The 72089-nt window shown below is 47.6% G+C and overlaps 1 long non-coding RNA gene across 1 annotated transcript; it reads right to left on the bottom strand.

The window, feature by feature from the left end:
* Positions 1-12576: 12576 nt before the first annotated feature.
* Positions 12577-62929, bottom strand: LOC143943123 (uncharacterized). The gene is made up of 3 exons (XR_013264883.1): positions 62835-62929; positions 22611-22668; positions 12577-12711 (listed from the first exon to the last, which is right to left on the bottom strand). It is a non-coding gene; the product is annotated as an uncharacterized LOC143943123 (long non-coding RNA).
* Positions 62930-72089: the final 9160 nt, after the last annotated feature.

Genomic DNA, 72089 nt, shown 5'->3' with positions numbered 1-72089 from the left:
TTCATTATTTGAATAATGAAATAAAATGAGCCATACTTCTGCTCTTTACACCGTATGGTACATATATAGGATTCATCCTCAAATTTTACAGCATAAGCAAGGAAGTCCCAGCAGCTCAACTCATCCCATCCCCCCCCCCCATCCCCCTTCCAGCTGTGATTTGACAACTACAGCCTTCTAATTTCTAATGTAAACACATGAACAGTGTTCGCCCTTGTACACACGGTCGGACATTCCGACAACAAAATCCGTTGGATTTTGTCCGACGGATTTTGTCCAAAGCTGGTGTTGCATACACACGGTTGGACAAGAAAATCTGATCGTTCGTAATGTGATGCCGTTATTTCGTTATGACGGGACTACCTTCAGGCTAGTAGCCAATGGCTTTGGTCTAGGAATTTGATCTGAGCATGCGTGGCACTTTGTCCGATCGGAATTCTCTACAAACGATCGGACAAAGTCCGATCGGATCATGTTGTCGTAAAATTTTATATCCAGCTCTAAAACTTTGTCGGTCGGATATTCTGACGGAAACAGTCCGATGGAGCCCACACACGGTCGGATTATCCGACAACACGGTCCGATCGGACATTTTCCGCCGGAATGTCCGACCGTGTGTACAAGGGCAAACAAATGACTCCCATCTCTAACTGTTATGCACCTATACTCCCCTTTCCCTTATTACTCCCCTATAATAACTGAGACCACACCTTGCTTTTGAAATATAACTGGCCATAACAGCCTTTATTGAAACAATTCAACCAAAATAACTCCAATATAAATATATAAACATAAACCACATAAATCACATAAACCACACCCATCATAACCTTTTTAACCCAGTCTGTTTGTCTCTGACGGCAACCCACCTTTTCCATATGAATATAACACCACCCACTGCGGGACTATTTTTAAACCTGTTAACCTTCAGCTGTACCGCTCGTATACACTCACTGTCCCCCAGTGCCACCGTTACCAAATTCCAGCCCCCTTGCTGGAATACACCGGAGGGGCTGATCTTGAGATGAGCCCCCCACCATCAGAGACCAACAAGCAACACCGCCACAGCCCGAAAGGGTGACTAAATTACTCTTGAGGGCACCTCCCCACCATCAAAGCCCATTGAATCCCCTCCTTTAATCCCAGTGTCCATAGGTCGACTCTACATCAGAAAGATGAACTTCATCCTTCCTCAAGTAAAGCCTGACATTCTTCTCCAGCTCCATATGTCTAACCACTATACCTCCATGCTTGACCACAAACTGCCCACCAGTTAGTTTACATGAATCCGCGTCTTCTGAATCCTTTCCACTGACCTGGCCCATCTCCAAACTGTCCTTGCCATGATGTCCGACCATATCAACACCGTGTTCAGAAAAGACTCCCTGAACTGCACAAAATCTGCCTTGATGTCGGCCATCAGATCCCTGACCAGGCGTAACCCTAAGTCATTGCCCCCCGCATGTAATATCAAGACATTCGGCAGTCTGTCCAGACTAGCGTACCACATCACATCCCATGCTACCCTCTCCCATTTCATCTCCGGCACCCCAACCATCACAAATAAGCTTCCCTCCGAGAAATGCCTAACTGTCGGCCATCAGGCCTAGCATCTCCTCTCCTGGCCCCCCAACACACATAAGAGTGCCCAATGATCCAGACGAGGCACTGTGGATCTCCATCTGAAACGAGATGATACCAAAAAAGGTAGCAATACCCATTATGTCTTCATACATATGGACACAATTCCTTCATAACCCCCTACTGCTCACCCCTCCCCCTTTATTTATTTTTTTAGGTTCAATACGTTTTTATTAATCTTTTTTATCAGAATATAGGCAATTAAAGATTGTAAAGTCAATAAAAAAAAACTATAAAGGTGGGAACAGAGCCAGGTGTCCAACAATGGACTGGCTGGTCCAACAATATTAAACACGGTATATACTTTACAGATAGTGGTGAGATAAGGCATACTGTTACAGTCATGTAGCACATTGGGGCTCCCATCTATATTCACAGTAGAAAGCATGTAAATCATACAATACGAGTATCCCATTCCCTGGACTGGACGCCCCTATGGGAACTTGCTGCATCCAGTACAGGGAAGGATGGATATTAGCGTTGAGTCTGCTACGATGAGCCTGACCAAGAGGACAAGGTCCATATAGAACCCTCAATGGGCGGCGGTTACCAGTTAGTGAACCAGGATGCCTATAGGCACATATAAAGGCCAAGAGGGGCCTGCTAGGATAGGAGAGAGGAAGATGTAGAAGGAAGAGGCAAGGGGGAAAGGCAGATAAGAGAGAAGAGGGACAGAAGGGGAAAGGGGTAGGGCGAAGAGACAGCGAGCTTCAGTGAGATTGGGAGTTTCAGTGTCTAAGACCTAAGGTCTGCCAGAGAGGTTAAATCAATAGCTCAGGTGGAGGTGACTGCTGAAAGTCTATGTTTTAATTTGTCTGAAGTAGAGTAATGCCTCCATATACTCAAGGAGAATTTAGCCTGTTTATCAAGTACCTTTGCTTGCATGTCCTCCATGAACATTAAGTTGTTAATTTCACCTACCCATTCTAAAAAGGATGGGGGGGGTGGTGGTTTTCCAATGTCTAGGGATCAATTGTCACCCTGCACAAAGGAAAAATTTGAGTAAGTTGTTTTTCTGTGATTTAATGGAGCCCGGGAGAAGAGACAGAAGGGCAATGGTGGGAGAAGGAGAAAGCGGCTTTTCATAGATATCTGAGTAGCTCTGAAAGATTTGTGTCCAAAATGGGAGGAGTACAGCCCACTCCCACCAGATTTGAATGTACGTACCTTTTGCGGAGTTGCATCTCCAACAAATGTCGGAGGTAGAGGGATACATTTGTTTGAGATTGGTCAGGACCCGGTACCACCTTGACACCAGCTTGTAGTTCTTCTCTTGTGCGTAACTAGAAATCGGGGATTTGTGGGTGAAAAAAAAGACCCTACTCCACTCCTCATCGGATATATCCCTCCCAAGTTCCTCTGACCAAATTTTAGCGTACTTAGGTAGTGATCCGTGTGAGTAGGTCAGTAAAGTAGGGAAAGGGTGTGACGAGGCGTCTCTGGGAGCATGCATAACTGTTCATATCCTAATAGGGGTCTATGAACTTGATTGGAGTCATGTAGTGTTTTGCAAAAGGACATCCGGTGTAGATGAGTCAGCCAGTTCATTTTAGAGGAAGGGCCGGTTCGGTTTGTGACAAAAGTACCCAGTGTGCTGTTAACAAATTGTTGTGCTATGGGCCAGGAGGACCTGTCATAGTCATCCAAGGTTTGGATGGAAATGCCTTCTGGGAAGGCAGGGTTATCAAACAGAGGAAAGAGGGGGCTTGGGTCAGAGGATAGTGAATAGGTCTCTCGTTTGCGGTACCAAATCGTCAAAGAGTCTTTAGTAAGGGGGGATAGGCCTGTAGGAGACTTGAATGTTTGGGCGTGTCCCCAGAGTAGCGCAAGGAGATCGGTAGAGGAGAGGTCTTGTTCTACTGAAACGGTGGCCTTGACTAAGGGGCGGGGGAACCATTCCAGGATACGGGATAGTACCATAGAGATATGATAGAGCTCAAAGTCTGGTAAGCCGGTACCCCCATTTGCAATGGGAGAGCATAGGAGTTTATGTTTCAGTCTGGGATGGTTCCCCTGCCAAACGAATCGGATGGCCATTGAACGTAGGGTGTGGAAGAATGCCGCCGGGAGAGCTATGGGGAGAGCTTGAAAGAGATACAAGAGTTTGGGGAGTATGTCCACCTTCAGGGTATGCATGCGACCACACCAGGACAGAGGGAAGTCCATTCGACTGTCTGTAAGGCGTCTAAGCTTCGTAAGAAGAGGACTGAAGTTAAGGGGATATATGTCTGGGAGATGTCTTGAGATGGCTGTTCCTAGATATGAGATCGAGTGGTCTTGCCACTGAAAGGAGAAATTATTCTTGAGGGCAGTGAGGGCAGTGTGTGTCAATGTCAGGTTAAGTGCCTCCGTTTTTGAGATATTCAGCTTGTAATTACTGTGACGGCCAAATCAGTCTATCTCCGCCAGTATGGAGGGTATGCTGATGTGAGGTTGGGTAACATAGAGGAGGAGATCATCCGCGTACAAAGAGAGTTTGTAGCAGTGGCCCGTCCACAGGGGGCGCCCGGGCGCCGCCCCCCCCCTCCAGGCAGTCAGTCACATAAATAAAAAAAAATGAAAAAAAAATTTTTTTTTCTTCAAATGGCCCTTTAAAAAAAAAGAAATGAAAAAAAGTGCACTGTGTTCGAGCGCCGGACACAGTGCACTATGAGAAGCGCCACCTCAATGCAATCACAAGATTGCAGGCGCGACACTTCATTTGCGGGGTTTTAACCCGCCTTGTGGCGCAATGAAAAGTGCCGATCTGCATCCGCCCGGCGCCCATAGGATTACTATAGCTGTGTGCTTTGAGTGACAGACTAGTTAGTATGTCACTTCCGGTTTCCCCTGTGTCAGACCAGTGCGCCCGAGCGGAGGAGCGGACTCCTGCACTTGCCTCTGTCAGAGACAAAACAACAAGCATCTAGTAGGAAATCCACAGGAGGAGGCAAAGCAGAATAATTCCACTGACACTGCCAAACCGAGACACAGCCAGTGGAGATAATAGAATCACTGACCATCACACAAGGCCGGTCTCCTTATTTCTACAGGATGGATGGAGGGGGAGGCTTCACACAGGCTGTGTGTTTAACCAGTTGCCGACCGCCGCACGACGATGTACGTCGACAGAATGGCACGGGCAGGCATATGGGCGTACCTGTACGTCCCTGCCTTCCCGCGGGTGGGGGGCCCGATCGGGCCCCCCCCGGTGCCAGCGGCGGTCGGAATCCGTTCAGGAGCGATCCGGGATGAGGGGGCGGCCATTCATTCATGGCCACCCCCTCGCGATCGCTCCTGACGAATGGAAGTGCAGCGTGACATCACTTCCTCTCCTGTAATGTAAACACAGGCAGAGGAAGTGATGTAATCTCTCCTCTGTGTCGGTATTTTTCGTTCCGGCACCGAGGAGAGAGGATCGGTGAGTTACACCAACACTACACTACACAGTAGAACATGCCAGGCACACTCTCAACCCCCCTTCACCCCCCGATCACCTCCCCCAATCACCCCTGCACCCCCAGTCACAGTGACACCAATTGCATTTTTTTTTTTTGCATTGGTGTCATTTGTGACTGTAATAACTGTTAGGGCAGTTAGGGTTAGCCCCCTTTAGTTCTAGGGTACCCCCCTAACCCCCCCAATAAAGGTTTAACCCCGTGATCACCCCCCGTCGCCAGTGTCACTAAGGCTGGGTTCACATTGCAGCGGTTTATGAGAACGGATGTGATTCGCACCGCACTGCAGTGTAAATCACATCCGATCTCTGTGCGATTCGAGTTCAGCCATACAGATAGTATGGCTGAATTCGCATCGCACCCGCCGCACCCGCCGCAAACTCGCACGGGACCCTTTTTTTGGTCCGCAGCAGAATCGGATCGCATGGGTGTTCACACCATGCGATCCGATTCCTGTCCGAGTTTGCAGATCGCACTGCGATATGCGAACTGATATGGGGGTGTCATTAACATTTCACTGACACTCCCAGCAGTTCGCATAGGGCAGTGTGATGCGGGAACCCGCCGCGGATTCGTGGCGTTCCCGCATCGCTCCAGTGTGAACCCAGCCTAATAAGCGATCGTTTTTCTGATCGCTGTATTAGTGTCACAGGTGACGCTAGTTAGGCAGGTAGGTATTTAGGTTCGCCGCAGCTTTTTATAGCGCCAGGGACCCCCATATACTACCGCATAAAGCCCCCTGATTGCCCCCTAGTTAACCCTTTCACCAGTGATCACCATATAACTGTTACAGGTGACGCTGGTTGGTTAGTTATTTTTTTTATAGTTTCAGGGCACCCGCCATTTATTACCTAATAAAGGTTTAACCCCCTGATCACCCGGCGGGTGATATAAGTTTGAGGGTCAGATAAGGTCTGCGTCGCCCCAGGCAGCGTCAGGTTAGTGCCAGTACCGCTAACACCCACGCACAAAGCATACACCTCCCTTAGTAATATAGTATCTGATCAGATCTATATTAGCGTCGCCAGCAGTTTAGGTTTCCCAAAACGCATTGTTAGCGGGATCAGCCCAGATACCTGCTAGCACCTGCGTTTAGCCCCTCCGCCAAGCCCAGACCAGCCCACCCAAGTGCAGTATCGATCGATCACTGTCACTTACAAAACACAACACGCATAACTGCAGCGTTAGCAGAGTCAGGCCTGATCTCTGCGATCGCTAACAGTTTTTTTTGTAGCGTTTTGATACAGTCGCTGACAGCCTAGGTGCTTTTTTACCTGTGAGTCTCACTAGTGTACCCCTAAATTTAGGGGTGTCTACTTTCCAAAATGGGGTCATTTGGGGGGGGGGGTTTGTGCCATCTTGGCATTTTATGGCCTTCAAAACTGCGATAGGTAGTGAGGGGTAAAATCAAAAATTTACACCCTTAGAAATCCTGAAGGCAGTGCTTGGTTTTCGGGGCCCCGTACGCGGCTAGGCTCCCAAAAAATCCCACACATGTGGTATCCCCGTACTCAGGAGAAGCAGCAGAATTTATTTTGGGGTGTCATTTCACATATGCCCATGGCATGTGTGAGCAATATATCATTTAGTGACAACTTTGTGAAAAAAAAAAAAAAGTTTGTAATATTCCCGCAACTTGTGGCAAAATATAAAATATTCCATGGACTCAACATGCCTCTCAGCAAATAGCTTGGGATGTCTACTTTCTAAAATGGGGTCATTTGGGGGGGTTTTGTGCCATCTTGGCATTTTATGGCCTTCAAAACTGTAATAGGTGGTGAGGAGTGAAATCAAAAATTTACGCCCTTAGAAAGCCTGAAGGCGGTTCTTGGCTTTCGGGTGCCCCGTACACAGCTAGGCTCCCAAAAAATCCCACACATGTGGTATCCCCGTACTCAGGAGAAGCTGCAAAATTTATTTTGGGGTGTCATTTCACATATGCCCATAGCATGTGTGAGCAATATATCATTTAGTGACAACTTTGTGAAAAAAATAAAAATAAAAAAGTTTGTAATTTTCCCGCAACTTGTGGCAAAATATAAAATATTCCATGGACTCAACATGCCTCTCAGCAAATAGCTTGGGGTGTCTACTTTCTAAAATGGGGTCATTTGTGGGGGTTTTGTGCCATCTTGGCATTTTATGGCCTTCAAAACTGTAATAGGTAGTAAGGAGTGAAGTCAAAAATTTACGCCCTTAGAAAGCCTGAAGGCGGTGCTTGGTTTTCGGGGTCCCGTACGCGGCTAGGCTCCCAAAAAGTCCCACATATGTGGTATCCCCGTACTCAGGAGAAGCAGCAGAATTTATTTTGGGGTGTCATTTCACATATGCCCATAGCATGTGTGAGCAATATATCATTTAGTGACAACTTTGTGAAAAAAAATAAATAAATAAATAAAAGTTTGTAATTTTCCCGCAACTTGTGGCAAAATATAAAATATTCCATGGACTCAACATGCCTCTCAGCAAATAGCTTGGGGTGTCTACTTTCTAAAATGGGGTCATTTGTGGGGGTTTTGTGCCATCTTGGCATTTTATGGCCTTCAAAACTGTAATAGGTAGTAAGGAGTGAAGTCAAAAATTTACACCCTTAGAAAGCCTGAAGGCGGTGCTTGGTTTTTCGGGGCCCCGTACGCGGCTAGGCTTCCAAAAAGTCGACCACATGTGGTATCCCCGTACTCAGGAGAAGCAGCAGAATGTATTTTGGGGTACAATTCCACATATAACCATGGCATGTGTGAGCAATATATCATTTAGTGACAACTTTGTGTAAAAAAAAATAAAAAATTATTTTTTGTCATTATTCAATCGCTTGAGGCAAAAAAATGAAATATTCAATGGGCTCAACATGCCTCTTATCAATTTCCTTAGGGTGTCTACTTTCCAAAATGGGGTCATTTGGGGGGGGTTTTGTACTGCCCTGCCATTTTAGCACCTCAAGAAATGAGATAGGCAGTCATAAACTAAAAGCTGCGTAAATTCCAGAAAATGTACCTTAGTTTGTAGATGTGACAACTTTTGCGCAAACCAATAAATATACAGTTATTGACTTTTTTTTTTACCAAAGACATGTGGCTGAATACATTTTGGCCTAAATGTATGACTAAAATTGAGTTTTTTGGATTTTTCTAATAACAAAACGTAGAAAATATCATTTTTTTTCAAAATTTGCGGTCTTTTTACGTTTATATCGCAAAAAATAAAAATCGCAGAGTCAGTCAAATACCTTTAAAAGAAAGCTCTATTTGTGGGAAGAAAAGGACGCAAATTTTGTTTGGGTACAACATTGCATGACCGCGCAATTACCAGTTAAAGCAGCGCAGTGCCAAATTGTAAAAAGACCTCTGGTCATTGACCAGCAAAATGGTCCGGTCTGAAAGTGGTTAATAAGTGCTGATCCTCAGTGCTTCTATCATCTCCACTGGTGTTGCTGTGTCTCGGTTTGGCAGTGTCAGTGGAGGCTCTTGTTAAACACAAAACCCATCCTGTATAGATAAGGAGACCAGCCTTGTGTGACTAATTACACACCGAGATAAGACCACAGCCAGTGTATGGGGCAGAGGAGGAGTCACAGCTGCCAATCACTAGCCATGGATTCCTGCTCAGGACAGAGCCTCATTAACAGACATGTAAGTCCTCATCACTCATCTGTGTGTGTCCATCCATCCATCCCACTCACTGTCCATCCATCCATCTCACTCACTCACTGTCCATCCATCCATCCCACTCACTGTCCATCCATCCATCCATCCCACTCACTGCCCATCCATCCATCCATCCCACTCACTGTCCATCCATCCCACTCATTGTCCATCCATCCATCCATCCCACTGACTGTCCATCCATCCATCCCACTGACTGTCCATCCATCCATCCCACTCACTCACTGTCCATCCATCCATCCCACTCACTCACTGCCCGTCCATCCATCCATCCCACTCACTGTCCGTACATCCATCCATCCCACTCACTCTCCATCCATCCCACCCACTATCCATCCTTCCCACTCACTCATTGTCCATCCATCCCACTCACTATCCATCCATCCCACTCGCTATCCATCCATCCCACTCGCTATCCATCCATCCCACCCACCCACTGTCCATCTATCCCACCCACTCACTGTCCATCCATCCCACTCACTCAATGTCCATCCATCCCACTCACTGTCCATCCATCCCACTCACTCACTGTCCATCCATCCCACTCACTCACTGTCCATCCATCCCACTCACTGCCCATCCATCCCACTCACTCATTGTCCATCCATCCATCCCACCCACTGTCCATCCATCCCACCCACTGTCCATCCATCCCACTCACTGTCCATCCATCCCACTCACTGTCCATCCATCCCACTCACTCATTGTCCATCCATCCATCCCACCCACTGTCCATCCATCCCACCCACTGTCCATCCATCACACCCACTATCCATCCTTCCCACTCACTCATTGTCCATCCATCCCACTCACTATCCATCCATCCCACTCGCTATCCATCCATCCCACCCACCCACTGTCCATCTATCCCACCCACTCACTGTCCATCCATCCCACTCACTCACTGTCCATCCATCCCACTCACTGTCCATCCATCCCACTCACTCACTGTCCATCCATACCACTCACTCACTGTCCATCCATCCCAATCACTATCCATCCATCCCACTCACTCACTGTCCATCCATCCCACTCACTATCCATCCATCCCACTCACTCACTATCCATCCATCCCACTCACTCACTATCCATCCATCCCACTCACTCACTATCCATCCATCCCACTCACTCACTGTCCATCCATCCCACTCACTCACTGTCCATCCATCCCACTCACTGTTCATCCATCCCACTCACTCACTGTCCATCCATCCCACTCACTCACTGTCCATCCATCCCACTCACTCACTGTCCATCCATCCCACTCACTCACTGTCCATCCATCCCACTCACTCACTGTTCATCCATCCCACTCACTCACTGTCCATCCATCCCACTCACTCACTCTCTGTCCATCCATCCCACTCACTCACTCACTGTCCATCCATCCCACTCACTGTCCATCTATCCCACTCACTCACTTGTCCATCCATCCCACTCACTATCCATCCACCCCACTCACTCACTATCCATCCATCCCACTCACTCACTATCCATCCATCCCACTCACTCACTGTCCATCCATCCCACTCACTCACTGTCCATCCATCCCACTCACTCACTGTCCATCCATCCCACTCACTCCCTGTTCATCCATCCCACTCACTGTTCATCTATCCCACTCACTCACTGTCCATCCATTCCACTCACTCAATCACTGTCCATCCATCCATCCATCCATCCATCTCACTCACTCACTGTCCATCCATCCCTCCCACTCACTGTCCATCCATACATCCCTCCCACTCACTGTCCATCCATCCATCCCACTCACTGTCCATCCATCCATCCCACTCACTCAGTGTCCATCTATCCATCCCACTCGGTGTCCATCCATCCATCCCACTCAGTGTCCATCCATCCCGCTCCGTGTCCATCCATCCATCCCACTCAGTATCCATCCATCCCGCTCAGTGTCCATCCCTCCATCCCCTCCCACCAAGTATCCATCCATCCCTCCCTCCAGTATCTATTTATCCATCCATCCCTCCCACCCAGTGTCTATCCATCCATCAATCCCTCCCACCCAGTATCTATCCATCCACCCACCCACACATCCCTCCCACCCAGTATCTATCCATCCACCCTTCCATCCCCCCACCCAGGGGGGGGGGGGTCGTCAGGGTGGGGGTCCTAACTGGTTCGGGCATTCTTTGCACCCCCCCACAAAAATGGATCACCAGCCACCACTGGTTTGTAGTGGGTGGAAGGGGTATGGATGCCATGTATGTTAGGGTTGGTGCTAATAGCCTGGGCCAAATGTTCAATCACTAGCGCAAATAAGAGAGGAGAGAGAGGGCAGCCTTGTCTAGTGCCATTGGCAATCGTGAATGTGTCAGAGTGGGAGCCCTTTACCAGGATCTTGGCTGAGGGTGTGGAATATAGGAACATGATGCGGGAGAGCATAATAGCTCCTAGGCCTAGTTGGGACAGGGTGGCGCGAAGAAAGGGCCAGCTGACCCTGTCGAAGGCCTTCTCTGCATCGCAGGATAGAAGGCAGGTCGGCAGTTGATGGCACCGAGCGTAATGGATAAGGTGAACGGTTTTGGTGGTATTGTCCCTGGCTTCGCGGCCAGGGACAAAGCCAACCTGGTCATTGTGGATTATGTCTGGGAGTAGAGGTGATAAGCGGGTGGCAAGAATCTTCGCATATAATTTCAAATCAATATTTAAAAGAGCGATAGGTCTATAGTTAGGGCATAGAGACGGGTCCTTGCCTGGTTTGGGAATGACAACTATTTGGGCTTGGAGGAGGGCGGGGGGGGGGGGGGGGGGGTAAGATTCCCGTCAATGGCGTTGAAAGCTTTAACTAAAAAGGGGATAAGTTGGGGTGCAAAGGTCTTGTAGAAGCATGCAGAGAACCCATCTGGGCCCGGGCTCTTACCATTTTTAAGGTGTTTTATGGCTGCCAGAAAGTCTGCGTCGGTCAAAGCAGATTCCAAATCCGCTTGGTCAGTAACTGGTATAGTGGGGAGCGCAGTATCCTGGACATATGTGGATAGGTCATGCAGGTGAGATGAAGAAGAGGAGGACAAGGGGGTAAGATTATATAAATTGGAATAATATTGGCGGAATTCCTCCGTTATGGCCATGTTATTCATCACTTTGCCTTTTGTCGGGGAGTTAATAAATGGGATGGGCTTCCTTGCTTGTCTGGGTTGAAGGGTATGCGCTAAGTGTCTACCACATTTGTTGGCACGTGAATAATGGGAAAAACGCCCTTTATCCCTCGCAATCACCTCACGATGGGAAAAAATTTGCTTTAGGTCTCTCCTGGCGTTAGTAAGTTCTAGTAATGTTGTGGCGACCAGAGACGTCTTGTGTGAAGCCTTCAAAGTGGCTATAGCATTAAGGAGACAAGCGATATCAGCAGTACGTGCGCGCTTGAGATGGGAGCCATGTTGGATAAGTTTACCCCGAACCACGCACTTAAGCGCTTCCCACTGGATATGCGGGTTGGTGGTGTCATGGGCGTGGTCAGTGGCGAAATGTTTAATTGTCTGTACGATATCCTGCGTACAAGCTAAATCCGAGAGCAAGTTGTCGTTAAGCCTCCATGACAATCTTTTATTTTGAGGGGGTAGCCTGCCCAGGCCCATATGAATAGGGGCATGATCAGACCACAGGGTAAGGCCTATAGAGGCAGAGGGGGAGTAGTCCAGTAAGGATTGAGAGACAAAAAAGGATTGAGAGACAAAAATGTAATCAAGTCGGCTGTAAGAGGAATGGGCCGGGGAAAAATAAGTGTAGTCTTTAACGGTAGGGTGTAACAATCTCCAAACGTCTACTAGGGATGTGTCAGATAGGAGTGAGCGCATTTTAGTCAGAGAGACTTGGGAGAGTGATGACTTACTGGTCGAAGCATCAAGGCGTGGTATCAAGGTGGCGTTGAGGTCCCCTCCCAGGATCACGTTGGTCGTGCCAAACCGTTTAAGGCGGGAGATCACTTTGGTGAGAAAATGCTGCTGCTCCTGGTTGGGAGAATAAATGTTAACCACAGTATAAATCGTGTTAAAATGTGACAATTTGATAAAAACATATCTACCCCGGGGATCAATGTAGGTATCAAGGACATCTGGGGAGAAAGAGGCATTAAATGCAATAGAGACCCCTTTGGATTTAGCTGAGGGGTTGGTACTGTGGTACCAAGTTGGGAAGTATTTAGACGGTAACTGTGGAATAGCATCTGATCTAAAGTGGGTTTCCTGCAAGAGCAATACTTGAGTCCCCAGTTTGTGAAAATGTTATAGAATCTGCCTTCTCTTCTCCTGGGTGTTAAGGCCTCTGCAATTAAGAGAAGAAAATGTCAACGAGGTTGGCACTGCCATCGATTGTGTAGAGTATGAGGTTGATTTTGAACACCAAAGGTGAAGCTCGCTGTCTCAGAGGGGGGGGGAGGTGTAGAGGAAGGAACCAGTGGTTCCGGGTGGGGGAGGGGGGGGGAGAAGGGGGGAAGAAGGTGGAAGAGAGGAGACATAGAGAAAGAGAGAAAAAGAAGGAAATCAGGCCGGATAGGCCGTACTATTAAAGTTGCAATCAACATATCAGCTAAAACCGCTATGGGCGCTGAAAACCCTAAGTGGGGGGAAACGTGGTCAACACACAGAGGCCCGCACACGCCGGGCAACACATTTACAATTTCTGCTAGTTATCATACAGCTCAAATCCTGGTAGTGCTAGTGGAACGTTAAACTACTATATGTGGGCCCCTGGAGTGAATGTCCCAGGGGTCCACAGCCAAACTATATGCATCTAGCAGTACACAGGGAAATTCTTTCCTATGGAGAACAGGGCACATCACCAATGGGGGAAGGTGGGGGAGGGGTGGGGAGGGGGATCAGGAGGGGGGGGTGGTGAGGAAGGAGGGGAGAGTGGGGGAAGTCCCAAGTAAGCCAGGGACAATTGTGCAATAACAAACAATTCCCTCCTATCATGGGGGGCTTGTATCCTACAACTGAGTGAGAAAACTTGTGCGTGCAGTTAAAAAAAAAAATTGAGGATAAGGGATTAGGTAGAGTGACAGAAAATCCCAGTAACAGTGTATATGGTTGCATCTTCACTGGGCAGAAAAAAAAGTTATTCAAAGTAGCTGCATCAGGTAGTCATCCATCAGATGCCTTGGAGGCTTTGGGCCTGGGACGTTGGTCTTCTTTTTAGATTGTCTCTGCCAGCCTGTGGTGATCTGGAAACCTGGGGTGGCCGCTTGGAGAGGCCAGTCCGGAATGGGGATCTGTGGCAGTTCAAAAGTTCTTAGGAACCTAGGGAGGTCCCCCAGAGTGCGGAGTGTCGCAGACTTCCCCTCATGGGATGCAGAGGACAAATGGGAAATTCCCATCGATATTTAATTTGTTTCGATTGGAGGGCCCTAGTAAGTGGTTTCAGGACCCGTCACATATCCAGGGTCAGCTTGGAAATGTCGGGGAGTAAAGTCACTGGGGAGCCGTTGAAATGTATGGCTTCCTGAGTGCGTGCGGCTTGCATAATGGAATCCTTGGTCGCATAAAAATGCACTCTGCAGATAACGTCCCGGGGGTGTTCCAGGTTTGGGTTTCGGCGCCCAAGGGCTCGGTAAACACGATCAAGTTCCAGAGGGGCGTCCTTATCTTTGTGCAGCAGGTCAATAAACATGGCGGTGACTGCAGGGGCCAGGTCTTTGGTTTCTACAAATTCAGGTAGACCGCGTATGCGTATATTGTTACGTCTGGCCCTATTTTCCTGATCGTCCTGATGGTACATCAGTTGTTGAATTTGCAAAGTGTGAACATGCAGGGCGGCCTCATGGGCTTGTAGAATGGACGCGGTTTCCTCCGCGTTATGTTCCACCTCTTCTAGTCTGTTTGTAACATCCCTGCGCAGCTCTGTGATGAGCGCTCAAGTCTCTGCACACAGGCAGGTAGTGGGGAGGGCTTTAATGTAGGCTTCCATGTCCCATCCGCCATAGGATCTATGAGAGTCAGGGGAATGGCAGGCAGAGCGGGCTGAGCCAGTTTTAGAGTCTGCTGGGGACCTGGCACGCTGTCTGGTTCTCATATGAGTAGCGGAGCGCTGGGATGCAGCTCCTTATGAGGCAGAGTGTGTGCCTGAGGTCTGGGCCGGCACCATCTTAGACGGGGGGGTCAGTGATGATCCTGCCCTAAACGGGTAAAGAAACTGTCTATTTCCCCCTCAGCTTGTGGATCGGGGGAGCGGCGACCATCTCCCCCACCTTTCTTCCCCATTACCGACCTGTTTGCGGCGTCTGAGCGGGTGAGTAAATGGTTGTGTGTCCGGCGTGTGCGGGAGCTCCACAGAGGCGCATCTTACCGCTCCATGCGCTAGGCCACGCCCCCTTATTTGTTTTTTTAATCAATCAAAATGTGGGGCCTAATGTAAGAATGAAACCTCTTTGATTCCGACATACCAATCCAGCGCACCGCCACCTCATCCAACCCACATCTGGCAGCTTCAGTAGCCATCCCAATGCAGAAGGAATGTGAAGCGTACTGTGCCCCGTCAAAGCCCGCCATTGTCAAGCATTTTCTAAACACTGAAACAAACGAACTTGGATAAGTAGGACCCGTCCTCATGCCATAACAATTGGCCTCCCCCAGGTGTTCTGACCTTCAGAAATTCCCGCACACCGGGCACACCTCAGAACCTGGCAGTGCGAACAGCCATATGTCCACCCCTTTACTTTTTTGGTCCGTCTTGGACCTACAACACACCCTATCCTCCTCCAAACGTACTTCCCTCTCCAAAATACCTCCTGCCATTCCATTGGGCTCACCAACTCCCCTATCCTTAACGCCCCATAGAATGCAAGTGAAAAGGCTGCCGTGAACAAACGCACTTCGTAATTAGGCCGCGTACACACGGGCGGACTGTTCGCCCAACCTTGTCCGCTGAACAGTGTTTGGGCGGACAGTCCGCTCGTGTGTGGGCTTTCAGCGGACAGTTTCAGCGGACAGTTGGACGGACAAAGTCTTTCGGAAATTCCGAAAAACTGTCCGCTGAAACTGTGTTTGAGCGAACAGTCCGCCCGTGTGTGGGCCTGTCCGCTGTACTTTCGAAATGAGCGGACTGTTCCCGCTCGGAAAGTCCGCCCATTTCGAGCGCGTGTACAGGTAGGCGGGGCCCGCGAAGGAGACGTCGCGGGCTCCGCCGCCTGGAATGGGCTTAAAGGGGAACCCCAACGCCGAAAAAAATCGGCGTGGGGGTTCCCCCAAAGTCCACACCAGACCCTTGTCCGAGCACGCTACCCGGCCGGCCAGGAAAGGGGGGCGAGCGAGCGCGCCCCCCCTCCTGAGCCGTACCAGGCCGCGTGCCCTCAACATGGGGGGGTGCCTTGGGGAAGGGGGGGCCGCGCGGCCCCCCCACCCCAAAGCACCTTGTCCCCATGTTGATGAGGACAAGGGCCTCTTCCCGACAACCCTGGCCGTTGGTTGTCGGGGTCTGCGGGCGGGGGGCTTATCGGAATCCGGGAGCCCCCTTTAAGAAGGGGGCCCCCGGATACCGGCCCCCCACCCTATGTGAATGAGTATGGGGTACAATGTACCCCTACCCATTCACCTGTGAAATAAAGTACAAAAAAAAACACAACACAGGGAAAAAATATTTTATTACACAGCTCCGGGGGGTCTTCCGTCTTCGGGGGTCTTCTCGCCGGACTCCTCCGCTATCTGTGTGTAGCTCTTTTACTAGCGGAGGAGTCCGGCTTTCTTCCTCCCCGCCGCCGGCCTCTTCTCCCGACTTCGGGGGTCTTGTCCCCCTCTTCGGTTCTTCTGCCGGGCCACCGCGCCTTCTTGTAGCTCTTTTACAGGCGGTGGCCCGGTCTTCTGTCGCCGCTGCCTTCCGTTCTTCTGTCGCCGCCTTCGGTTCTTCTGCCGGGCCACCGCGCCTTCTTGTAGCTCTTTTACAGGCGGTGGCCCGGTCTTCTGTCGCCGCTGTCGCCGCTGTCGTCGCCGCCGCCGCCGCCTTCCGTTCTTGTTCTTCTTCTTGTTCTTCTTCTTCTTCTTCTCCTGGAGATGTTGACTCGACGAGCTCTCCGGCCGGAATGCCAGGGCCGCGCTGTGCGGTCACTTATATAGTGACAATGGGGCGGTGTCACATGGTATATGTCACATGGGTTGGTCACATGGTGACCCCGCCCCTTACGATGTCATAGTCCCCATGTGACCAACCCATGTGACATATACCATGTGACACCGCCCCATTGTCACTATATAAGTGACCGCACAGCGCGGCCCTGGCATTCCGGCCGGAGAGCTCGTCGAGTCAACATCTCCAGGAGAAGAAGAAGAAGAAGAACAAGAAGAAGAACAAGAACGGAAGGCGGCGGCGGCGGCGACGACAGCGGCGACAGCGGCGACAGCGGCGACAGAAGACCGGGCCACCGCCTGTAAAAGAGCTACAAGAAGGCGCGGTGGCCCGGCAGAAGAACCGAAGGCGGCGACAGAAGAACGGAAGGCAGCGGCGACAGAAGACCGGGCCACCGCCTGTAAAAGAGCTACAAGAAGGCGCGGTGGCCCAGCAGAAGAACCGAAGAGGGGGACAAGACCCCCGAAGTCGGGAGAAGAGGCCGGCGGCGGGGAGGAAGAAAGCCGGACTCCTCCGCTAGTAAAAGAGCTACACACAGATAGCGGAGGAGTCCGGCGAGAAGACCCCCGAAGACGGAAGACCCCCCGGAGCTGTGCAATAAAATATTTTTTCCCTGTGTTGTGTTTTTTTTTGTACTTTATTTCACAGGTGAATGGGTAGGGGTACATTGTACCCCATACTCATTCACATAGGGTGGGGGGCCGGTATCCGGGGGCCCCCTTCTTAAAGGGGGCTCCCGGATTCCGATAAGCCCCCCGCCCGCAGACCCCGACAACCAACGGCCAGGGTTGTCGGGAAGAGGCCCTTGTCCTCATCAACATGGGGACAAGGTGCTTTGGGGTGGGGGGGCCGCGCGGCCCCCCCTTCCCCAAGGCACCCCCCCATGTTGAGGGCACGCGGCCTGGTACGGCTCAGGAGGGGGGGCGCGCTCGCTCGCCCCCCCTTTCCTGGCCGGCCGGGTAGCGTGCTCGGACAAGGGTCTGGTGTGAACTTTGGGGGAACCCCCACGCCGATTTTTTTCGGCGTTGGGTTCCCCTTTAAGCCCATTCCAGGCGGCGGAGCCCGCGACGTCTCCTTCGCGGGCCCCGCCTACCTGTACACGCGCTCGAAATGGGCGGATTTGCCTCCTCCTTACGTGGGCGAGTCCGTTCATTTCAAAAGTTGAGCGAACTGTTTGGCAAACAGTTTGCTGAAACAGTCCGCTCGTGTGTGGGCAAGTCCGCTCATGCAAATTTTGAGCGGGCTGTTTGCCGAAACTGTTTGACGAACAAGGTTGGGCAAACAGTCCGCGCGTGTGTACGCAGCCTTAGAGGTGCACACCACTCCCAACCTCCTACAAATAGCCCGCAGATTGGCAAAAGTGACAGGGCACCTCGTATCCAATTGTTTGCAACCTTTCTTAAAACCCTTTAGTGCCTGCCTCAGCCAGAAATCCTTCGTTGCATCTCCCCCCCCCATCAATTTGAATAGGAAGGACATCTTTTGCTCGATGGCCGATACTGAACACCCACTTTCCATGTGCCAGGCCACAAAGTATAACACCAACAACCTTACCTCAGCCCTGTCCATCCCAATACTGGCCTCCTGTACGAGCAATGACCACTCCTGCCAAACTTTGTTGTAGTACGCCCACGTAGCCTCACTCATAGACTTGCAAATCCATCCATCCGCGCGACCCACGAGATGGAGCAATCCATGGGTAAACATTTATCCATGTAAAACTGCTCCTGCCAACAACAACCCAGCAGTCGGAAACTCTCTGGATGCACCGGCAGCAAGCGGAACGCAGATTCAATGTCCGACTTAGCCATCAGTGCCCCCTTTCCATATTTCCTGACCCACCACACTGCCTCGTTGAATGAGGTATAAGATACGGTGCAGGCCTCCGGTCAATGAAATCGTTCACCGACCCCCCTTTTGGGAAGGACAGGTGGTGAATCAGCCAGAACTTATTTGGTTCCTTCTTAGGCACCACCCCCAACGGAGAGATCACCAAGTCCTGCATAGGTTGAACTTCTCCCCCACTACCCTTTTATGTTCCAAAGCGACCTTAAATTTTTTGCCAATGGTGGCACCACTGACAAGGAACACGGTATCCGAAAACCCTCCCTAAAGCCATCCATCAGCAATTTGGCCGCCTCCATGGTGGGTATCTATTTAGAAAAGGTAGCATCCTTTCCCATTTCCCCAGTGTCATGCTTTTGTGAGCAGGCTCGCCGGGACGCTTCCCCTTTTTGAAGCATCTGGACATTTGGTGTGTTCCCCACAACCTGAGCACTCATGCTTGAACTTGCTTGAGCCCCCAAATCTGCAGGAACCCTCATTGTACTGCCAGCAGACCCCCCACTTTTTTCTGGCCGAAAGTCCCGAGGTATTTGCACTCCCGGCCCCCCCCTGAAGAAACTGTGATGGGGCCCTCGTTGACGACATAAGCCGCATCCACAGACTTATGTCTTTGTGATCCCACCGAAGGGACGGATAAACTGCTCTACGTTGGCGGAACTGCTCATCGTATCGCAGCCAAGAGGACCCCCCATATGCCCTGTGAGCCTCCCCGATTGCATCCAGATAACAAAATAACGCAAATCAATGCTCAGGGTTTTTCTCTCCAATCACGCTTGCCATAATGACACACGCCTGGAGCCAGTTTGCAAAAGTACGCAGACTCGATACCTCCTTTCTTCCTTGTCCTCTTTTTTGGAGTCATCCGGCTTCACCCTATCCAGGTTAAATTTCTTCAAAGGCAGCAGTGAAAATATTTTGACGTACTCACCCTTGTGAATCTTGTCTCAGGCCTGCTTTAAGTGTGCCCCCAGTGGACCCTCGAAGCACATGTACACCTCACACCTCACTGCTCCCGCAATCCTCACCACATCCATCCTGGCTGCGGGCTCCTTACTACCATTTTCCACTTTTTTGGGGGCCTTCTCCCCCACTCCCATCCCCAGTGTGTCTGCCCCGTCTGTGCCACCATGTTGGATGCCCCTGCACTTACCTCCCCCAACCCCTGCTCCGAGCCAGTCCACAGGGCCACCTGGGAGGATGGATCCTGTCTGGTTTCAAACCTCCTTACTAACGCCTTCAATCCCTCCAACATTTATGACCCTGACCGGGAACTGGCCTGCCTTTCGGCCGCCAATTTCTGGTCCGGTGCCCCCCTTAGTGTACCACCTGTGCCTGCTGCGACCACCCCGAGCAGATCGTTTAAAGCATTACACAAAGACATGTTATCAGTAGACTTACCGGGCCATCTGGGTGCCTGCCTCACCGCCTCAGCCCTGGCCGGGATTGCTGCCGCTTGTTCATCCTCCTCAGACAGTTCCCCTTCAGACCGGTCACTCTGCTCCATGACGGGTGGCGCCGTTAGCCCCCTGGGCGAAGTTTCACCGGAAGCCGTGTCATTCTGTACTTGTGAGGGCTGACTCCCTCCTGCTGCTGAGCCCCTCTTCAGAGTCACCCTGGTCATCTTCGGACTTGCTGGTTACTGACCACCACCGCCATTTTGTCTCCGGGTTCTTCTCCCCATAGAGCTCCACCCACCTGCAGCCCTGTGTACCACTCCATGCTCTCTACCGACCACTGTGCTGTCTCCCCTCTCCCCCACTAACCCCCCTGCTCTCCCCTGTCCTGACTGGGTATCTCCCTCCTCTGCAGCCTTCTACACCCTGGGGGGAAGCAGCGCCATGGCGGCCCATAGCCCCGCCCCCTGCTGTAGGCCCGCAGCATGCGGACCGCTCTGGCCCTGTGATGATGCTGGGAACCGGCCGTTTCGCCAGCGGTAACGATCGTTCCTCCCTGGGGCTCCTTGTTTGCCACGTAGGCCGCGACGGTGGCCTGTGCGAAAACCGTGACGGAGGCCATGACCTCCACACGCGGGGGTCACCTCCACCATACCCGATCCGCCTGCTTCGTCCTCCACTAGTGCCCCGACTTGCCTGCTCAGCGAATCAGCTGCTGCCTGCAATCTTGCTAAAATTACATCAATCTCTGCCATGCTGAATTTTCAGAGGAGCAGCATGTAAAAAACTGTGTTTTCTCCTTCCAACAGCCCTTCTCCTGGCACCTCCTTCCACCTTTATACGACCACTCCCCTTTCTCCACAAAGTTCCTTATCCTCCTCCCACTTCTTTCTTCACAAACTTTCTATAAGATTAATCATATCCTGTGTTTCCTTCTCCACACTGTCATGCCCGGCCCTCCGTTATTCCTTTCAGTCCCTTTCCACTCTGTGCCTCACTGAGCATGTACTCTGGTATAATGAAACAATGTGAGCTGCTCAGAGAGTGTGCCTCTTGTAAATTTTGAGGATGAGTTGCTTTACAATGCCTGCAACTACAGAGGTAAAGATATTTACTGACAAGATTACAAAAATGCACTGACAGCATCAATTTTTTACAGGCACAACTCATGAAATTTACTGACAAAGCCATATTTTTTTACTGCCACTTCAAAAAAGTATATAAAATGTCTGTTTTCACTACAAAACAGTGCAAATACCAACATTTAGTCTACAAACATGTAGCTAGTGCTATTAGCAATGTGTTTAACCACTTTCAGACCGGACCAATTTGCTGGTCAAAGACCAGACCACTTTTTGCGATTCGGCACTGTGTCGATTTAACTGACAATTGCGCGGTCGTGCGACGTGGCTCCCAAACAAAATTAACGTCCTTTTTTTCCCACAAATAGAGCTTTCTTTTGGTGGTATTTGATCACCCCTGCGGTTTTTATTTTTTGCGCTATAAACAAAAATAGAGCGATAATTTTGAAAAAAACGCATTATTTTTTACTTTTTGTAATAATAAATATCCCCCAAAAATATATAAAAAAACGTTTTTTTCCCTCAGTTTAGGCCGATACGTATTCTTCTACATATTTTTGGTAAAAAAAATCGCAATAAGCGATTATTGATTGGTTTGCGCAAAAGTTATAGCGTTTACAAAATAGGGATAGTTTTATAGCATTTTTATTAATAATTTTTTATTATTTTTTTTTTTACTAGTAATGGCAGCGATCTGCGATTTTTATTGTGACGGCGACATTGTGGGGGACCCATCGGGCATTTTTGACACATTTTTGGGACCATTGTCATTTATACAGTAATCACTGCTATATAAATGCAGTGATTCCTGTGTAAATGACACTGGCAGTGAAAGGGTTAACCAGTGGGTGGCAGTGTAGGTGTTAAGTGTTCCTAGGGGTGTGTTACTAACTGTGGGGGGGTTGGGCTTTCATTTAGTGTACACTGATCTCTGCTCCAATCACATGGAGCAGAGATCAGCGTCACTAGTTGCTAGGCAGAATGGAAAAATGTTGTTTATACAGCATTTCCTCCATTCGGCCGCTCCGTGAGACGATCGCGGGGATGCCCGCGGCGATCGAGTCCGCGGGTCCCGCGACCGGACTCACGGGGGTCCCGACCAGCGCGGGAGCGCGCCGCCGGCGGCGCGCTCCCGATGGCACGGCGGCAACGAATATTGGACGTACATGTACGCCAATATGCCTGCCCGTGCCATTCTGTCGACGTACATCGTCGTGCGCTGGTCGGGAAGTGGTTAAGGTATACCAAAAGTCAAAAAACATATTTCTCCATTTACATGAAGGTTAGATTTGTTTAACCCAGCAGTTTTGTCACCTGTGTCTAGAGATGTGAAATTTCCTGAAATTTTGAAGTCATGAGAAAAGCGTTTTTTCCCCTCTGTTTTTCCCCAGAAAAAAAATGGAAATTTTGGGGAAACTGAAAAAAAAAAAATCAGTATGGAGTAGTTTTAAAATTAATTAATTGGTTACTTACCTGTCAGCTGATCAATCTTCCAGAATATTCTTCAGTTACATCAGGTGATCCAACAAACCTATGAAAACGAACAGAAGGTTATAAAAGGAAGATTACCAACGAATTTTATCAGAACAGTTGCAGTAGAAGAAAAAGCCACCCCTCCCCCCAATTGTTGCAGTCCTTTTCCCTTCCTTTCTATTTTAAGTACCCCCTTTTTCTATTATGGGGGATAGTTTTTTGTCATTATTTGATGGGTTCGAGCTTTTAAAGTTGGACCTTTTGGTATTTATAATCCAAAGATGATTACAAACGTTATATCGTCAATGTGTGTATATTGGTTAATGTGAGTTGGTTATTATATATATCGTCGTATCAATAATAAAGGGCCGCAGTCATTCATACCACATAATACAATCTAATAGCTTTATTATATTTAAAGTTTATGTTTAGAAATTAAATTTGTCCTCAATCCCATGTTGTTACACTATAAACATAAAATGGAGTGTACGGTATATAAAAATATTATGCTTAACCACTTGACCACTGGGCACTTAAACACCCTTAATAACCAGACCAATTTTCAGCTTTTGGTGCTCTCACATTTTGAATGACAATTACTCAGTCATGCAACACTGGACCTATATGAAATTTTTGTCCTTTTTTTCACACAAATAGAGCTTTCTTTTGGTGGTATTTAATCACCTCTCAGTTTTTTATTTTTTGTGCTATAAAAGAAAAAAGACCGAAAATTCTGCGAAAAAATGAATTTTTCTTCGTTTCTGTTATCAAATTTAGCAGATTAGTAATTTTTTCTTCATACATTTTTGGCCAAAATTTATACTACTACATATCTTTGGTAAAAATAAGTACAAATTGGTGGATATTATTTGGTCTTTGTGAAAGTTATAGAGTCCACAAGCTATGGTGCCAATATCTGAAAATTGATCACACCTGAAGGACTGGCGGCCTATTTCAATTCTTGAGACCCTAACATGCCAGAAAAGTACAAATACCCCCCAAATGACCCCTTTTTGGAAAGAAGACATTCCAATGTATTCAGTAAGAGGCATGATGAATTTTTTGAAGTTGTCATTTTTTCCCACAATTCTTTGCAAAATCAAGATTTTTTTTCCTTTTTTTTTTCCACAAAATTGTCATATTATCAGGTTATTTCTCACACACAGCATATGCATACCACAAATTACACCCCAAAACACATTCTGCTATTACTCCCGAGTACGGCGATACCACATCTGTGAGACTTTTACACAGTGTGGCCACATACAGAGGCCCAAAATGCAGGGAGCGCCATCAGGCGTTCTGGAGCACCCAGGACAATTCTGACATTTCTCTCCTACATGTAAAAATCATCATTTATTTGCTCGAAAATTACAGAGAACCCCAAAACATTATATTTTTTTTTAGCAAAGACCCTGGAAAATACAATGGTGGCAAATTTTTATCTTACATGGTATTTGCGCAGCAATTTTTCGAACGCGTTTTTTGGGGGGGGGGGAAACAGTTTTGTGCTTAAAAAAAAAAAAAAACAGTAAAGTTAGCCCAATTTTTGCATAAAGTGAAAGATGAAGTTATGCTGAGTAAATAGATATCGAACATGTCACTCTTCAAAATTGCACATGCCCGTGGAATGGCGCCAAACGTCGCTACTTAAAAAATCCCCATAGGCGACGCTTTAAATTTTTTTTACTGGTTACATGTTTTGAGTTGCAGAGGAGGTCTAGGGCTAGAATTATTGCTCTCGCTCTAACGTTCACGGCGATACCGTACATGTGTGGTTTGAACACCGTTTTCATATGTGGGCGGGGCTTACGTATGCGTTCGCTTCTGCATGCGAGCACATGGGGACAGGGGCGCTTTAAATTTTTTTTTTTTTTTTATTGTTCATTTTACTTTATTTATTTTAGTTTGACATTTTTTTCCCCAAAAATAAATTTTTGATCACTTTTATTCCTATTACAAGGAATGTAAACATCCCTTGTAATAGGAATATGGGGTGACAGGTCCTCTTTACAGTGAAATCTGGGGGTCAATATGACCCCACATCTCACCTCTAGGCTGGGAAGCCTGAAATAAAAAAAATAAAAAATAAAAGATTCTGGCTTTGACCGTACTGGCGAGTTGGTAGAAGCACCGGAGGGCGGTGAGGGGTGGGGGGCGTCTATGGCTGGGTATTGCAGGGTATCACCGAGTATGGCTGGGTATGGCAATTTATGGCAGGGTATTGCAGAGTATTGGCGGGGTATTGGCGGGGTATTGGCGGGTATTGCAGAGTATTGGGGGGTATTGCAGAGTATTGGGGGGTATTGGGGGTATTGCAGAGTATTGGGGGGTACTGCAGAGTAATGGCAGGGTACTGCAGAGTATTGGGGGGTACTGCAGAGTAATGGCGGGGTACTGCAGAGTATTGGCGGGGTACTGCAGAGTAATGGCAGGGTACTGCAGAGTAATGGGGGTACTGCAGAGTAATGGCAGGGTACTGCAGAGTAATGGGGGGTACTGCAGAGTAATGGCAGGGTATTGCAGAGTAATGGGGGGTACTGCAGAGTAATGGCAGGGTATTGCAGAGTAATGGGGGGTACTGCAGAGTAATGGCAGGGTATTGCAGAGTATTGGCAGGGAATTGAAGGGGTTAAATTCGGTGAGCAGCGATGTGGGCACTGCAGATGCAGCCCACAGCGTTGCTAACACCGATCTCTTTCCCCTCGATCGGTACAGAGAGGGGGAGGGAGGAACCGGCGTCATAACATGACGCCGGTTTGTTTACAAGTGATCACTCCGTCATTTGACGGAGCGATCACGTGGTAAACGGCCGCGACGAGCGGCCGTTTACCGTGATCCGTGATGCGCCGGGTCCAGGGGGCGCCGGGTCCAGGGGGCGCGCGAGAGCAGAATTCTGGGAGCCCGTTAATTAACGGCCTCTCAGAGTTAAACAACTGCCCTGAAGCCGTTAATCGGCAATGGGCGGTTGTTAAGTGGTTAAAATAAAGTACAGCTCCGAGGGGTCCCCGTGCTTCACAGGGAATATAAACTCTCTCTATTTGTGGATGATGTACTTCTGACTCTTACCAACCTACATATATCCCTCCCGTCCCTGCTTAGCTCTCTATCTGGATATAAAATGAACGCATGTAAAACAGAAACCATTCCGCTACATATACCACCTGCAGACCTTCTATCGCTCCAAAACTCTTACCCCTGGTGATGGTGCACCTCATCTCTCAAGTACCTGGGTGTACAATCACACCTCATGCCTATATTCAGCAAATTATATCTCCCTGTTCAAGGACATCAAGACCATGCTGTCTTGATGGAATCCCCTCCCAATATCCTGGATAAGTAGGATTCATGTGTTGAAAATGTCAGTTATGCCAAAACAACTGTATTTTTTGAAACCCTGCCTATCCCTATTCCTATGGCCCAATTAAAATTGATTAAACAATGGTTTCTTAACTTTATTTGGAAGGGCGGGCACATAGAGTGGCAAGCTTGGTGATATTTTCCCCCAGAAGCCGTGGAGGACTAGAAGCTCCGGATGTTTACAAAAATTACCTGGCCTCCCACCTTCGTGCAATGGTGGCCTGGTCCAGTTTAAGGCTGCAGAATAGGTGGGAGGAGATAGAGATGGGTTCTCTGTTTCCAGCTCATCCCTGCTCTATTGTATTGTCGCCTGCATTATTTTCAGTTCCCAAACTCCATGGCCTCTGTTTGGACCCTATGGTTTTTTCACTGAGGATATGGCATTCATGTCACACCAAATTCTCCCTCTCATCCCTGTGCCCCCCCCTCCCTCTCTCTAATGTAATTTTTAATCCCTTAATTCCCAACAGCCTATCCCACCCCTGAATGTTCCCTTAGGCACAGGCCAGTCTGTTCCAACTGCACCACTTTGTACACCCGGTCACACATAAATTTCACTAACTAAATATCAGATCCCGAAACATATGTCATATTCCTATCTCCAAATAACCCCCTACTTCGCAACTCTCTCCCCATTCCTTACTCTTTCCAAACCAACAACTTTTGAACTCATCTGTTCCCAGGGCCCCCACCAAATACAACTAATATCTGCTTTATCTGCTTTATACCAATTGCTTCAGGAGACCCTTCCACTCTCTATAGACTCCCACTTCTACATGCGCAAATGGACTCAAATTATACAACCAATCTCCCTCCAACAGTGGGCCAAAATATGGACCTCAACTTCCAAAATATCCAGATGTGTGGTGCAGAAAGAGACAGCATTTAAAGTGTTTTTTTTTATATAGGACCCCCGAGGTATTACATAATTTTGACCCCTTCCCTCTCCCCCTCTGTTGGGTATGTGGTAAAACTAGACAAACTCACAACCATATCTTCTGGCAGTTTGAATTTATTGTTCCTTTTTGGTCCATGTTTTTGTCTCTGCTCCAGCAAATTTTTGAGTCCCCCATTTCTCTAGATCCATTACATCTCCACCTGGGCCTCCCATTTCTGGGTCTGGGAAAGATCTCAAATAGATTGGCTTCCTATATTTTACTAGCTGTAAAGAGAATAATTCCATTGTGTTGGGCATGAGCCTACGTTCGACTCGAACAGAGGGGCTCATCCCTATTCCTCATCATTTAATTTCATAAAATATTTTTTCTTTCAATATTTTTATTCAAGTTTTCAACTTAGAAGTTACAATCTCAGTATTTGACATCAATAAGACACAGAGAATCAGAAATCTTATAACAATACAACTCTCATAGCATAACAGTAACCGTAAGATTAAAAAAAAAGAGTAGGTCCGCATATGCATGGCTTAAAAGGTAGCCCAAAGAATAATTAAATCAACACGTACCGACATCATGTATTTGTCTTGCTCTATATGAGAGCGGCATGGCAAGTACTGGGCCCCGCCACCCGGCCCTCCATTCCGATTCCGGTACTCTAATCAGTACACCTAATAACCGTACAGTACTCAATAACACAAATGCGGCCAAAAACAAATAACTCCCCCAGTAGAGAGGGAAAAATGAAATGAGATAGCTATCATAGACTGAGATGAGTGAAAAAAAGAGTAGAGAGAGGAAAGAGAAGAAGAAGGATAGAAGAGATAGAAGAGGGGATGCACTCCAGCTCCAGAAGGGCCCCCGACCCTGGCTGGCCAGGTAAACCCATTAGGCTGTAACCAAGTCCCTGATCCACGGACCCCACACTCTGTTGAACCAAGCCATTCTATCAGTTAGTATTGCCGATAGGCGTTCATTCACCATAATCCAGGACAGTTTTGATTTAAGCAAATAAAAGGGTATTACTGGTGACCTCCACGATTTAGCTATAGAGACCCTTGCCGCCACAAATATGAAAGCTATAAACGTTCTCATTGGCCTCGATGCCCCTTCCACGGGGCGCCCCAGTAGCGCATGCAACGGCGACTTCCGAAGGTTCACTCCGGTCAAAGAGTAAATAAAATTGTACGTGCGTATCCAGAACCTTCGCACCTTGGGGCATGACCACCATATATGATACATGGTCCCATCCGCAGTGCAACCTCTAAAGCACCGTGGGGACGCCCCTGGAGCAAAAGCAGCCACTCGAGCTGGAACCATATACCACCTCAATAACACCTTATAGTTTGCTTCAATCAAAGAAGTATTAATAAGTGCTCTAGATGCACTTTGTGCTACCTTGTTCCACTCCTCCATTCGCAAGGTACATTGCATATCTCTTTCCCATCTCTCCATATATGGCAACTTCTGAGAGGTCGGGAATAAGATATTATATATCATGGAAATATGACCTTTGTGGTTGTCGTATGTCCTGCACACGGTTTCGATTGGGGTACATGTAGTGAGGTCAGAAGTGCGACTTAATGTTGCCAGAAAGTGCGCTATCTGAGTAAAGCGAAAAAACTCTGACCTCGGGAGCTGATATCTGTCCTGTAAGGATATTCGTGACAAGGCCCCTTTATGGTCGCATAGGTCAGCTATGCGCAGCAAGCCTTTATTAGTCCACCATAAAAAATCTTGAGGCCGTAAACCCGGGGTAAACAGAGGATTATCAAGCAGAGGGGCTAACGGGGCATGCCTAGATCTGAAGGCGTGGGTGGTCGACAATCTATCCCACAAATTTAGAGAGTAGGACAGGGTCGGGCACATCACCTTGGGCCTATCTTTTGCTTTCATCCAGATTAAATGGCTAATCTCTCTTCTAGGGAATTGGGAGGATTCCAACAGCATCCAGAGTTATTTGTCTTGGCGTGTATGGAACCGAATTAATTGTGATAACACTGCTGCCTGATGGTATTTAAACAGATCCGGCATGCCCAGGCCACCCCTCGCTTTGGGTGTGTACATTGTTTGTCTGTTCACCCTAGGTCTACCATGTCCCCATACATAATCTAATAATTTTGCTTGAAATTTCTGGAGCTCCCGCCTATCAATCGAAATCGGGAGAGTCCTGAATAGGTAAAGCACCTTTGGAAGAACCGTCATCTTAACGGAGTACAACCTGCCAAACCATGACGGGGGGTTATTCGACCAACGTTTAAGATCTGAAGTTATTTTGTTAAACAGTGGAGGGAAGTTATGTTTGTAGAGCGTGGTCAGAGATGGGGTCAGCACAATACCCAAATAGGGCAGGGACTTGTCTTGCCATTGAAAGGGGAAGGAACTCCGTACAGCTCGGACTATATGGGGTTGTAAGGACACGTCAAGTGCTTGGGATTTAGAGTGATTCACCCTTAAACCTGTAAATGATGTGAACTGTTGTAATACCGCATGGAGGTTGGGCAGGGAAGTAACTGGAGAGGAGAGGAGCAATAGTATATCGTCCGCAAACAGTGCGCATTTGTGTTCCCGACCCCCACTAGTGACTCCCAATATATCCGGATGTTCACGGATCTTGATGGCCAGTGGCTCTAGGGCCAGGATAAATAACAGGGGAGACAGAGGACACCCCTGGCGGGTCCCTCTGTGAATACAAATGTTTGGTGAGTGATGGCCTTTAATTACTAGTGTCGCCGTGGGGCCGTCATAAATCATTTTAAGTATAGTCAAGAAGCTGGGACCAAAACCATATTTGCTCAAAATAAAGAATAAGTAATCCCATGACAAAGAATCGAACGCCTTATGCAGGTCGAGGGAGACCAGTAATGCACCCCTCCGTCCCCCCCCGTCCCAACCCGAGTTCAAAGCGGAGATAATATCAATGATACGTCTAGTCTGGTCCGGGGCCTGTCTAGTGGGGACAAACCCCGACTGGTCCGGATGAATGTACTCCGCCAAGAATCCATTCAGCCGTGTGGCCATTATCTTCGTCAGCAATTTGAGATCTACGTTAATCAAAGATATGGGACGCTAGTTCGTGCAGTCACCGTGGTCTTTGTTCGGTTTCGGTATAACATGTATATAAGCCCGGTTCTCATGTGGAGGTAGAGGGGAACCCCTTCGCAGGTCATTGTAAAAAGAGCAGAGATGCGGGGTCAGAATCTCTCTAAACTTGCGGTAATAGTGGCCCGAGAGGCCATCAGGGCCTGGAGATTTTGACGGATTCATAGATTTGATGGCCCCCGCAATTTCTCTCTCAGTAAACTCTGCCTCCAACAGCTCTGCGTGTTCTTTAGACAATGTGGGGAGTTGTAAATCCCGCAAGAATCTTCCCGCCTCCTGTGCCTCAAAGTCCTTGGGAGATTCGTACAGCTTAGAATAGAATGCATGAAATTCTTCTATTATGAGCTGCGGGTTTTGAGAGGTTTGGCCATTCCGTAATCTCAGTTTGGGAGGTGCTGGGTTAAAAGGTCTAGGATTAAGTTTCCTAGCTAGTAGAGTGTTAGGTTTATCCCCGAGGGAGTAAAACCGGTGTCTATTCCATCGGACGTACTTTTCCGCTTTAGTCGTGAGGCTCATATTCAGAGCCAATCGCGCCGTGTCTATCTGTGTTCTAAGGTCGATTTGTGGTTTTAGTTTTTGTGCCCCGGTCAAGTCTAGTAGTTCCTTCTCCTGCTGCTGTATCACCTTATCCCGTTCCCTTTTGCTTCTAGCAGACAACTGTATCAATGTCCCCCTAATCGTGGCCTTGTGGGCCGCCCACACCATGGAAGGGGAGGTGTCTGAATAGGGATTGTCTTGAAAGTATTGACGCAATGTGTTTTCTATTTCAACAACAAGAAGTGGATCATTCAAAAGGGACTCATTTAATCTCCATGCCGATGAACGTGGCTTGGCCCATAAACCTGTAAGAGTTGCTTGAACCAGAGAATGATCAGACCATGCTACTGGGATAATTTTTGACCCCGATACCTGCGGTAATAGAGGGGACAGGGTAAACAAGTGGTCGATACGGGAGTATGTTTTGTGCACCGAAGAGTAAAAGGTAAATTCCCTAGTAGAGGGGTGTACGTTCCTCCATAGATCAATAAGGTCGTAGCTATGCAGTAAGCGTGCTATTTCGCAACTTTGTTTTGGGGCGTGTTTCAGGATGGGTTTCTCCAGATTAGATCTGTCCAAAATCCGATCTAGTGAGGTATTACTATCGCCCCCGAACACCACATGTCCCTCCACATGGGTCATTACCGTCCTCAGCATTTCGCGAAAAAAGGGAAGTTGGCCCACATTAGGGGCATAATAAGAGAGGAAGGTGACAGCTCTGTCATCAATCTTCCCAACTACCAGGATGTATCTACCTTCCCTGTCCTTTACAACATTAGTTGGGGTAAAAGGGACTCGTTTTGCAAAACATATGGCCACTCCCCGTTTCTTGTCGGGTCCACTAGATAGATAAACTGTGGGGTATCTGGCATTCAAATACCTGGGGGTTGAGGTCCGTGAAAAGTGTGTCTCCTGCAACATTAAAATTTCCACCCCCAATTTATGATATTGATGAAACGCCTTCGCTCTTTTGGTTGGGGAATTCAAGCCCTGCACATTATGTGTCACCACCGATTAGGTCATTTGGGAGTCATTTGTCATGGTAATTTGGCAGGTTGTACTCACTGTGCATCAACTGAAAGAATTCACCCCGACCGCCATCGAAAGTATTCGTACGGATTCCCAGCCAGAGCCGGAGCGCATCCAATGTAAGAGAGGTATGAAAAGAGAGAGAAGAAAAAGAACAGTGTAAGTTAAAGGTATAACAACAAAAATAGAACAGCATATTCATTGTCGCCTCTAGGACGACAAGGTATCAAAATTGTAACTTAAGATAACCTGTGTACTGCCAAGCAGTACACCTACTGGGGCGCTAAGTCCCCCTTGTTCGTTGTGAAGTTGTCTCCACCAACCGTGTAAAGACAAGTTCACCACAAGTGGCGTGCGCCCTCCTCCGGCCCTGTGTCTACATTAATTATTGAGCGGGTCCGACCAGGACGACCGCAGGGTCAAGGCATCTGGAAATAATAGTAGGCAGCAATTAAATGGCAGAACCTCTAATAGGCATAAACTCAAACTAGCCCTTACGGGCAAGCCCTCCCCCCGGGCCCCCGTGGTAGGCTAATTAACCACATAAAATAAAAAGGAAGGGGAGGGGGGGGGGGTCCGGACCTCTAAGGCCTGAAAGCAAACCAAGTTCTTTCCCGCAAAGGAAATCCCTCTTGGGACTAAAGAAGAATATAGGGTTTATCAAGTTCAGTCCAGTCAAGTAACCGGCGGAGTCTTCCTGGCCCTGGATCTGCCCTGTTGGGACCACAAGGGGCAGACCGGTCGACTCGCTTCCATGGAGGCATTGGGAGCCACAGGCTCCAAGGGAAGCAGACCCAGGTTCTGGAGTAACAGCTCACCGGAGTGGAAATCTGAGAAGTAGTGGGTTTTGTTCTTGTAAGCAAATGTCAATCGAAATGGGAATGACCATCGATACTTTATGCGGTGTTCAATCAAGTGATTCAGAAGCGGTTTCAGTGATCTCCTCTTTTGGATTGTCGACTGGGCTAAGTCCGCAAAAATCTGGATCGTGTGCCCCGCTAGAGATATGTCACCCCTCTGTCTCGCCTCCATCATTATTTGCTCTTTAATCCGGTAATAGTGAGGCTTGACTATCACATCTCGCGGAAGTCCATCTGGTCTTGGGGCCGTCAAGGCTCGGTGAACCCTATCCAATTCAAGTTGGTGGGGGGAGATGTCTGGCAACAATTGTTTCATCAGAGCGTGTATAGATTCCTCCAGGTTCACCTCGGTTTCTGGGAGTCCGCGTACCCTGAAATTGTACCTGCAAGACCTATTCTCCAGGTCCTCTATCTTTGCGTTTGCCTGATCCAGCTGGTCCTGGAGAGATGTAATCATTCTAGAGTTTTGATTCACTCTTTTCACAGTACCGTCCATTTTTGACTCTATGGTGTCCAACCTCTCTCCTATATTTTGAAAGTCTTGCCTCATGCCCGTGGTGATGATAGTACATGCTTTGGATAGTTCTTGTTGTAGTAGAGCAGAAAATCTAGCCAGGAGGACCGCGTCCCCTGAATAAGTAACCGCTGGGAGGGGGTGCTGACCAGGTCCGCTACTATTTTGACTCAACGCCACTTCAGCCAACTCAGCCATCTGCCTGTCTGTGGAGGAGGCCGGAGAGTCAGCAAACATAAAGCAGTCAGGGGAGCCCGACCCAGGGGATAGTTGTCCTTGAGGAGAGAAGAGCTCATCTTGAGACTGGGATGAAAAGGGGTCCCTATGAACCTCAGCTTGGGTGACAATGCTAGAGCGAGGTAATGGTTTCTGCTGGTTCAGTTCCCCTCTGCTTGCAATGTCCCCCCTCTCCTTCCCCTGAACAGCTTGTGGGGAATTGTGCTCCTGCGAATAACCGCCCGTCGCTGTGTGCTGAGGTTGGGAGTGGGATCGCTGGGCGAGTAAACCGCCAAGGTCTGTGTCCTCTTCCCCCTGTTGGCGCTCGTCTAGAGGAGCTGTGTGTAGCTGGAGAGGTCCTGGGCTGCCACGCTGCATGTCTCCCCTCCCGGGCGCCATCTTGGCTCGCTGTGAGGCCTGTATGGAGCGGGACTTACGGGACTGCTGGAGGTGCTGCTTGTGGTGCGATCCGCTCCCCGCCGCCCTCCGCGGCATCCTCCGCTCCCAGTACACTGCCTGCTGGTCCGGTGTCGTCCCGGTCGGCTCCCGCCGCTTCTTCTAGCTTGTTTCGGACCGGAGGCTAGCGGAGCCCGATCAGATCATGTCCGATCTCGGCGCCTCGCGCATGCGCACTCCATAAAATATTTTTTAATGTCTTTAGGACACCCCTGACATGCAAGGGTGTGTTTTGTCATCCTTGTAGCTTTTGGAAAACATTTTTTCTTTTTACAATAATTGCAAATTACAGCTTTGCTTTTAGCAGAAATTGCACTGTGGAGATGTCTCCAAAGTCTAGATGTTGGTCTCATCATTTTACTGAGAGGAGGAAAAGAAAAAACTATTTACTGACCAGACTATAGGTAAACATTATCCTGTGATGGTGGAGAACATTAATAGGAATAACTTAAAGGTTAAATAAGATAAACTCATTTTGTCAGACAAATGTACGCATTTACCTGCCAATTAAGGTCTGAGAGGACAGAAACTATCATCTACTGTATCCCAACAATCACCCAACTGTAGAAGTTACAAGATGGAGCTCACAAGCAAACTAAACTAGAGCTTTTCCCCTGCGGTGCCCCCTAGTGGCATAAATGTATATTTCTCTTTTTTGAGAACTGCATTGAGAAGTACAGTGTTTCTTGAATTTTATTCCAGGATTTGCTAGTCTTCAGCTGAGAGAACTTGAAATAATTTAAGACTTTACAGAAAGTCTTAGAAATCTTTCATTAACCATTTCAGCCCTGGAAGGATATATCCAATTCCTGAACAGAGCACTTTTTGCGATACGGCACTGCGTCGCTTTAACTGACAATTGCAAAAGTGCAATGCTGCACCCAAACAAAATTGACGTCCTTTTTTTCCCACAAATACAGCTTTCTTTTGGTGGTATTTGATCACCTCTGCGGCTTTTATTTTTTGCACTATAAACAAAAAAAGAGCAACAATTTTGAAAAAAAAAAGCAGTATTTTTTACTTTTTTGCTATAATAAATGTAGCACTGAACCCCAAAGGAGGTGCTGGTTTTATTGGGCTTACCGTTAGCTTCTTGACCTCGTCTCTGTCTAGGGTTTCCCGTGGTAGATGGCCCAAAGAAATGCAGAAACTGACACTGGTACTTTGGACTGTCAAAAATGGAAAGTCTTTATAGAAAGAATCCAGAGAATAACCGTTTCACAGCTGGATTTTCACAACCCCCGAATAGACCTCCTCTCAACTAGGTCTAGCAGCCGGTAGGGTGTTAAAATGGAAGTAAACCCATCGATTTAAACAGTTTAAAAAAAAAGGCATGCCGGGAATGCTAACTGCACATTGGCTGTGCTCTCAGCCAAACTATCAAACCATCCAATGGCTGGTGTCATAACGAATCACATGTGCAGTACCATAGCAGTTGAAGATTAAACAGAGGCAAAGATGGCAGCTTCCTTGGCTGAAAATGATAGGGGAGTTTACTTTCACTTTAAGTAAAGTCTCTGCCACAGACTTGAGCGTAGATTACTTGAAAAAAAGTCTCTGTCACAGACTTGAACGCAGAATACTTAAGGAAAAGTCTCTGCCACAGACTTGAGCGTAACTGAGGGTCATAGACAAATTTATAGAGCTATCATATGGTACCAGTATCTCACAGCTGGGCCGGCGATACCGTATAAGTGTGGATCCATGAAGTGTCCTTCAACTGAGCCTCCAGGCTCCTTCAGGGAAGCCAGCCTTGGGCATAGCCTTCTCCTGAAGAGTCCTCCCCTGGATGCTTCTCCAGTTGCTGGGCCTCTCCTTGGATGAGACGGCACCGGACCACTCTTGAATCACCAGGCCTGGACATCCATCCAGGCCTGTCCCTGCAGTTGCTTTGCCTCGGGCTATCCAGCCCCGAGACTTGGAAATGCATGGAACCGCACCCCGGGCCAGGAGGGCCATGGGGACTGGTCAGGAGGACCAGAACCAAACAGACAGAAAATACTCTGGCACGGAACCCAGTAACACGTGATGTCAGCACCTTAAATACCACCTCCCAGAGTGCACAGCAGGAGAACAGTCCCACTGGGCTGGTTCCGAGAAAACGCTGGACTCAATACACCCAGCTAAACTGCATTCTACCACTTGCCGGTGGTGACAGCGACACCTGCGGCCCAGTGCAACACAGCTGGACTGGTACTGAAATCATAATTTAGTAAAATTAGCCCCAAAACCCAACTGTGGTTTTAGGAATATTAATTTTCAAAAACATATAGTGAATGCTCGTCAGGAGCCAGCGCTACATAAATATCCCCAAAAATATATATAAAAAACCTAATTTATTTCTCAGTTTAGGCCAATATGTATTTTTCTACATATTTTTGGTAAAAAAATTGCAATAAGCGTATATATTGATTGGTTTGCACAAAAGTTATAGCGTATATAAAATAGGGGATTGATTTATAGCATTTTTATTATTAATTTTTTTATTAGTAATGGCAGCGATCTGCAATTTTTATCATGACTGCGACATTATGGCAGACACATTGGACACTTTCGACACCATTTTAGGACCATTGTCATTTATACAGCGATCGGTTCTATAATAGTGCACTGATTACTGTGTAAATGACACTGGCAGGGAAGGGGTTAAGTGTGTCATAGGGAGGTGTTCTAACTGTGGGGGGGGGGGGGGTGGGCATCCACTGACATGACAAGGAGCAGTAGAACCCTGTCATGTCACTAGGCAGAACGAGGAAATGCCTTGTTTACAAAGGCATCTCCCGGTTCTTCCGCTCCTTGACACGATCGCGGGTTCCCGGCGGACATCGAGTCCGCGGGACCCACGTGCATGGTCATGGAGTTCACGGCAATCGCGTGCGCCCACAATGCCGTGATTTAAAGGGGCCGTACCTGTACGCCCATTTGCCTAGCTGTGCCATTGTGCCGACGTACATCGCCGTGTGCTGGTCGGCTATTGGTTAAGGTCCTCATGTTAAATATTTTAAATACCAGGTCATAGATATATTATTTATCATTGTAAAATAACAAATTCCACACTTTATTTTCCATTTATTCCCTGAAAAAAACAATGGTTTTAAAAAAAATACAGAAATTTTTTTTTCACACTTTTTCATTCTTTTTTTCTGGCCTTCCCATCTCTACCTACGTCCAACTGCAGAGATTTACCTTCAATTTCAGTTGTATAGCCACCACAGAAAGTGAGGGGAAATTCCAGGTAGTCACCAGGATCAATAGAATAGAAGCCCTCTCAATTTACATTCTGGATTTGGTGATAATGGTAAACAGGGCAAATAAAAGAGTGACTCTCCCCTGCTGCAGCCCAGCAGCATCAATTGCAGTTACCAAAGAGACAATATTGCATTGCACAAAATAACATTACACAAAATAACAATTTGTTAAAGTGGTTGGAAACCCGAAAAAACCCTGTAAGACAAAAGTATAATGAGCTAGTATGCATGCTGGTCACAGCACGTTGCTAAAGAAACGTCACGAGAGCTGTTTCTTCAGAGCGCATGCGTCATCGGCACAAGCGTATATGGTAAATATCTGCTAAACCGTGCAGGTTAAGGAGATATTTACAGTACCTACAGTTAAGCCTTATTATAGGCTTACCTGTAGGTACAAGTGGTGTAACAGGGTTTACAACCACTTTAAAGGACCTTAAAGTAGTGTTCAGTGGAACAGGTGCCACCATGTGTAAGTTTTCCCTCACCACCTGTTCCACTGAGAACTGCTGCAAAGAATACATAAGTAATGAGTAACTTTAACCAATATTTTCATACCTCAAACCGTAATGTTATGCATGTACAAGTGTTTCAAATGCTATTACTGTACAAACATAGCATTCCTGTTGTAAAAATTGCATGAAGAACCTCATGTTGAGAAATTGTGATTGTCACTGTATTAGTCCTACATCAGTACCACCACCACATCATTATTGTCCTTAGACATGTTACCAGCAGTTTAGTCTTGGATGCATTTTCTAACTTGTGGTCATACATTGTAAAAATCAACATATTTAAGCATTTTCTGAGTAACTTTTTATGAACCACTTTTTGCTGACAGCAGTCCTTCCAACATTGGAGTGGAAAAATTGTTTCTAAGATCAGTTTTCATTAACTTCACAGATGAAAACACACCTTCTACCTCAGCCATCCCATGTGGAAGGGAAAGCATAGTTTTTCCAGATCTGGGAACTTAGGTACTTTCAGATTGCCCTGAAGGATACAGCTTTGCCTTACCATGTGCCAATTAGAATCATATGTTTGAATCTGAGCAATATCAGTGAAATCTGTCACTTGGTATTCAATAAATTCAGTTTGCAGTCTGTTAAAATCAGATGGGGGAAAAATTATTTGCTAGTTCAATAATGTCCCCAGAATCAGCAGTAGACCTGTTTGAAGGTTTTTAGTAAGGCCAACAGCTGAATGATCCAGTTTCCAATGGGCATCTGTTTTTTAAAAGCAGTTTTTGCTCTTGTGTACAATGTTGTTGCTTGGCCCATGAACCGTTGAACAGCTGACATCATCTATTGTAGACAGATCTTCTTTGATAGCCAATGAAAATGCTGTTTGATGATTTGAAGTTTGCACAATTAATGTGGTCAAATGCTAATTGGTGCATAATTTTCAAGGGCAGCTAAGAGGTTTGGCCTGATAAAGTAGCACATATAAGACTTTTCAGCAGTTGGCAGTATTTCAAGTACAAGTCAGGCAACATAACAGAATTTCTCTGGAAAATTTGATTGAATTGGGTGAAATTTGGCAGAACTGCTTGAAGAAATAGAAAGTAGCTCTTAGTGATAGGATCCTATAGCAAGAGTGTTATCTTTTCCGCAGTTAACAAGCAGTTTGCATCATCACTTGACTGAAAATAACTTAACAGGGCATTATATTGATTGAGACTGTGGTTGACACTCAAGCATAGAAAGCCATTTGATAGAACATAGCTGCAAATTCTTTACACAATCTGCCTCAACAAATTCCTGAGATTTGTGATACAACTGTAAATATTTTCAACAATGTGCAAAGTAGTTACAATAAGTACTGTATGTGTATGCAAAGTTGCTCGACAGTTTTAGGTATGTCTCCACAGGCATCTGCAGCACACAAGGCAGCAATATGGCCTGGTATGGATTTAAAGGAGAACCCCTACGCTGAAAAAAACGGTGTGGGAGTCCCCCCAAAGTCCATAGCAGACCCTTATCCGAGCACGCAGCCCGGCCGGTCAGAAGAGCGGGACAAGACCATCGAAATTGAAAGAAGACCCCCCGAAGTCGGAAGAAGACCCCCGGACAGCGGCGGCGACGAAGGAGAAAGCCGGGCTCCCCAAAGCACCCCCCCATGTTGAGGGCACACAGCCTGGTATGGTTCAGGAGGGGGGCACTCCTCGTCCCCACCCCCTTTCCTGACTGGCCAGCACTCCTCGTCCCCACCCCCTTTCCTGACTGGCCAGGCTGCGTGCTCGGGTAAGGGTCTGCTATGCACTTTGGGGGGCCCCCACGCCGTTTTTTCGGCGTAGGGGTTCCCCTTTAAATCCATACCAGGCGACGGGGCTCGCAAGATGTCAATCTCGCCGATGGAGGCGGTGACATCGACTTCCTTCGCTAGTCCCTTTTATAGAATATTTAAAAAAAAGTCACAGTTACTTTGCTGAGTAACTAATTACTTTTCCAATGTAGTAACCGAGTTACTAACGCAATTACTTTTTGGGAGAAGTAATTTGTAACTTAACTAATTACTTTTTTAAAGTAAGATGACCAACACTGTCAATCAGTAATGAAAAGTGACAACAATATATTTTTTGGCACAAGAGCTATTTTTATTGCATATTGATCTTTTTGATTAGCATGAAACCTTTGGTATGCTTACAACAAAGGGAATGCACCAATTTGAAGTCTAAGGCCGCGTAAACACGCGGGGACTGTTCGCTCAACTTTGTGCGCTGAACAGTGTTTCGGCGGACAGTCCGCTCGTGTGTGGGCTTTCAGCGGACAGTTTCAGCGGACAGTCTGCTGAACAAAGTTTTTCGGAAATTCCGAAAAACTGTCCGCTGAAACTGTTTCAGCGAACAGTCCCCTCGTGTGTAGGCTTGTTCGTCAAACTAAGTTCCGCGCATGCTCAGAAAGGATTTACACGCCGAAGTTTGCATTGCAGTGTATAGGACGTCGTTTTCTAGTCCCGTCGTACGTGCCGTTCACGTCATCGCGCACGGTTTCAGCGGACTGTTCGTTCGTCGTGTGTGGGCAAGTCCGTCCATGCTAATTTTGAGCGGACTGTCCGCTGAAACTGTTTGACGGACAAAGTTGAGCGAACAGTCCCCGCGTGTGTACGCGGCCTCAGAACCAGTCAGCCATGCTATTATTAAGATCATATTATATTTGGCAAAAAAATACCTATTTTCAACCCAGTCAAACAATTTTTATTTTATGAGCCAATATTTTTCATTTTGTGCTTTGTTTAGCAAATATAACAATTTCAGAGTTAGCTTGCCTAGCTCCAATAATAGATTTGTGTTTGTAACTTGCAGCATAAATATGGACATCACAAACACCACCATGTACTACACCAGGGGTGCCCACCGTTTTGAAGAGCAAGGGCCACTTAAGCGACTTGGTAACCGGTCGCGGGCCACAATGAAAGAGCAGACGGATGATAGGTCCGTGCAGAGCGGGCATGGACACAGCCCACTCTACTCTATGGGTCATCTGATCTGATCCGCCCAGATGGAAGGGTATTGATCCCTTCTGTTTTTTTTTTGTTTTTTTCAGATTGGTGGTAGGCAGGTGTAAAAGAACACAAATCTGTTTACATCTGCCGTTTCATAGAGGTGAATGGAGGGTCTGATTGGGTTGGGCCGATTGTGTGAAAGCAGCCTTTCACACTAATGCAGCGCAGTGTACCTGTGTCTTTCCTCAGGGCAGGTAACCTGAAGGTGCACTGCCCCTGCGGGTCAGTTTGAAAACAGCCCAGTAACCACTGCGTAGATATGCCCATATATACACTGCAATTTTAGTAATAAACTGACCTTTAATAACAGTCTTCCATTCAGGTATTGCCTGCTGTTGCTGTCCCAGGCAGAGTGCATTTGATATCACAGCTCTGCTCCACAGCTGCTTGCTTTGCCGGCTTCATTAACAACACAGATGCTCTAGGATGGCGGGTCGGCAACCCATGATCTGGGCTTGTCAATCTGCCATCCCAAAGAAGGAGGTTGCGGGCCACATCAGAGGGCTCCGCGGGCCACATGTGGACCCTGGGCCACTGGTTGGGCACCCCTGTGCTACTCTAAACAATTTTCTACACCGCAGACACTTTGCATTTTTTTTTAATCATCATCTGCTGATAACCAGTATTTGACCTGCAGATCTGTTAGCCATGAGCTGGAGATGGAGCAATGCCTCAGTTTCTTGCGCTTTTTTGCCCGGAAGCTCAGACTTTGCCCCTTCCATACATTCCATTTGTAAAGTGCAACTACACACACTGTAAACTAAAACACACACCTGAACTGTTGTGTTAGGCCGCGTACACACGCGCGGACTGTTTGCCCAACCTTGTTCGTCAAACAGTTTCGGCAAACAGTCCGCTCAAAATTTGCATGAGCGGACTTGCCCACACACGAGCGGACTGTTTTAACGAACTGTTTGCCAAACAGTCCGCTCAACTTTTGAAATGAACGGACTCGCCCACGTAAGGCGGAGGCAAATCCGCCCATTTCGAGCGCGTGTACAGGTAGGCGGGGCCCGCGAAGGAGACGTCGCGGGCTCCGCCGCCTGGAATGGGCTTAAAGGGGAACCCCAACGCCGAAAAAAATCGGCGTGGGGGTTCCCCCAAAGTCCACACCAGACCCTTGTCCGAGCACGCTACCCGGCCGGCCAGGAAAGGGGGGCGAGCGAGCGCGCCCCCCCTCCTGAGCCGTACCAGGCCGCGTGCCCTCAACATGGGGGGGTGCCTTGGGGAAGGGGGGGCCGCGCGGCCCCCCCACCCCAAAGCACCTTGTCCCCATGTTGATGAGGACAAGGGCCTCTTCCCGACAACCCTGGCCGTTGGTTGTCGGGGTCTGCGGGCGGGGGGCTTATCGGAATCCGGGAGCCCCCTTTAAGAAGGGGGCCCCCGGATACCGGCCCCCCACCCTATGTGAATGAGTGTGGGGTACAATGTACCCCTACCCATTCACCTGTGAAATAAAGTACAAAAAAAAACACAACACAGGGGAAAAAATATTTTATTGCACAGCTCCGGGGGTCTTCCGTCTTCGGGGGTCTTCTCGCCGGACTCCTCCGCTATGTGTGTGTAGCTCTTTTACTAGCGGAGGAGTCCGGCTTTCTTCCTCCCCGCCGCCGGCCTCTTCTCCCGACTTCGGGGGTCTTGTCCCCCTCTTCGGTTCTTCTGCCGGGCCACCGCGCCTTCTTGTAGCTCTTTTACAGGCGGTGGCCCGGTCTTCTGTCGCCGCTGCCTTCCGTTCTTCTGTCGCCGCCTTCGGTTCTTCTGCCGGGCCACCGCGCCTTCTTGTAGCTCTTTTACAGGCGGTGGCCCGGTCTTCTGTCGCCGCTGTCGTCGCCGCCGCCGCCGCCGCCTTCCGTTCTTGTTCTTCTTCTTGTTCTTCTGCTTCTTCTCCTGGAGATGTTGACTCGACGAGCTCTCCGGCCGGAATGCCAGAGCCGCGCTGTGCGGTCACTTATATAGTGACAATGGGGCGGTGTCACATGGTATATGTCACATGGGTTGGTCACATGGTGACCCCGCCCCCTTACGATGTCATAGTCCCCATGTGACATCAACCCATGTGACCAACCCATGTGACATATACCATGTGACACCGCCCCATTGTCACTATATAAGTGACCGCACAGCGCGGCTCTGGCATTCCGGCCGGAGAGCTCGTCGAGTCAACATCTCCAGGAGAAGAAGCAGAAGAACAAGAAGAAGAACAAGAACGGAAGGCGGCGGCGGCGGCGACAGAAGACCGGGCCACCGCCTGTAAAAGAGCTACAAGAAGGCGCGGTGGCCCGGCAGAAGAACCGAAGGCGGCGACAGAAGAACGGAAGGCAGCGGCGACAGAAGACCGGGCCACCGCCTGTAAAAGAGCTACAAGAAGGCGCGGTGGCCCGGCAGAAGAACCGAAGAGGGGGACAAGACCCCCGAAGTCGGGAGAAGAGGCCGGCGGCGGGGAGGAAGAAAGCCGGACTCCTCCGCTAGTAAAAGAGCTACACACACATAGCGGAGGAGTCCGGCGAGAAGACCCCCGAAGACGGAAGACCCCCGGAGCTGTGCAATAAAATATTTTTTCCCCTGTGTTGTGTTTTTTTTTGTACTTTATTTCACAGGTGAATGGGTAGGGGTACATTGTACCCCATACTCATTCACATAGGGTGGGGGGCCGGTATCCGGGGGCCCCCTTCTTAAAGGGGGCTCCCGGATTCCGATAAGCCCCCCGCCCGCAGACCCCGACAACCAACGGCCAGGGTTGTCGGGAAGAGGCCCTTGTCCTCATCAACATGGGGACAAGGTGCTTTGGGGTGGGGGGGCCGCGCGGCCCCCCCTTCCCCAAGGCACCCCCCCATGTTGAGGGCACGCGGCCTGGTACGGCTCAGGAGGGGGGGCGCGCTCGCTCGCCCCCCTTTCCTGGCCGGCCGGGTAGCGTGCTCGGACAAGGGTCTGGTGTGGACTTTGGGGGAACCCCCACGCCGATTTTTTTCGGCGTTGGGGTTCCCCTTTAAGCCCATTCCAGGCGGCGGAGCCCGCGACGTCTCCTTCGCGGGCCCCGCCTACCTGTACACGCGCTCGAAATGGGCGGACTTTCCGAGCGGGAACAGTCCGCTCATTTCGAAAGTACAGCGGACAGGCCCACACACGGGCGGACTGTTCGCTCAAACACAGTTTCAGCGGACAGTTTTTCGGAATTTCCGAAAGACTTTGTCCGTCCAACTGTCCGCTGAAACTGTCCGCTGAAAGCCCACACACGAGCGGACTGTCCGCCCAAACACTGTTCAGCGGACAAGGTTGGGCGAACAGTCCGCCCGTGTGTACGCGGCCTTACAGCTGTTAAATGTGTACAATTTTAAACCAAAGAGCTCTTTAAAACCTTGTCCCAATTCTCTAATGCTGCATACACACGATCGGACTATTCGACGACCTTAGTCTGGCAGACAATCCGCTGGACTTTCCAGTGGAGGTCTGCCGGCCTTTTAAGCGAACGGACTTGGCCACACACGATCACTCCAAAAGTCCGGTGGTTTCTAACGCGATGACCTACAGCACTTACGACGGGACTACAAAAAGGAAGTCCAAGACCCAGAATGGCACCCTTTGGGCTCCTTCTGCTAATCTCATATTTATCTTGTGTTAGTAGAAGTTTGGTCAGAGACGATTCGTGCTTTTCAGACTTCAGCTTAATTCGATTGTTTTCTGCGGTTCAGTCTGTGCTTGTGAGGTTTATATCTGCTTTTCAGTGCATGTGGATCAGTTCGTACCTGTTCGCAGGTGGTTCTGGTCCACTCGTTCCTGTTCTTCAGGTCCTTTTTCATAGGCCTTGCTGTTCTTCAGTGCGTTCGGTTAAGTTCGTTTTACCAGCCGACCGTTTTGAAGCCATGGAGTGTGGATGTACTCGTTCTCGAGTTAGTGCTGTATGGGGGCTTGGTGTTAGGGTTAATACTTTGACCCGAATCCAGTCCAAGAACAGGGCGAGGAGAAGTTCATGGACGAGGAATTGGCTGCGCCAGCGTGACAAATTCTCGCACATGCTTTTGCTCTGTGAGATCCGTGAGAATAATCCTAAAGATTTCAGGAATTATCTCAGGATGACGGGCCCCGCTTTTCACCATCTGCTGGCTTTGCTGACCCCTTATATCAGCAGGCAGAATACCTGCATACGGCAAGCCATCACTCTGGAGCAGAGGCTAGTCGCCACGTTGCGGTAGTGGCGACAGGGAGAAGCTTGCAAGACCTCAAGTTCACGACAGGCATCTCCCCCCAGGCTCTGGGGATCATTATTCCAGAGACCTGTTCTGCCATCATTCAGGGCCTGCAGAAGGACTATATTAAAGCTAAGTGTTCTCCTTTAACATTACATTATATCTATTGTATGTTTGCTAATGTATTGTAATAATTTCATCATTACCTAATTACTATGATAGGAATATGCTGTGAATGTCCCCTTTATATTCATGCATGCATTTTTCAAATTTGTTTATTTTTAATTTTTCCTTTTGTGGCCTACATGCATATTTGCCTTCACTCACCTCCCCAGCATGCAATCCTGGGCCCTATACACCCATAGCCTAGTCCCTTTTTAACAATTTATATTTGTCAGCTCCATTGTACTGCTTTACCCTCCCCCACCCTCTTTTAAATGTCTTTAGGTGTAATGTGTGGTCTTCAAATTAATTAGAACCTCTCTCCCACCCTCTTTTAAATATATACAGGTGTAATGTGTGGTCTTCAAATTAATTAGAACCCCCCACCCTCTTTTAAATGTCTTCAGGTGTAATGGGTGGTCTTCAAATTAATTAGAACCCCCCATCCTCTTTTAAATGTCTTCAGGTGTAATGTGTGGTCTTCAAATTAATTAGAGAGCCCCCACCCTCTTTTAAATGTCTTCAGGTGTAACGCGGGGTCTTCAAACTAATTAGAACCCCCCCCCCCACCATCTTTTAAATGTCTTCAGGTGTAATGTGTGGTCTTCAAATTAATTAGAACACCCCCACCCCCATAAATTATGTTCTATGGGCCATCAGGGGGGTGAGAAATCTGAGAAGTGGGCCTTATCTATATTTTTGAAAGACTACTTATAAAAAAATGTTATACTGCTGTTGTTCAAAAATGTTTTTGTTTCATTTGTTAGCAATTTTTTTTTTTAAGTGCTTATAATTTTTTCTTTGTGTTTGACTCCACAGTTTCCTTCCACACCACAGGAATGGCACACTGTGGCTTCCCAGTTCGCTGACCGTTGGGACTTTCCAAACTGTGGAGGGGCGATCGACGGGAAACATGTGCGGATTGTGCCACCACCCCATTTGGGCTTTACTACTGGAATTACAAGGGGTTCCATAGTGTTTTGATGGCGGTGGTGTCGGCACAATGGGATTTTCTATACGTGGATGTGGGGAAGAACGTCCGGATGTCAGATGGACGAGTGTTCAACCAGACAGATTTCTGCCATCGTCTCCAGACTGGTGGCCTGGGATTGCCACCAGATGCGGATAATGTGGAGGGACTCCCCTTTGTCTTCATTGCCGATGAAGCCTTCAGTCTGGGCGACCACCTGATGAGGCCGTTCTCCCAAAAGACCCTCACCCCGGAGAGGAGGGTTTTTAATTACCGGCTGGCCAGAGCAAGAAGAGTTGTTGAGAATGCCTTCAGGATTATGGCCAGCTGGTTCTGTTTTTAACATCCATAAACCTTGCAGAGTACAAACTAAACCATGCAATCCTCTGTTGTTGTGTTCTTCATAACTTTTTAAGGAGACATTCTGGCACTTACTTACAATCAATTGGGCCTGAGGCCGGACTTATTACACAATCACCAAAACTCACAGGCCTGGATCCTGGCTATCCTGGCTTGGCCCCCCAAATAGCACGCCAAGTGCGTGACCAATACGTTAACTATTTTAATGGTAGTGGGCCATTGCAATGCCAGCTGACCTTTAAAACTTTAAATTTCTTAAAAAATACATTTTTGTCTGATAAAATCTTGAGTTTTTCTTCTTGTTTGCTTTTCTTTTTGGCCGTCTCCTAGGTTCTCCTAGTGCACTTGTAGTGAAAAGTGTTTTTCCCTTTAGTAAATAAGCCCCTTTGTCACTGAAAACACAAAATGACTTCCCAAACTGGTATTGAGTATTGAAAGCCACACACATTGTTGTTGTTTAACATTTTTATTAGTACACATTCAAATATGTGTGTTTTATTTTATATTTTCATTATCAATCAAAATTTATATAATTTTTTTTATATTTTTTGGTAAACAATATTTTTTTTTATTTTGTTATTTTTTTCTCTTTTTTTTTTTTTTTTTTAAATATGTCTTTTAAAACAGGGTTTTTGGTATAAAAAACTAAAATGCACAACTCTGGAACTTACAAAGTTCAATGTGTAAAACATTATCAGGTGATGTCACCCATGTAAAAGCCAAATTTTGAAGATGCACACAAATTGGAAGTCCAAATGGGTAATGTCATCATGTGCTATCTCCCATCATGGGGGATCAATGGACATGTTTTGTGGGTGCAATCCCTTCCTCTTACCTACTAGCATTATGAGGAAGGGGTTGCAAACATAAAATGCGTACATTGAGATCCCCTGATGGCACATAGCACATGTTGGCACACCGTGTGAATCTTCAAAATTTGGCGTCCAAAATCTGTAAACAATTCTATAACCAAATATTCTTCTGATTTCGCAAGACAATGAAGAACATGATCAATTGTGTTTTAGGGAAAAGGGGATTAGATTCTCCACAAAACATTGATCATGTTCTTAATTTCCTGCTGCATGGTGTCCAACTGATTTTGTATACTGTCCATTTGTTTGCACATGGTGTGTAGCTGGTTGCACATACTGTCAATGTGCCCATTCCAGGCCATGATCTGCCCAATTAGTCTTTGGGCGCTGTCACTTGTAAATGGCTCTGCGGCTTGCCCTTCCACAACCAGATCATCACCTAAAAATTGTGTAGAAAAAAAATTGTGAAAAAAATATGCAGGCATAAATTGATTACCTTAAGCTGGGTTGTCAGACACTCACCTGGTGGGGTGCATATCTCAGCCACTTCCACCACCTCTCCTTCCTTCACATCCTTGGGTGGGCTTGGGCTAACTACCCAATCAGGCTGGTAAGGTCGGGGGGTCCCGGGATGCTCTAACTCTTGTCTGAGTCTTTGTTCCCCTATGAGAATGAAACAAAAGGTATACTTTTATTAAGCACATTGATATTTGAGTCCAGAAATAGGAATATGAAACATTGGTTCAAAGTGGTGTACAATTATTAGCTGTTTGTTCCAAGATCCTAGTTAAAGCGGGAGTCCACCGGGACTCCGCGTTTTTTTTTTTTTTTAAAAGCCAGCAGCTACAAATACTGCAGCTGCTGACTTTTAAAATAGTGACACTTACCTGTCCAGCGCGCCCGCGATGTCGGCACCCGAAGCCGATCTCTAGATCGACACTCGAGTGCTGCCGCCGCCATCTTGGGTATGGGAATCAGGAAATGGAGCCTTTCGGCTTCATTTCCCGGTTCCCTACTGCGCATGCGCGAGCCGCGCTGCGCAATGAGGATGGTCCCCGCTGCCTCTGGGATCTGTGTGTTTCCCAGCAGGCAGCAGGGCACTTGCGGGAAGGGGCGGGCACTTGCGGAAAGGGGCGTAAGTTACGCCCCTTTCCACAGAGAGCTATCCCGGAAGTGGGTGCAGTTACCTGGATTATCCAGGTAACTGCACCCCCCTCCCCCCTGAAAGGTGCCGATTGTGGCACCGGAGGGGGGGAGGGTTCCGATGAGCGGAAGGTCCACTTTAGGGTGGACCTCCGCTTTAAAGACATGATTAAAATTCCTTTTTAACCAAACTGCAATACTTTACCTCTTTTGGCCAAGTTTCACAGATGGAGACCCTGTGTGGGTTACCCTAAAAAATGTTCTATGATGTCCCACACCACACTAGTGCTCCTGAGTCCAGATGTTGAAACAGGTGCTGTGTCCTCTCCTTACATTACACTGACGAAAGTTCTAAAACATTCTACTGTTAAAGACATCTACACAACAATATCCTAAACTGAGTGTAATAATACAATTTATCCTGACCAAAATGAAAATATACCCTGTACCAGCTAAATACAGAGAATTTATTTATGACAAACGAACAACTTTTATTAAACACTGAATGTATTATCTGAAAATCACCACTATTTACATACATTTTTCTATACGAACGATATTTACGAACGATCACGGACAGTATAAATGAAAAGTCCATGGATCGGCATGCAAGTTAAGTATCAGCATAAGAGTGCACGACAAGTACTTACTTTTTTTAAGCACCTTTTTGATTCTTTTATACTGATCCGGCTCCCTCGTTTTTATATCGGACCAGCGCTTCCTCAATTGGTCTTTAGCCCATCGTACACCAAATTTCTGCTCCAGAGTGCTCACAATTGAAGACATTATTTGGTCCTTCCCCAAATTGGGTTGGGGTACGGACCATTTTTGCCATCATAGTCCTCCCTCATCAAGATGTCCACCATCACCACCATTTCTTCAAATGCCATGTTGGTGGCCTTAAATCTCCTCTTTGATCCGGATGTATGGGGTTCCGGGCTTTCCTCCGTGCTAGTTGCTGAAAATGTGTCCCCCATCTTTCTGTATTTACTCCCACTGCGCAACGAAGAGAGAAGGGGCAGGGAAATTTCGTCACAAGGAACATCAGGGGCGGGCAACGTGGGCGATATAAAGCTAATATGATGCCGTCCGTATGTCCGAATGGAATTAGCGAGCGTTCTGAACGAAGGTAAGATCCTAACATGGCCCATGGTCTATACTGCTTTAAATTTTAGGCCTGAACTGAGACAAGATGCTGAGACTATGCATTGACCATGGATGTTTTAGATTTGTGTGTGTGTGTGTGTGTGTGTGTGGGGTGGGTGCTGTGTGTGTGGTGGGTGCTATGTGTGTGTGGTGGGTGCTGCGTGTGTGTGTGTGTGGTGGGTGTGTGTGTGGTGGGTGCTGTGTGTGTGTGGTGGGTGCTGTGTGTGTGTGTGTGGTGGGTGCTGTGTGTGGTGTGTGTGTGTGTCACCTATATTGTGAGAAAAATAATACTGTGAGTTTAGACTGACATTAGTGTTTTTGTCTTGTGTATTGTCTTTCAGAAAAAAAATGTCAACATTTAACCCTAACCCCTTTAAGGAGGAGGCTTTTATGAGCCAGTTCATTGAACTGTATCACACACACTGAAACCTGTGGGAGGTAAAGCACCCTTTGTATTCAAACCGAGAAGCACGGAAGGCAACACTGGTGCCACTTTTGGAGTTTGTGAAGACTCGACTCCCCGAGGCAGACATTAAGTTTGTGGAAACTAAAATCGTAATAGTGCGTAATATGTATAAGCGGGAGCACAACAAGATCATGAAGTCCCGCACATCAGGCGCAGCAGTAAATCAGATTTATGTACCCAAGCTGTGGAACTACAACAAACTCCGTTTTTTGGATGACCAGATGGAAGCAAGGCAATCACTTTCAACCCTTCCCTCCACCCCAGCTGAGGCGTCCCAGGAAGAACCAGGCCCTTCCATCCTGGAAGAAGTGGATGCGCCCAGCTGGAGCCAGGTATATTTTATTTTAGCAAATATTGATTGTCCTAATATTAATGATGTAAAGTTAAATCTTTGATTGCTTGCAAATCTATGATTTAACCCCAAATTATATTATGTATACATATCACTATACAGTAGTGGCCAAAAATGTGGATAAAATATTGGTACTACAGCTTGAAAAATGCTGGGGTCAAAATGATAGCCTTTTAGATTTCTGGAAAAATCAATTTGTAAGTGAGAAAACTGAAAATTTATATCAAACACTTACCGTAATTTTCCTTTCCTGATGGACTCCATGGTAGCCTACATGTGGGTTAATCCTGCCCCATCATACCTCATAGGACACTTCTCCCATAAATCTTTGCTCTGGGCCAGAGGCCGTGTTCCATAATTTAGCCTACTCCAGCCACTGGGAGGGAACTCCTACTGCCATGGAGTCCATCAGGAAAGGAAAATTACGGTAAGTATTTGATATACATTTTCAGTTTTCCTGACAGACTCCATGGCAGCCTATGTGTGGGAAATAACTAGCCATACACACCTGGGTGGGCAGAGTGCTGGACAAAAGAAAAACGTTTAATTGGCACTATCAACAGACAAGATACGTAAACCAAACTTAAGAGAAGATAACAAGGCTGGCTCTATGCAGTAGTGTGCCATGAACGTGTTAATTGAAGACCACGAGGCCACCTTGCAAATAACTTCTGGAGCCACGTGACGTGATGCCGCCCATGAAGAACACACACTTCTAGTTAAGTGAGCAGTCACAGCTTCTGGAGGCGCCAAGCCCTTGGCTTTGTAAGCCCACTGAATGGCCTGAACAATCCATGCTGCGATAGATCTGGAAGAGGCACGCATTCCCTTATTCTTCCCATGAAAAGAACAAACAGGTGGTCAGTCTGACGGAAAGAAGCTGTAGCCTTAAGATACTGACTCAGAGCTCTTCCAACATCTAAGGGATGAACACTGGAATCCTTGGTAGATCTGAATGTTGGAAGAGAAATCTCCTAATTGTCATGAAACACAGATGCCACTTTGGGGTTTGAACCCAACATAGCAATTAAAACTACCCGATCAGGAAAAGAAAGAAAATAAATCCCAGAGAGCTGATTTCAGAGATCCTCTTGGCCGATGTTATAGCCACCAAGAAAGCAACTTTTAGAGAGATTCATTTGATAGAGGATTGATCTTCATGTTCCAACTCTCTACCTGAGAAAAAAAAAAAAACAGGACAAGATCCAATTAGAGAATCTTGGCTTTTTCTGAGGTCTGAGCCTTATTGCTCCTCTTAAAAACTACTGAGTAAGAGGAAGTCTAACCCAGGAAACACCTATAAAAGGTAGATATTGCAGAGACCTGGACTTGCAGCGAGCTGACTGACAATGAGAGATCCAAGCCCGATTGTAGGAAGCCCAGGATATCATGTATCTTTGGGTTATTGCAAGAACCTGCAGTAGAAGAGGAGTAGTCTGCATACTTTTTCCAAATCCTCTGGTAGACCCTGTTGGTGCCTGCTCTTCTGGCATTTAATAATGTGGAGATGGCCCTACTTGGACAGCCTAGGGCCTCCAACCTTCCCCTCTCAAGAACCAGATCAGATGTAGATGGTCCGGGCATAGATGTAGAATTGCCCCTTGTGATAGGAGATCTGGTCTGGAGGGTAGATGAACTGGGTCGGAGTTGCATCAGCAGTGGAAAGCATGGCCTGTCTGCAAAGTACGGGACGGGATCTCCACTTCTTCCATCCTGAGCCTCGACAGAAACCAGAGAATGACAGGTACTGTGGGAAAGGCATAGGCCCTGTGGAACCACCAATGGTCTGTCAGAGCATCTATCTGAAAGCCTGGGGACACCGAGACCTTGTGTAGTATCTCTCTAGCCTGAATTTGCATGGGGAGACAAAGAAGTCTACTTCCCGAATGAGTCCCAGGGACAGGAGTCCAGGACCCACCTGAAGACTTCGGAGGGGAAAGTCCACTCGTTGTCCAGAGAAACGCTTGACAGAAAATCTGCCTGAACGTTCTGGACTCCAGGGAGATAGATAGCTGTCAGGTCGGACAGGTTTTTCTGGGCCCAGATCATGATGGGCTCTACTCCCTTTGACAGGGAAAGACTGCAAGTACCCCCGTCTCTTGATGTATGCGACTGCCGTCATGTTGTCTAGTCTTAGGAGGACTGAGGCTCCTGCTGATAAGTGGTAAAAGGCCTGCAGAGCATAAAAACGCTGCCCGGAGTTCCAGAACATTGGAGACTATGCTGTGAGAGGGAAAATTCCATATGCCTTGGGCTACTTCTGTCAGGCAGAGAGTGCCCCAGTCCCTGTTGCTGGCATCTATAGTGATGGTGACCCAAGACAAAGGTGCGATGGAGTGACAATTGAGGAAGGTTTCTCTGTTGTAGCCACCAAGGAAGGCTCTCCCGCATGGATGAGGTTATTCGGATAGCGTGATCCCGAAGCCCTGGGTTCCACTGCTGGAGGAAGCCCTTCCACTGAGCCCACTTTACCATGGGTGTTGTTGTCACCATGGTCCCGACGATCTTTAGGCATTGAGAGGCTTGGAGATTAGAGGATGACATTGCAAGCCAAACTCTGTCCCAGGTTACTGGAATTTTTCCAGGTGTAACGAGATGGTGCTCTTGATAGTGTTGAAGTGTGCCCCGAGGAATACCAGGGACTGCATAGGATCCAGATGGCTCTTTTCCAAATTCAGAAGCCAACTGAACTCGAGTAGAGTGGAGATGACCTGGGATCAGCAACTGCTCCCTGTCTCGAGATAACAGCAGGTCGTCTACATAGTGATACTGACGGATACCTCTGGTCCTGATCAGAGCCACGACAGCCAACAATAGTTTTGAAAACACACAAGGCGATGTCATAAGCCCAAAGGGGACACAGGTGAACTACAAATGGATTTTATCGATAGTAAAGCGAAGGTATTTCTGGAATTCTGATGCTATCGGAACATGGAAGTAGGCATCCTTCAGGTCTATAGACACAAGCCAATTACCTGGTTGGATTGCTTGACTGATCGTGAGTAGTGTCTCCATCTTGAACTTCTCCTTCTTGATAAAAGAATTCAAGTGGGTAATGTCTATAACTGGCCTCCAGGAGCTGTTTTTTTTTTCTTCTACACCATGAAGAGGGGCGAGTAGACCCCTTAAAACCTTTACTTGGCTGGAACTGGAATTGCAGCACCTTAAGCCACAAGGGAGTATGCATAGGACAGGAGAATTAGCTTTATCTCTTCCGAGAGAGGCAAGCATGCCGACTCGCTCTGTCTGGGCAGGCACATTATCATAAAGATTTAGGGGCTACTTGTCCACCGGAAGATGCCCTTTTGAAAACGTCTGGCCTGAAGGCTGCTTTTTTTTTCTTCCAGGTCTTCCTGAACTCACGGCCAGGCCTATAGCGGCGAGCGTCCCTTGCTCTATCTGAACCTTGCCTTAGCTGTGTTCTCTCCTGGCCACAAGGCACACCTAGCCATGACATATGACAGCATGATCCAAGCCACCAGGCGAATTATGTCTAGGGAAGCCTCACCCAGAAAAGCCGCCGCCAACCTTAGCTCATGAATAGGTGAGCTCCCGGCCACTTCTTCCAAGATGCTCTTCAGAGAAGCATCTACGTCGTCTGTCCAGACTTCCAACACTTCAGAAAGAGCTGCGAGAGCTAGAGCTAGTTTGCAGGTCATATCCACTGTAATGTAGATCCGCTTGAGGTCAGTATCAATTTTCCTCTCCATGCCATCCCTAAAGGAAATAGTATCCTCCAATGGAAGTGTGACACTCCTCACCAAGCTCAATAGGGCTGCATCAATGAGAGGAGCCGACTCCAGGGATTTTAAATCCTTGCTTTTAAATGGATACATTTTTGATACCTTCGTTAACAGGCAATTCTTCCTTTCAACACCACCCCATTCATCAGTAATTATTGTGCCGAGTACACCCGAAAAGGGGAAATTGGGGCATTCTTTTTTGAGGTGTTTAAATATTTCCTGTTTGGAGGGTGCCTCCACTGGCTCTTCCCATCTCAACGCTTCTTTGGCAGCTTTGACCAGCTGTGGTACTAGGGCAAATTCAAAACCTGCACCAGGGTCATCTACCTCCACCTCATGGTCTGAGGCTTCAATTGAGGGATGGCTCGGCTGTGAAGGGCCTGGAGCCTCGAAATCATCCCTAATAGGGACTGACATAGTGTCGCCAGCAGGGTTATGGGTATGACCAGAATCCGCTTTACTTAGGGTCTCACAGACCACCTTTCTGACCAGTGCTTCCACTTGGTCTCCACCCTCTCTCTCTTTCTCTTGCGGCTTTAGAAAAGTATCACTCGTAGAGCGATTTACCTTTAGGAACCTGGGCCCCGCATACCCAGCAGGCTTTCCTCACAGAGCAGCTGGGGTGACGGTGAAAGTGTCACCCAGAGGTGGTTTTAGATTCCTCTCTGTGGTGCCTAGATCTAAAGGGAGCTCTATGACGTCTGGAGCTTGAAGAGGAGTGACGACTTTGAGACTTTGAGACCTCCATCACATCAGAGCCCGCTCCATCACATCAGAGCCCCCTCCATCACATCAGAGCCCCCTATATCACATCAGAGCCCCCTCCATCACATCAGAGCCCCCTATATCACATCAGAGCCCCCTATATCACATCAGAGCCCCCTCCATCACATCAGAGCCCCATATATCACGTCAAAGCCCCCTCCATCACATCAGAGCCCCCTCCATCACATCAGAGCCCCCTATATCACATCAGAGCCCCCTCCATCACATTAGAGCCCCCTCCATCGCATCAGAGCCCGCTTCATCACATCAGAGTCCCCTCCATCACATCAGAGCCCCCTCCATCACATCAGAGCCCCCTATATCACATCAGAGCCCCCTCCATCACATCAGAGCCCGCTCCATCACATCAGAGGCCGCTCCATCACATCAGAGCCCGCTCCCTCACATCAGAGCCCCCTATATCACATCAGAGCCCCCTCCATCACATCAGAGTCCCCTCCATCACATCAGAGCCCCCTCCATCACATCAGAGCCCGCTCCATCACATCAGAGCCCCCTCCATCACATCAGAGCCCCCTCCATCACATCAGAGCCCCCTATATCACATCAGAGCCCCCTCCATCACATCAGAGCCCCCTCCATCACATCAGAGCCCGCTCCATCACATCAGAGCCCCCTATATCACATCAGAGCCCCCTATATCACATCAGAGCCCCCTCCATCACATCAGAGCCCGCTCCATCACATCAGAGCCCCCTCCATCACATCAGAGCCCCCTATATCACATCAGAGCCCCCTCCATCACATTAGAGCCCCCTCCATCGCATCAGAGCCCGCTTCATCACATCAGAGTCCCCTCCATCACATCAGAGCCCCCTCCATCACATCAGAGCCCCCTACATCACATCAGAGCCCCCTCCATCACATCAGAGCCCGCTCCATCACATCAGAGGCCGCTCCATCACATCAGAGCCCGCTCCATCACATCAGAGCCCCCTATATCACATCAGAGCCCCCTCCATCACATCAGAGTCCCCTCCATCACATCAGAGGCCGCTCCATCACATCAGAGCCCGCTCCATCACATCAGAGCCCCCTATATCACATCAGAGCCCCCTCCATCACATCAGAGCCCCCTCCATCACATCAGAGCCCGCTCCATCACATCAGAGCCCCCTCCATAACATCAGAGCCCCCTCCATCACATCAGAGCCCCTATATCACATCAGAGCCCCCTCCATCACATCAGAGCCCGCTCCATCACATCAGAGCCCCCTATATCACATCAGAGCCCCCTCCATCACATCAGAGCCCGCTCCATCACATCAGAGCCCCCTATATCACATCAGAGCCCCCTATATCACATCAGAGCCCCCTCCATCACATCAGAGCCCCCTATATCACATCAGAGCCCCCTATATCACATCAGAGCCCCCTCCATCACATCAGAGCCTGCTCCATCACATCAGAGCCCCCTCCATCACATCAGAGCCCCCTATATCACATCAGAGCCCCCTCCATCACATCAGAGCCCCCTATATCACATCAGAGCCCCCTCCATCACATCAGAGCCCGCTCCATCACATCAGAGCCCCCTCCATCACATCAGAGCCCCCTATATCACATCAGAGCCCCCTCCATCACATCAGAGCCCCCTATATCACATCAGAGCCCCCTATATCACATCAGAGCCCCCTCCATCACATCAGAGCCCCATATATCACGTCAAAGCCCCCTCCATCACATCAGAGCCCCCTCCATCACATCAGAGCCCCCTATATCACATCAGAGCCCCCTCCATCACATTAGAGCCCCCTCCATCGCATCAGAGCCCGCTTCATCACATCAGAGTCCCCTCCATCACATCAGAGCCCCCTCCATCACATCAGAGCCCCCTATATCACATCAGAGCCCCCTCCATCACATCAGAGCCCGCTCCATCACATCAGAGGCCGCTCCATCACATCAGAGCCCGCTCCCTCACATCAGAGCCCCCTATATCACATCAGAGCCCCCTCCATCACATTAGAGCCCCCTCCATCGCATCAGAGCCCCCTCCATCACATCAGAGTCCCCTCCATCACATCAGAGCCCCCTCCATCACATCAGAGCCCGCTCCATCACATCAGAGCCCCCTCCATCACATCAGAGCCCCCTCCATCACATCAGAGCCCCCTATATCACATCAGAGCCCCCTCCATCACATCAGAGCCCCCTCCATCACATCAGAGCCCGCTCCATCACATCAGAGCCCCCTATATCACATCAGAGCCCCCTATATCACATCAGAGCCCCCTCCATCACATCAGAGCCCGCTCCATCACATCAGAGCCCCCTCCATCACATCAGAGCCCCCTCCATCACATTAGAGCCCCCTCCATCGCATCAGAGCCCGCTTCATCACATCAGAGTCCCCTCCATCACATCAGAGCCCCCTCCATCACATCAGAGCCCCCTATATCACATCAGAGCCCCCTCCATCACATCAGAGCCCGCTCCATCACATCAGAGGCCGCTCCATCACATCAGAGCCCGCTCCATCACATCAGAGCCCCCTATATCACATCAGAGCCCCCTCCATCACATCAGAGTCCCCTCCATCACATCAGAGGCCGCTCCATCACATCAGAGCCCGCTCCATCACATCAGAGCCCCCTATATCACATCAGAGCCCCCTCCATCACATCAGAGCCCCCTCCATCACATCAGAGCCCGCTCCATCACATCAGAGCCCCCTCCATAACATCAGAGCCCCCTCCATCACATCAGAGCCCCTATATCACATCAGAGCCCCCTCCATCACATCAGAGCCCGCTCCATCACATCAGAGCCCCCTATATCACATCAGAGCCCCCTATATCACATCAGAGCCCCCTCCATCACATCAGAGCCCGCTCCATCACATCAGAGCCCCCTCCATCACATCAGAGCCCCCTATATCACATCAGAGCCCCCTCCATCACATCAGAGCCTGCTCCATCACATCAGAGCCCCCTCCATCACCGCACCTCTCAACATCTGTCCCTATTTCAGGTTGGTGGGGGAGGGGGCCTCTCAGGAGGTGTTAGGATCGTTTACATTACAAAACATTTCTGACTGTTCATGTTGTGTCTGTGCTGGCAGGCCAGATGCAGTGTCAGTGGGCCTGTTTTAATCTGTGCCCACATGAGAGAACTCTCCTGCACAGCAGCGTGTCTCTTACCTAAGAAGCTCCTGGCCCAGGCTGCTAATCCTTAGACTTCTCTCCTCCAACCAATGAGAGCAGCGGAGGGGTGTGGTCTTGGGTCTGGGGAGAAGGCAAACTAGAAGCTCTGGACTGGATTACAGAGCTCAGCTGAGGTCCTGGGAGACACAGATTCCTGGATTCTGTTTCCAGAATTTTGTAATGGAAAGATCCAGTGTGTAGTGAACAATGAGTGCAGGGAGCCATGGGCCCCCTGGGGGTGTAAATTAGAAAGCGTTTTTTGGGTTTTCTCCACTGAACTGTCTTTGAAGCTGCACAGGCCTCCCCTGCTGGCCGGGCCCGGTACAACAGGGCTGGTTGTACTGGCTTATCAGCGGCCCTGGCTGCGGGGGACTGTTTATCAGGTGGTAGCACTATGGGCTTGAGGTCTGCTGGAGCACGGGTAATCTGTGTCGCTCTTCCTCCGTTTTTTGTTTTTTAAAAGACTCCTTCAATCTTGATGCTGTATGGTAATAATTCTGTATCTTTCTATCTTTCGATCATCATATTGCTTTTTTGATCTAATCACAGATAACCTCACGATGAAGCGGTTGAAACTAGTCGAGGAAACTGACATCTGTGATCAATTGCTTTATTGTGACTACTCACTGGTGACATACATGTGTGTTGCTATTATGTTTTTAATATGTAAATGATGATTTGTTTTTTGGCATCAATAATATCATCTGTAACTTTTATAATTATATTTTTTTGTTACATTATTCATTGTACTGTTTTTATTGTACCGCAATAGTCCAACTGCCCTCATTTATTTTGGTAGCCTGGTTGGGGATCAGGCTCCCAATCTTTATACTACTAAGGCCTGGATTACAGAAAACTTCATGAAAAGGTAAGACTTCATCTTGGTCCTAGGAGGAGGACAAAAAAAAAGAACACGGCCTCTGGCCCAGAGCAAAGATTCATGGGAGAAGGGTCCTATGAGGTATGAGGGGGCGGCATTAACCCACACGTAGGCTGCCATGGAGTCTGTCAGGAAACTGAAAATTATCTGTGATTGATGAAGCAAAAAATAAAACTTTGTCTGTTTTTTTTTGTTTTGTTTTTTATACACAGGATGAGCACACCCAGGAAGAGGATGGGACCAGTGGTATGGAGGAGGAGGCCAGGACCAGTGGTATGGAGGAGGAGGCCAGGACCAGCCGCAGGCAGGAGGTGGCTGGGCCCACCAGGAGCCTGACTGAAAGCCAAGTCCCTCCCCTCCGCATAACCACCAGAAGGCCCAGAGACCAGAGAATGATGCAAACTGAGGAGGAATCACTTGCTCTAATTCGTGAGGCAAGTCAATTCCTGAGCCAACCCCCTGTAATGGAAATTTGTAGGTTCTGTATATAATTGTATTCTATTTTATATGTATTGCACGATGCCCTCACTGTGCACACGGCACTAATAATGTTTTCAGTACATGTTTTGCATTCTTTCAAGTCCTGATTAGAATTAGCCTGCCTATGTAACGCCCCTTGTTACCATAAACGTACAATTGTAATATTAATGTGATACCTACGTAATCATGTGTATAAAAACCTTCACATGCGTCATAATAAAGGAGAACGGTTATTTGGAAAGATGCTGAGCGTATCTTTTGTGTCTGTTCCCTACTGCAGTAGTTATTAATATGGAACCACTAATCAATATGAGGATAGGAGTTGCCTATCATCAAAATATCCATTTCACCCCCAATGCTGAAGAGGCTTATGGGACATACTTGGCCAGCAGGCTGCTGGAGATGGAGAAAGGCCAACGACAACTGTGCAAGGGTATTTTTTTTGAGGCCCTTCAGAGGAGTTTGAGGGGCGAACTTACAGCAAACACCTATCTATATGATGCAGCCCCTACTGCTACTCCAACTCCTCCTCCTCCTCCTCCTCCTCCTCCTCCTCCTCCTACCACCACAAGTCCACCACCAGAGGCACAGCCTCCAAGGAAGGCTGCAGGAAAGTGTGGGGGGAAGACTGCAGGGCAGCATGGAGGGAAGGCTGCAAGGAAGAGTCGGAAGCGATTGCCTGGTTTCAGTCTGGTCTGACAGAAGACGTAGGCTGTTGTAGTACCACAGCCTGGGTACATACATGTCATCTGCTGCTGTTTCTGGTCTGTGGGATTCCTGGACCATGTTGTGCTCCCTATTTTATTGACTATGCACGATCCCAATTTTGTTGGCCACTGACTTGATGTGTGCCCTGGGGGACAAAAGGCTTCGTAAACTCCATAAGTTTCTCCAGTGTTGCCTTCCTCTTTATTTTGTTTTAACCAGAATAAATGGACATTTAATTTTCCCCAAATAATGTAATATGTGTTTTTATTCCAAAACCACAGTTTGTGAGTAGGCAAAAGACTATGGGGGTTATTTACAAAAGGCACATTCATTTTGCAATACAAGTGCTAACTACAAGTGCAAAGTGCAATTGAAATTGCACTGCAAATATATATATATATATGTATATATATTGTAGCAGAGCGTCCCAGAGAGAGCCAGGAAAAGTCCTGTTCGGGGGTTTATACCTCTCCCAGGCTCCTCTCATACACGTTCAGAAATTTGTGATCCATGATCCAGTTCGGATCTTGGTCCTCTTCCCCAGGCTAATTTAATCTCACCTGAGCAGACAGCCTTTGCTCTCTGCCTTGGACATACACACACAGTTGGTCTGTGAGAAGAGTAAGGTTGGTAAAACCTGTTAAGCAGTTCTTTGTAGAGACTGACAAGCAGTAGGCTTGTTCAGCCTGGTAGTGAGGGCCTGTAGACTGTATAGCTAGAGCCGTGACATGGCTAGGTTTTGTGTTTTTCTACTTTGCCCTTTATTTTGTTTTCTGGAGCACTGTACAGCACCTGTATATGGACTTGTATATACCACAAATAAACACAGCACTGTTGGTCACTTCATTTCTGGACTTGGTATCTGTGCCTGAGAAACAGCTCATCCCAGGGAGCTTTATACCTGCTACCTGTCCCCCAGGTTACTATATATATATATATATATATATATATATATATATATATATATATATATATATATATACAGTGCCTTGCGAAAGTATTCGCCCCCTTTAACTTTTCAACCTTTTGCCACATTTCAGGCTTTAAACATAAAGATATAAAATCCGTCCTGTACTTGCTTCTGAGCATGCGTCATTTTTGGTCCACAGATTGTCCGCTAGAAAGCTGAGTCCGGCGGACAATTTTGAGTCAAGGCTTCTTTCAAAGTCCCCCGGACTTTTGGGAAGAAAAAGTCGGCTGGAGCCCACACACGATCGAATTGTCCGCCGGATAGTCCGATCATGTGTATGCGACATTAGAATTCTATGGCTGAACCAGCCCAGACTGAGCTCTCTTCAATTTCAGTAACTGACTGTATAACCCAACCTTCTACAGCCTTGTGTGCTGTAGATGCCTGTATGTCTGATGAAAGTCAGGAAAGCTATAGTTGTTAATGACAATTGATCTTTTGGAACTTTGTAAAAATTTTTATCAAAACATTCTAGCTGCAATTATAGGTGCATCACGTGCAAAGATTGTTTTGAAGTCTTGGAAGGTGTCTAAAAAAAATAAAAGAAAGAAGATAAATGATATTGTTTGTTTGTGTTGCCCACTTGTGTTATACATTAGGCTGCAAAGACAAAATGTGTGTGTGCTGTATTGGTGTGAAAGATAACCGCTTACTATTAGATAAGCTGGTTATCTGATCTGATGGTGGTGGTGGTGGGGGTGGTGTCTAGCCACTTGCTGCACGCCGATGTATGTCCCTAAGTCAGCTATAAGATAAAAGTGGTCTCTGCGGCGGATTCGCCACAAGATCACTTTTTTCGGTGCCAGGAGAGGGCCCCCCTCCCGCTGTGATCCGGTGCCCTCTGCCGCTTACCAGAGCCGTCGGCGGCAATCGCATCTATCTCCTTACTAGGTATGGAGACAAGTGAGGGGAAGATGGCCCATCCCACCCATCTCCATACCATAGCAGGGCGGAAGCGACGTCAAAACGTCACTTCCGCCCATATGTCTTAAAGGCACATTTTTTTGTTGTCAAAAACAACTTTTTTTTTTTTTTGCATTTACGTTCAAATATGAGATCTGAGGTCTTTTTGACCCCAGATCTCATATTTAAGAGATTCTGTCATGCTTTTTTCAAAAATGCCCTGCACACGCGGTCGGACTTTCCAATGGAAAATGTGCGATCGGACTGTGTTGTCGGAAAATCCGATCGTGCGTGGGCTCCATTGGACTTTTTCCGTCGGAATTTCCGACACACAAAGTTTGAGATCTTGTTCTAAAATTTTCCGACAACAAAATCTGATTGTTTAAATTCTGATTGTGTGTAGACAATTCGGACGCACAAAGTGCCACACATGCTCAGAATAAATTATGAGACAAAAGCTATTGGCTACTGGCCTCTTTATAGTCCTGTCGTATGTGTTGTACGTCACCTCCTTCTGAACTATTGGATTTTCCGACAACTTTGTGCAACCGTGTGTATGCAAGACAAGTTTGGGCCAAAATGCGTCAGTAAATCAGACGGATTTTGTCATCGGAGTGTCCGACCGTGTGTACAGGGCATTACAAGGAATGTTTACATTGCTTGTAATAGGAATACAAGTGACACAATTTTTATTTATTTTTTTAAAACAGTGTAAAAATAAAAAATAAAAGATAAAATAATATATATATTTTTTTAAATGCGCCCTGTCCCGCCGAGCTTGCGTGCAGAAGCGAACGCACATGTAAGTAGTGCCCGCATATGAAAACGGTGTTCAAACTACATGATCGATAGAGCTGAAGTAATAATTCTAGTGCTAGACCTCCTCTGTAATGCAAAATATGCGACCGGTAGAATTTTTAATATGTTGCTTATGGAGATTTTTAAGGGTAAAATTTTGTCGCCATTCCACGAGTGGGAGCAATTTTGAAACGTGACATGTTGGGTATCAATTTAATACAAAAAGTGTATTTTTACATAAAAAAAGTGCGATTGTAAGACCGCTGTGCAAATACGGTGTGACAGAAAGTATTGCAACAACCGCTATTTTATGCTCTAGGATGTTATAAAAAAGGTATAATGTTTGGGGGTTCTAAAAAAAATTAAAAAAAATAAATCAGATTGTTGTGGCCTCAGTCTCCAGACTCCCAGCCGCCTCTCCCTCTAAGTTCCCTTTCCCAACACATAAACAAAGTAGAAATTCACAAAACAGTGGCTTCCAATAATTACATACTTACCAGAGGACATAGCTTCAATAAAAGGGACCTGGACGGGGGCAGTGCCAGTGGCTGGTCAATAGCAGTGGCATGATTGTCAGTCCAGGAGAACTTAAAGCGGAGGTCCACCCTAAAATGGACCTTCCGCTCATCGGATTCCTCCCCCCCTCTGGCGCCACAATTGGCACCTTTCAGGGGGGAGGGGGGTGCAGTTACCTGGATAATCCAGGTAACTGCACCCACTTCCGGGCTAGCTCTCTGCGGAAAGGGGCGTACATTACGCCCCTTTCCGCAAGTGCCCGCCCCCTTCCGCAAGTGCCCCGCTGCCTGCTGGGAAACACACAGATCCCAGAGGCAGCGGGGACCGTCCTCATTGCGCAGCGCAGCTCGCGCATGCGCAGTAGGGAACCGGGAAATGAAGCCGAAAGGCTCCATTTCCTGATTCCCATACCCAAGATGGCGGCGGCAGCACTCGAGTGTCGATCTAGAGATCGGCTTCGGGTGCCGACATAGCTGCTGACTTAAAAAAAAAAAAAACGCGGAGTCCCGGCGGACTCCCGCTTTAACAGCACGAAGATGGAGAAGGTAAAAAAACAAACATGAGCCTATAGCATATCTTTTCTTGAGAAATCACACTGCAACAGGAGTTGTGGCAGGCAGACAGGCGATACTTGTGCTCAGGGTCGATCCTGGGCGGATGCACATTCAGGAAGCAGCAGCGACCCTTTTGTTGAGCCGTCTGCACTCCGCTGCTTGGCCTCTGCTGCGCGCCGCACTGGTTGCTAGAATCACCTGCCGACCATCGTCTAGCAACCAGTGACGTCAGAGGTTGCCCCAGCATTCCGAGCGGAGGAGGGAGGAACTTCTTCCTCCTCCGCGCCTAGCCAATTAGCTCCACCCACCTCCTCTATCGTCTTTGGGAGGGGCACACTTACATGCTGCGACACGAAGCCTCGCTGTCTCTGTGGGATTTGGCGGTGTGTGCTCTCTTTGCTCCTGAGCTCGGAAAGGCTTTAGGTCTAGTATTGCAGCAAGCACCACCTGTGCAAAATGGTCACATCGGCAGGAGCAGCTGGGGTTTTTCAGCTTGTGCGTAGTGAGCAAGAGAGGCTAGAGCAAGTCTTGCGATACTTGTGTTGCCAAGTGTGTGATGTTTGAGCTTGCTGAAGGAAGCAGCCTTTGCTCTATTTTGTTTTGTGCTCACGTTTCCTATTACAAATGAATGTATAGTGCTGATTTTGAGGAAGGTAGCAGTGCTGCACATGAGTCTGGGGGGATGCTCGGACTGCTTTTATTTGTTACATAAAGCATACTTGCCAACAGTCCTAATTTTTCAGAGACATTTATGGTATTCAAACCCAAATCCCGGTCTTACCGTGTCCCAGGAAAACAAGAGGTGATGAAAGAGGCTGCCAATAGAAATGGAGCTCCCGCCAACCCCGCGCCCTGCTGCCAGTCCATGACCTGTTGGGGGTCAGGCCGGGGGTTTGGCAGCAGCTCCATTTCTATTGGCATCAGCTTTCATTGCCAACCGGGCTCCGCCTCTTGTTTCTTCCCCTCAGCCTCCACAAGAGCAGGTATTCTCTAAAATGTAGCCAAAATCACTAGTGTTAACCCAGACCCTTAGCAATGGCTCTGGCGATACACAGAACACTGGGTCAAAGCCAATTTCCCTTGATTTTTCCCAGGACACGGTATGACCGAGATTTGGTTCTGAATACCATGAAGGTCCCTGGAAAATATGACTCAACATAAGTCATATGTGACACTGTACCCCCGGACTCATCACCCCTCATATATAATACGGGCCCCTTACTTTAGGGCAAATGATCTGCTCTGTTTGCCCTTTTCCCCTCCTAAAGTGCCAGCAAGACCAGGTCCCAGCCGCCATGCTCCAGAAGCCAGACCCCAGGACCAGCAGTCCAACCCCAGAAGCCAAGACCCAGCCCCAGAAGACAAGCCCCAGGACCAGCAGCCAGGAATCAGAACCAGCAGCCAGCCCCAGGCCCCAGGAGCCAGACCGCAGGCCCCAACAACAGGCCCTAGCAGCCAGGCTCCAGAAGCCAGGACCCAGCACCAGCAGCCAGGCCCCAGGACCAGCAGCCAGGCCCCAGGACCGGCAGCCAGGAATCAAGACTAGCAGCCAGCCCCAGCAAGACCAGCTGTCAGCCCCAGTAACCATTATTTAAGGTAAGTGAATTCTTCTAGGGCTGTACCTGGGCATCAAATTGCTATTAATATAATTTTGTTTATTTTTACTATTGTTCAGTAACACTCTAATGTAGTCTCTCATGGGGCCTGGAAGGGACTCTTTCTATTAGAGACTCTCCAGTGGTCACAGAGAGGGCCTCTGTTAGATTGACCCCTCTCCAGGTCCCACTAGACTCTGTTGTAGTCCCTAATAGGGCCTGCTGGGGGCTCTTCTAACAGACTCTCAAATGGACACAGAGACTACCTCTGTTAGAGAGACCCCTCTCCAGGATCTATTAGATCCCATTGTAGTCTCTAATGCCTTGTACACACGGTCGGACATTCCGACCACAAAATCCATCATATTTTTTCTGAAACTGGTGTTGCATACATACGATTGGACAAAGTTGTCGGAAAATCCGATCGTTCGGAACGTGGTGATGTTCGTTGCATACGATGGGACTACATAGAAGCTAGTAGCCAATAGCTTTGGTCTTGTAATTTGATCTGAGCATGCGTGGCACTTTGTCCGTCGGAATTCTCTACAAACGATCGGAAAAAGTCAGATCGGATTTTTTTGTTGGAAAATTTTGGATCCTGCTCTCAAATTTTTTCCGTTGGAAATTCAGACGGAAAAAGTCCGTTAGAGGACAAAAACGAAATTCTGAAAGAAAATATTTCAGTGTTCACATGTCTAGTCTCTAATGGCCTGGTGGAGGCTCTTTCTAACTTTCTAACTTTCAGGCATTTAGCTGACTGATGTTATGGTTACTTCAAATAAATCTGTTTGCTGATTTAACTTACTGTCCTAATTTTTGCCCCGTTTAGGTGTACTGACCACCTGACTTTTGTCACACCCTAGGTCACTTCTATGTTTTCCTTCATCATGTTTTTTACTCGATCTTTCATAAAGACTCCAAGTAAAAATTTTGTTTTTGCTTCATCTTGAAAAGCTATGACCAAACGCAACAATTGTGGGATCCCCAGGCTTTCGTGAAGCGAATGGCACATTTCTAATTTAATCTGATTAAGACTTCCTTACTGCACTGCTGGGTGTTTACATAAATCCTGCACTGTACAGTGTGCTCTATTAATCAAGGAAACAGGAAGATAAAAGAATTATCCTCTCAAGGGGAGGCAATGGAATAGGTCAGTTATATAATCAGAAGCATTAAAATCTGACACATTTCTTGTAAGGCATGGGAAAAAATATTCTTCAGAAAGAGGGGGGGGTCGAAGGAGTATAATAATAATGCAGACAGGAACACTACAGATAACAAAATTAAAAGCTGGGGATGAGAGAGAAGTTATGTGATGCTAAAGAATAGGGCCATCCAGAGTCTACGACTGTATGAATGGGGAATGCAAAAAAAAAATTCAGTAACACTCTAATGTAGCCTCCCATGGGGCCTGGAGGGGACTCTTTCTATCAGAGACTCTCTAATGGTCACAGAGAGGGCCTCTGTTAGATAGACCCCTCTCTAGGTCCCATTAGACTCTGTTGTAGCCCCTAATGGGGCCTGCTGGAGGCTCTGTCTAAGACTCTCAAATGGACACAGAGAGGACCTCTGTTAGAGAGACCCATCTCCAGGATCCATTAGACCCCATTGTAGTCTCTAATGGGAGCAGGTGGGGGCTCTAACAGAGTCTCTAATGAACACCAAGAGGTGTTCTGTTAGAGAGATCCCCCTCCAGGTTCCATGATTAGACCCCATTGTAGTCTCTAATCGGGCCTGGTGGGGGCTCTAACAGAGGCATTTAGCTGACTGATGTTATGGTTACTTCAAATTTATCCTACTGTCTTAATTTTTCCCCCCCCTTTAGGCATACTGACCTGTGACTTTTGGCACACCGCAGGTCAATGCTATGTTTTCCTTCATTGCGTTTATTACTCGATCTTTCATAAAGATTCCAAGTACAAATGGGAAGGTTGGCCACGGGTTTGCCTGAATTAGTAGGAGGAGTTGGGCTGTACTTAAACCCACCCTTCTCCTCCTTTCTCCTGTCGGCCTTCCTTCTCATATCCCCCCCACCTGGTCCCCTTTATTCTTATCTTTTCCTTTTCATTTCATATTTGAGTATGCCCCCTTTAGGCATACTGACCACGTGACTTTTGGCACACCAGAGGTCACTTCTATGTTGTCCTTCATCACGTTTCTTACTCAAGCTTTCATAAAGACTCCAAGTACAAATGTTGTTTTTGCTACATCTTGAAAAGCTATAACCAAACACAACAATTGTGGGATCCCCAGGCTCCCGTGAAGAGAATGGCACATTTCTAATTTAATCTGATCAAGATTCAAGACTTCCTTACTGCACTGCTAGGTGTTTACATAAATCCTGCACTGTACAGGGTGCTCTATTAATCAAGGAAACAGGAAGATAAAAGAATTATCCTCTCAAGGGGAGGCAATGGAATAGGTCAGTTATATAATCAGAAGCATTAAAATCTCACACATTTCTTGTAAGGCGTGTGGAAAAATATTCTCCAGAAAGAAGGGGGTTGAAGGAGTATAAAAATAACGCAGGCAGGAACACTACAGATAACAAAGTGAAAAGCTGGGGATGATAGAGAAGTGATGTGATGCTGAAGAATGGGGCCATCCAGAGTCTACGACTGTATGAATGGGGAATGCAAACATTTGAGTGAGTCTATTCAAGAATGAGTTTTATTTTTTCTACTTTCATTAGAGTTCCATGGCCCTAGCATTCACCACATTCCATCTGAATAGGACAAATATGTGTATAGTACCAGATGACCTTGCAAATTCAGAAAAATAGGAATAGCAAAAGAAGCTATTGTGGCCAAACCCAAAACCTCAAACCACTGATCTTGTAGAATAAGGATTATTGTAGGCCATCTATGGTTCTACAATTCACCTAATCTCTCAAGGCCTAAGTTTCACGATAAAGAAAGACGAAGAAAAAAAGACAGCACCAGATGAGGTCAGTTTTAAAGACAGTGAAGAAGAGACTTTAGTGCTGTCTATTACACTAGGGATGTGTTTTTCAAGCATAAGCGAGGCTTTGGTTGCCAATAGGGATGAGCTTGATGTTCACCCATTCGCTGAACAGCGAACAATATGGGGCGATCACGGGAAATTCGAGCGCCGAGGAACTCCCCATAATGTACTGCGAGATTGCAGTGCATTAGTGTCTGATGATTGACCACAGCATGCATCTGACCTGCATGCTTTGGCCAATCACAGTGAGCTCTGCAGAGAGAGCCATAATTGGCAAGGTGCCTTTGGCCAACATGGCTCAGGGGTCCATGCCCCACACTATGCAAGGTTGCTTACATAGTGACCATGTATAGTGTGTGACTGTGGACGATGGAGATAGATTGAGCTAGGTTAGTTTCAGTGTATTTGATATATATATATATATATATATATATATATATATATATATATATATATATATATATATATCTATACACATACACAGTCAGTCTAATATATATATATATATATATATATATATATTTACACATACACACACATACAGTATCTCACAAAAGTGAATACACCCCTCACACTTTTGTAAATATTTTATTATAACTTTTCATGTGACATCACTGAAGAAATGACACTTTGCTACAATGTAAAGTAGTGAGACACACATTATGACATAAACCAGTCTGCTACTGCTTTTAGGCTTTGTTCACATCTCCACGTTCCAAATCACAAGCGGAATCACAGAAAATCTGCCCGCAATTCGAAATAGTGGCAAATCGCGGGACGCCCCTGCATTTCCTGTCACTTTCATTAGCTCCCCAAACATGGCTCGATGTTGCCGTGATTTGTCTGGCGATTGTTGCCTCATATGCCAAGATGTGAACGGAGCCTAAAGTGTATTTGTATCAAAACTTTACTTTTTATGCTCTGTTCACATCATAGCATGTCTGGTGACAATCACGGTAAAATTACGCAAACAGAATCACGGCACAATTGCGCCACATTTGGGGAGCTATTGGAAGTGACAGGGAACACACGCGTGTCCCACGATACTCCACTATTTCGAATGACGGGCAGAAAGGCCGTGATTCTACCTGTGATTCGGAACGCAGAGATGTGAACGGAGCCTTAGGCCGCGTACACACGCGGGGACTGTTCGCTCAACTTTGTCCGCTGAACAGTGTTTTGGCGGACAGTCCGCTCGTGTGTGGGCTTTCAGCGGACAGTTTCAGCGGACAGTCTGCTGAACAAAGTTTTTCGGAAATTCCGAAAAACTGTCCGCTGAAACTCTGTTTCAGCGAACAGTCCCCTCGTGTGTAGGCTTGTTCGTCAAACTAAGTTCCGCGCATGCTCAGAAAGGATTTACACGCCGAAGTTTGCATTGCAGTGTATAGGACGTCGTATTTTTCGTCCCGTCGTACGTGCCGTTCACGTCATCGCGCACGGTTTCAGCGGACTGTTCGTTCGTCGTGTGTGGGCAAGTCCGTCCATGCTAATTTTGAGCGGACTGTCCGCTGAAACTGTTTGGCGGACAAAGTTGGGCGAACAGTCCCCGCGTGTGTACGCGGCCTTAGTTGTGACTAGAGTAGAAAACATTTAAAACTGTGACTACTGTAACATGAAGTGATGGGAATTCTAGCTGAGACACAGACAGCAATAAAAGGCTAACTGAGATTTTTGCCTTTTTCAGTCCTACTGGTTAAAAAGTGGTTTAATTGCCCTTGTGTTGCATCGCCAAAACCATGGTAGTGAAGTGTACATGTTGCAAAAGCCCTAACCTATGAAAAATAACAAAAAGTACAACATCACCAGAAAACTCAACACAGAAGCATCAATCCAATGTGCATAAGAAGTATCATATCATCATGCACAATTGTCCACTAGTAAGAATAAATCTCAAGTCTTATACCAACCAAAAGTGCAAAAATAACAATTCTGTAAAAATGCTCATGCTGCTGGCCCTCACTTCCCTTCCCTGTATTATATTTATCCAATTTGTCCCTTAGATTTCTCCTTTTTCTTGCAGCAGACATTAATTAACTGTATGGTCTATGGCTGACGGTTCCATAACATTCAGGTGGGTAAGTACATTGAGATTTCAGGGGAAAAAAACACAAGGATGATGCATCTAGTTATCTAAAGAAATTTAGTTTATAACTAGAGGGCTGGATTTTCATAAAGCTGGTTGATAGAACCTCATTGCTCGCATCAGACAGTGGGGGTTTGATGTTTCTTCTGTGAATATCAGGGCCCTATTCATAACAGCTCCATGATCAGTTATAATATCAGCACTGGCAATTGTCAAATATTTTACATGCTGCTTCAGGCAAGACCAAGCTGTACACTCCGCAATAGTGATGGCCGAACGGTTCGCCCGGCGGTCGTTTCGCGGCGAATTTCCGACTTTCGCCGTCCGCGGGTTCGAACGCCTTTTTCCGTCGTTCGCCCCGGCGGACTTACGTGTTTAATGTATACAAGAACTTTAACCTTTCGTGACACGTTTATCATGTGTTACAGGACAACCAATTGAGACATGACAGCTCATGGACACTTGGACATTCCCCCTAACCTATAAATACACCCGATCCGGTGGCCATTTTACATTCTTTCTTCTGTCACTGTAGGGAAAGGATCCTGTGTGGAGTAGGGACAGAGAAAACGCTAGCTATTTGGTACACAAAAGTTCTTTTCAGGACTGGTATAGGTGTTAGGTCAGCAGCCTGAGTTTCTTTTGTCAGTTTAGATAAAGGGACAGAGCGCTGTATGCTGCTATTTTAGGGACAGCTCAGCCAGATTAGTCTTTCTTCATCATCATCATCATCATCATCATTAGCTGTTACTATCAGGTCCACAAAAGAGCTGTTCCAGCTAATCGTTCCAGCCTACTCTTTTTTGCCAATTTGTATAGGGACAGGCAGGAAGCAGTGTGTCAGGCAGTGAGGATAATTTTAAAGACTTGCTGTTACTATTAGTTCCACAAAGGTTCTTTTCAGGACTGGTATCAGTGGTACGGTAATAGGCTTGTACACGTATAATATTCTTTCTTCCAAATATAGAAAGAATATTATACTTGACTGCTGCCCTTCTGCTGCAGTCTGCTAATCATTCACAACTCACTTGTTCCACAAAGCTCTTTATCAGGACTGGTAACTTGGTCTGTCTAGGGTGCTACGGTACATAGGCTTGGGTGCGGTACAGTCTGCTGTTCTGTAAGGACCGCTATCGGTCCACAATACATAGGGTTGCCGTGCACTACTGCTGACCGCTGCCCTATACTGCAGCAGTCCTTCATTGGTATAGGGACTGACGTACAGTCTGCTAATCACTAACACACAACCTGCTTGGTCCACAAAAGTTCTTATAAGGACTGGTAACTTGGTATAGGGTGCTACGGTACATAGGCCTGAGTGCGTTACAGTCTGCTGTTCTGTAAGGACCGCTATCGGTCCACAATACATAGGGTTGCCGTGCACTACTGCTGACCGCTGCCCTATACTGCAGCAGTCCTTCAGCGGTATAGGGACTGACGCACAGTCTGCTAAACACTAACACACAACCTGCTTGGTCCACAAAAGTTTTTATAAGGACTGGTAACTTGGTATAGGGTGCTACGGTACATAGGCCTGAGTGCAGTACAGTCTGCTGTTCTGTAAGGACCGCTATCGGTCCACAATACATAGGGTTGCCGTGCACTACTGCTGACCGCTGCCCTATACTGCAGCAGTCCTTCATTGGTATAGGGACTGACGTACAGTCTGCTAATCACTAACACACAACCTGCTTGGTCCACAAAAGTTCTTATAAGGACTGGTAACTTGGTATAGGGTGCTACGGTACATAGGCCTGAGTGCGTTACAGTCTGCTGTTCTGTAAGGACCGCTATCGGTCCACAATACATAGGGTTGACGTGCACCACTGCTGACCGCTGCCCTATACTGCAGCAGTCCTTCAGCGGTATAGGGACTGACGTACAGTCTGCTAAACACTAATACACAACCTGCTTGGTCCACAAAAGTTCTTATAAGGACTGGTAACTTGGTATAGGGTGCTACGGTACATAGGCTTGAGTGCGGTACAGTCTGCTGTTCTGTAAGGACCGCTATCGGTCCACAATAGATAGGGTTGACGT

Source organism: Lithobates pipiens, unplaced genomic scaffold (genome assembly GCF_037356315.1).
Source record: "Lithobates pipiens isolate NorthernLeopardFrog02 unplaced genomic scaffold, aLitPip1_a1.2 Scaffold_30, whole genome shotgun sequence".
In the NCBI taxonomy this organism is placed as follows: domain Eukaryota; kingdom Metazoa; phylum Chordata; class Amphibia; order Anura; family Ranidae; genus Lithobates; species Lithobates pipiens.
Note: the sequence above shows the minus strand (reverse complement) of the source record. Positions and strands in the feature narration are given on the sequence as shown.